Below are 72,089 nucleotides of genomic sequence, written 5' to 3'. Positions count from 1 at the left end.
GCTATAATAATTGATCCTGCCCAGAAAAGGCTTGAGTTCAGTTACACTGGATGGAGAGGGTGCCTCTTTGATTGCTCTTTCATTTCTATTGGATGCAACCCCATGGTATCCACCTGGTGTCCTAGGTAAATAGCTGCCAGTGCTTGGAATGTACATTCCTCCTTCTTTAATCGTACGCAGCTTCCAAGAATCCCCTTAATCTTCCAGGTTGGCCAAATGTTCAGAGTCAGTTGACCCTGTGATCAGAACATCCTCCAGGTATACGACTACTCCGGAAAGTCCTTGCTAAAGACTCTCCATTGTCCTTTGGAAGATTATGCATACAGATGATACTCCAAAGTGTAGGCGAGTATATTAATACAGACCCTTGTGCGTGTTTGATGGTTACCTACCCTCTGGATGTGCTATCCAGCTCTAACTGCTGGTAGGCATGGCTCATGCCCAGTATTGTGTAGGATTTTCCTCCAGCTAGCTTTACATACAAGTCATCTATCCTCGGGGTAGGGTATTTGTCTAGTTTAGCTGCCTTCTTCAAGGTCAATTTATTGTCCCCACAAATGCATATAGTTCGGTGAGGTTTCACCACTGGGACTATGGATGCTGGCCATTCCAGAAATTGGACTGGCTGGGTGATGCCTAGCTTTTCTAACCACCTTCTCCTTTAGGGCATAAGGCACGGGTCTGGCCTTAAAGGGACAGGGTGTTGCCTGAGAATCCACATATATTTTTGCTTGTAAGCCCTTTAACTTTCCTAATTCTTCAAAAAATACACTGTTGTATTTCCTTAGCAGTTCAAGAACTCCTGTTCTCAAGTGAAATATTTCAGACCAGCTGAGCTTAATTTTTTGTAACCAGTCTCAGTCCAGAAGACTAGATCCTTCACCTGTCACTATGATCACTGGAAGCTGAGCTCTCTGTTGTCTATAGGACACAAGTACTGTGGTGATGCCCTTTACTTATATGGATTCTCCAGTGTATGTCTTCAATTGAGCCATTGTTCGCTCCAGATTCAGTGGCTGGGTTCATTTAGTTATTTAAATGTGTGCTCACTCACCACTTTGGTAGAGGCTCCCGTATCTACTTCCATTATTAATGTCTTCCCATTCACTTGGATTGTGACGGTAATGGGTTCAGTTTTTACTGTTGTGACATTGTACAGGGAATAGATATTGGTATCGACAGCTTGGTTATGTTATATTATTCACTTCAGCATTTTGGACTGCTGCCTTATGGGCTGTTTCGATTTCGCCATGCATTGCTTTATTACATGACCTTTCTTATCGCAGTAATGGCATTCTGCCTCCTTGAATCTGCAGGTGTCCGGTATGTGGTTACCCCCACATCTATAAGATTTGCTGCTGAAATGCTTCTACTCAGCCTTTTTGTTTTTCTAGCAGCAGGGACTGTCTCTCACTTTGCTGCTATGTCTCAGGCTTTCACATCACACCCGGCAGTAAACCCTGTGAGTCTCGAGCAGCACTTTCCATGGCTAGTGCTATTTCCATGGTGCGCTTCAAATTGATGTTGACTTTTGCGAGCAAATGGTACTGAATGGCGTCGTTGTTAACGCCACAAACTAATCGGTCATGCAATATATCATTGAGTATGTCTCTGATGTCACAGCGCTCAGTCAACTGCTTTAACTTCATTATATAGGCTGCAATAGATTCTCCCTTACTCTGGAGTTAAACTTAAGCCTCTGCATTATTACTGATGGCTTCAGCTGAAAATGCATTTTCACAAAGTCTACTAAATCGTTAAAGGGATTAGAATTGGGCACGTTCAGGACCTTCAGACTGCGGATGAGATTGTATGTCTTGCCACCACATACAACTAAAAGGATTGCTTTCTACTTCCCCTCCAAGGTAATTTTGTTCGCCACAAAATAAAAACCAAAAGGCGCTTTACATACCGCCTCCAGTCTTCCATAGTCACATCATAAGGATTGATTCTACCGAAGGGTGGCATGACTTGTGAGTAACCTTTTCTTTTTTTAAGATGTACTCACATTCACAAGGCAAGGTGCAGCATTGGAGCTATTTTACCCTCATTGCCAAATATAATGACTTGACGTACCGGACAGGTACAACAGATAACTTTATTATAGAAAGCTTTTCAGAAGCTACATAATTGAACCAGGCCCTCCACTAGAAAGCAAACTCCCGCCCCGGATTACCCGTACTTGGAGTTCATTGGTCGGAGTAGCTAAGAACAATCACATGACACCTGATAGACAGTAGGAAAGACTACATCAATCACTATATGTGGCAACATGCACTTGTGTATGGCCAATGATGGAAGAAGCTTCAATTTTCTTTCCATCACATGGCTGACCAGAAATCTGTCCCACTCTTACTGCCTGCCATTGCAATATGTTGGAAGGATTTACGCATTGATCACTCTGTTGGGCTATGTTACAAATGCACTTTCCTTGGACATCAAGTCCAGGGATGGGACTCAAACCCCTAGCTCCTGGTTCAGAAGCAGGGTCGCTACCCACTGCACCACAAGACCTCTTCACTGTCTACCTGTAGCATGTAGGGAAAAGCACAGCAATAATCAGTTGCTATGTCAACAGCAGTTCTGTGCATCACATGGTACTACACAAATAACTGCAGATGCTGCCCGAAAGCCAATTAGTCTTCAGTGACTGCGGAAAAGGGGATTTCTGGCACAGAAGCAGGCATATTAGGGTTAATAACAGACATAGCTTTGGGAATTGGCTAAGCAACTAGTTATCATGCTGCTCCCTCAACTAGGGAACCAGGTAGGAATGAGGTACATATACAAGGATTATGCAGACGTTCATGGAGAGTAAGCATGAGAGAAACACATTGGAGGCTAAATTAGGCTGTGTGAAACCCATTTTCAGGCTCAACATGGCCAGCTAATGTGCACACTTCCAATGGGCAGGTCCTGAAGTACTTTTCTGTTCATTTAAAAGCTTGTGATTTTACTGCAAATAAACAGATTTCTTCCACACCATGGGTGACCTGATAGGTCTTCCTCTGGGAATTGAAAATAGATTGGAGAATGAAGACGGGTCATGCAGAGTTGCTAGGAGAAGGAGGAGAAAGTAAAAGAGAAAACGGAGGAACATGAAGAGGAAGGGAGGCTACAATATGTACATTTCATTTCTGTCTAGCTCTACGTAATCAAATATATAATGAATGATAGTAACTTACATCAGAACTCCCTATTCACAATCCAGTAGTGGTTACCTTCCCTTTATCACTGACTAACATATTTTCCATTTTCTGATAACAAAAAAACCCACAAAAATCAGTTCTTTCCCTTCCTGCCTGTCTTCCATGTGCCTTTTCCTGTTCTGGTGCTCCTCTGAGGTGCTTCTCCAGCTCTGCAGCATGGCAAGTATAAGGATGTTGATCTTCAATTAATAGTAATGCAGATGGCCTTGAAGGGCAACCTCAAACAGCTCTGGGCTTAAGGTGCCTGGCTTCAGCCTTCAAAATAGTTCAGGCTGCAGCAATCTCTGTGTGTGAGCTATGAGTGTGAGGCTTGCAACAGTGCTAAGTGCATGAGGATGAGGTAAAGCAAATGAATTGTAGGTTTTAGTACTGATTAGAGATTGTTGGCAGGTTGGTGACTCGGGTGCAGTAATTTGAGCAATGGATGAGGCTAGTGGTGTATTTGGCAGAATATGCCACTTGGAGAAGAACTCATTCATCTTGACAATGCATGTCAAATTTTTAAACTTCTTCTGTCACGGCATGCGTGTTCTTGGACCTCCCTGATGCAGCGAAGGAGAGTGATTTGTGAGGTGTTGCTAATGTTGCTTGTTCCTACCACTGGTACCAGCTCCATGGAAGCCCTGAACTCATAAAATGGTGTCCATATCACATCAACCACATATGATGCGGCACTTCTGACAGGCAGGCTGCTTAGGTGCTGTACTTGAACCAGAAACAGATAGAGTCGGTGAATCGTGATGTCAAATAGTCTCTATTGCTGATTTGGTGCACAATCTTCCATTTTAGATTGTGCAGGTCTGGTTAACATCCTCTCTTAATCACTCCTAGTTGCCCTGCATTCATGCATGAGAGATCTCCACTTCATCCCATTATCCCCACTTCATTCTCCAGGAGCCAGTAGAAAGCTATTCTCAGCTGCCAGTGGTCTGCTTCCTTTTTCCTTTTCTAGCTGGGTAACTTCTAATCCCCAAACTGACTTTCACAGTGATGTTACTCTGGGATTCTTCCCTTGAGCCAAAGCTAGGAAAAGCTTCCAGCCTTGTTTAAATCCTCATGAACTCTGTCTCTTCAATCCAAGCAAAAGTCCCCACCCACATTCTACATGATGAGTAATGGAGACTGGCTGATTCTATCCCTCCGTGCTCTCTCTCTCTTTCTCTCTCAGATTCTTGCAAACTGACATGTCTGTGATATCCAGAGATATGAAAAACCTTGTAACTCAGTATTTCAATGGCTTTCTGTGGATCCTTCATCTCTTAAAGGCCATCTCTATGGCAATGCGAATCACATGAGCCTTGTATGCAGGTAGCAATGTTAATTATCTATCCTTTAGACCCCAACTCCATTCTATCTTGAAATTAAACAGACAATTTAAAGTAAAACCATTTACAAATCCTAACATTCCTAACACCTCTCTGTGAGATGTGGAGAATAACAGTCTAGTCAGTGTCATCACCTCACCATTGTCAACAGGTGTGAACATCTTGCAACTTCTTCCAACTCACAGTCCAGCTGAATGACTCTGAGTTGGAGAAATCAAGATGGAATTATCTACCGCAGATGTGTTCAATAGGGACAGTCTACAAACTGCCACAATTCTCCAGTCCTGCTCCTCCTTATTTTTGTCTAGAATAATTACATCTAGGTTTAGTTTGTTATAAGTTTTGTTTTTCTTCTTCTGCACACTAAACTACACTAAGCACTAAAACACCTACAGTCAGAAACTTACATGAATCATTACAAGTACTGTTTAAAAATAAGGGGTCACCCATTTAAGACAGAGATGAGGAGATTTTATTTCTATCAGAGAGTCATGAGTCTTTGGAACTCTCTTCCTCAAAAGATGGTAGAAGTAGAGTCTTTGAATATTCTTAAGGCAGAGTTAAATGGATTCTTGATAAGCAAGGGGGTGAAAGGGTATCAGGAGGTGGGTGGGAATGTGGAGTTGATGTTACAATTAGATCAGCCATGCTCTTATTGAATGGAATAGCCGGCTCAAGGGGTCTAGTGGCCTACCCCTGCTCCTAATTCGTATGTTTGCATGTACTGGGGGCAAAAGGCAGCACCTCATTCCTCCTCTGTGCTGAGTCCCCACTCTCACCAAATTCCTAATTTTTACTCTCTGTGATGCACTCAGTTTACAACCACTTGGTGTGTTTACTTTTATAAACCTTTTACATCACACCCAAGTGATAAGTGCTCACTAAGCTTCCTGCTCACAGGTCAGGACTTTATGGCCCCACCCGTCTTCTCCCAGCGGATGTGGAGAGCCATTTAGATTTCTATTCAGTTCGGCGAGACCTTAATATCCCGCCGGGTGGGAGGGGCCATAAAATCCTGGCCACAGTAATTAACACCTATGCAGAGAATTACTTACAACTAATTGACAGTTAATTACCATTGACAAGCACTTTCTGTTAACTAACTTGTAGTTTCTTTTACAGCTTTTAAAGTTCTAAATTAATTTTAAAACATTAATTGAAATTTTAGGTCATGTACTGCTTTCAAGAAAATTCCCACTTTCACTAAATTCAAAACTTTTACACTCTGTTTATGATGCACTCTGTTAACAACTTTCCTTCAGCCCACACCTATCCATCAGTCACAAGTAGGTTCCATGCTTGTTCAACCCACACTTGTCAGGCTGTTACAGATAGATCCCATACTCACTCAGCCCACGCCTCTCAGACTGTTATAGGTAGGTCTCATACTCTCTCAGCCCACACCCATGAGACTGTTACAGATAGGTTTCATACTCTCTCAGCCCACACCCATGAGGCTGTTACAGATAGGTCCCATACTCGCTCAGCCCACACCAATCAGGCTGTTATAGGTAGGTCTCATACTGTCTGTCTACATCCATCCAGCAGTTACAGAAAGATCCCAAACACTCACAAAAGCAAAATGCTGCTGATGCTGTAAATCTGAAATTAAGAGCAGAAAATGCTGGAATGCTCAGCTGGTCAGGCAACAGATGTGGAGAGAGAAGGAGGGCCCATGGATAATATGCTATGTGTTGGTACATGAAGACGCTAAACGGTATTGAAGGAATGCTACGTTTAGATTTCTATTCAGTTCAGCGAGACCGTAATATCCCGCCGGGTGGGAGGGGCCATAAAATCCTTCTATCTTTTGGATGAGATCTTAAATAGAAAGCTCTGAAGCCTCTTCCACCTGCTGAGGTTGACATAAAAGGTCTAACTGCATAATTCAAAGAAAAATTGCCATTTGTTTGGTGCACTGGAAAACATTCCTCCTCTAGCCAGTAAAAGAAGGTCATTTTGGTCATTCATTCATTTGCTGTTTATGCGATAATGGTGTATGCAAATTGGCTGCTTAATTTCCTTACATGACAATAGTATCTATACATTGGTTATAAAAATGCTGCATAAATGTAAGTTGTTTCTTTTTCTACTGAAGTACAATTAGTGTTTTAAAAAAACAGTTTTAGGCCAACACACAATGGGTCACAGCAGGTTGCAAGGGGCTAGGATCAGGTCACAGAAAATCAGAATGGGCCACAAACTCAATTTCTATGTACCTAAAAGAGAATAACTCTGGAAAGGGATTTACTAGGTTCCTTTGCATTTGACAAAATATCACATAATTGACTTATTAGCAAAATTAAAGCCCATGGTATTAAAGGGATAGTGGTAGCATGGATACAAAATTGGCTATGGGACAGAAAACAGACAATAGATCTGAACACGTATTTTTCAGGCTGGTGGTTAGTACACAGAACTGTAGTAAACAATGAGGAGGACTCCGACAGCCTGTAGGAGGACTAAAGTTAATGCAATACACAGGTACATGGCAAATTGAATTTAGCAAACAGAAGGGCAAATTGATACATCTTCATTGGAATAATGAGGAGAAAAAATAAGAACTAAGTGATATAATACTGAGGAGGTGTGGGGACAGGAAGACCTGGAGGGTTTATGGACAGAAATATTTGAAGGTGATGGGACAAGTTGAAAAAGTTGTTATAAAGCACATGAGATTCTTGGTCTTATTAATAGAGCAACAGAGTACAAAGACAAGGAAGTAATGCTAAGTGTTGGTAAACTACTTGTTAAGCCTCAGCTGGAAAATTGTGTTCAATTCTCAGCACCACTTTAGGAAGGATGCCAAGGTCTTGGTCAGATTGCAGAAGACAGTTACTTGAAGTCATACAAAATTCTGCTACCCATGATTTAACTTGCACCCAGACGTGTTCACCCATCATCCCTGTGCTTGCTGACCTACAGTGGCTCCCTGCCAAGCAATGCCTTGATTTTAAACTTTTCATCATTGTTTTCAAATCCCTCCATGGCTTTGCTTCTTCACACCTCTGTAATATCCTCCAGCTCTACAAACCTCTGAGGTATCTGCAGACCTCCAATTCCAGCCACTTGAGCATCCCTGATTCTAATAATTCCATCATTGGCGGACTTGCTTTCAGCTGCCAAGGCCCCGATATCTGGAATTCTCTCTTCAATTCTCTCCTCTTCTCTTCCTCTCTTGCCTCCTTGAAGGCATTCCTTAAAATCTACCCCTTTGGCCAAGGTTCTGGTTATCTGCCCTAATACCTCCTATGTGGCTCAGTGTCAACTTTATGCTTAAAAACCCTCCTGTGAAACACCTGGGATATTTTACTATATTAAAGGCACTATATAAATGCAAGTTGCTGTTGTGCTAGAATGGTGTCAGGAATGAGACATCAGTTATGTGAGGGGGCTGGAACAATGTTCCCTTTGAAATTTAGTTGCTGTGCACAGCCTCTTTTTTAAGTGCACGATCCCTTCAAATATTTTTGCACAGTCATGTTGATACATTATTTATCCCAGTACAAGGCCTGCATGATGGCGTTCAGGCTGCTGACAGGCCATGCACTCAAGCAGCTTAGCAAGAACATTGGACTGGGACAAAAACAGGAGATGGTGGAAAAACTCAGCTGGGGTTGGCCACCCTAAAGCAGTGAACGTTAACAGGAAATTAAATGAAGGTATTCACAATCATGATTGGTTTATATGGAATACATAAGGAGAAACTATTTTCAGTGGCAGGACGGTCAGTAACTAGGGAACATATGTTTGGTAAAAGTGCCAGTAGTGACATGAGGAACCTTTCTTTTACACAGTGAATTGTTATGATCTGGAATACAATGCTTGAAAGCATGGTGGAAGCAGATTCAAAAGTATCATTGGAATGAGAATTGAATAAATACTTGCAGGGGAACAAAAGGCTATGGAGAAGCTGCAGAGAAGTGGGATTAATTGGTTAACTCTACCAATCGGTTGGTATAGTCACAGTGAGCTGAAAGGCTTCCTTCTGTGCTGTATCCTTCTATGATTCTTTCCCACAGCAGGAGATCAAATTTTATGATTAAGCTCAAATATTTTCTGCAGATGTTTTTCATGTTTATCACTTTATAAATTGTATTTTTCTACCTGTTTGTAGCGAGCTGATTGAGTCAAAAACACAACAACCATTATTATTCAACAAGGGTATTGAAGGGGGTGCAATGGAGTAGATGCTGGCCTTCCACCTTTGGAATCTGGATTCAATGAGGATGAATATCCCTTCTATTGACTGGACTATTTAGGCCAAAGGATGAAAACTGATACCAAATGACTGCTGCCCTAATAAGACATATCTCTTTGAAAGTCTGGATTTAGCACATAATTTTGGTCCTAACTGCTGATTACCATATCATGAACTTGACTGAGGATACTAAACCAGATGCCTGCATGTCTGGCACTCAAGCGTTTATTAGGCGCAATTTTCATGGAACAGTATATGTGGATTCCTCTTCCGCTAATGGTATGAAGTGCTCTGGCTGGCATACTGTGGCACATTTAAGGGTGGCTCAGGGACCCAGGAAGAAGGTGCACAGGTTCATGGATGTAGCATTGGAGACCTTGGTGGAGGAAATCCAGGGAAGGAAGGATATCCTGTGCTTGCAGGAGGGATGGATGTTACCTTGCCCTCACCATCCCTTCCTTTCCCTCTCTTCTGCAACAGCTGGTGTTGCTTTGCTTGGCTTTGTGTCCTCCTTTAATTTCTCTTTCAGACCAAGTGGGGCCTCTAGCAAGATGCTTATGGACAAGAACTCCCCTTTTCCTGGTGACTCCGAAAAGATGTCCATTATGGTGTAACAGATGGAGCTCTCAGAGAATTTCCAGAATAAGTGTTAGTGAGGTCTTGACAAAGTGTCTCATGGAGTCTACTTGTTTCTGAGACCCTCATAACAACTCCAGCAACAAGTGAACTGGAAATGGTGAGTGTGCCTTTAAGTAGCACTTGAAAACAACATCAACTTTGTGTTTACTCCCAAACAGTCGGTGGTTGTTAGAAGAGGACATTATAGAACAAGCACTAGCCATCAAGATGCTGTGCAGCCCCTTTAATGAACATTAGCAGGAATTTTAAATGGCCCTCAGCCCCTTAATTAGCCTCCGAATGCCATTCCTAGCACCATGCTTCAGCACCTTTATCAAGATCAATTCTTGCCCTAAACCTGGCTAAAGCAGTGGTCAGCTCAAGATCCCAAATTTCAACTCATAGGACCTTTAGCACCTGAACACACTGCTGAAAATTTCTCCTAATTGTCTCATGTAATATATGAGCTTGTGACATTTCAATCCAGTTCCAAGTTGGCATTTTATAGCACCAAAGTGCTCCCAATTTGACAATAGCAAAAAGATAGTCCAAAGAATGGTTAAAATGGGAAATGGAATTACAGCAATGGAGCAAGTCAATTGGCCCAACCAGTCTACATATGTTTATTCTCTATATGAACAATAGCCCTAATCTCATATGCACACTCTATTCTCACAATCCTTTATTCCCCTTTCTTTCAACTGCCTATCTAACCTATTCTTAAATGTTGACATGGTCTGTTCCTCAATCACTATCTCTAACAATGCATTTCACAGCCTCACAATCTTTTGTAAAGATTGGTCTCTGAAAGAAAAGGTAAAGAAAGGTCTCTGCTCTCTGTCCTAAATCACTTGCATTAATTAATCAGATCTATATCCTTTGTGCTGGACCATCTCTATCTTTTTCAGTCTATTCTGTCCTATGGCTTCCTAATTTTAAACACCTCTATCGGATCACTCCTCGGTTTTCTCCATAGCTTCATAAACCAACTAGAATGTATCATGTTTTTCTCCATATTTGTATTTCCAAAAATGAGGCAGCATCCAACTTAATCCATGTTCCATCTTCTCTACAACCTCAACATTCTGCTCGTAACATTGAGCCCAACTGCCCACAGTACACTGACATGCTAAGTTTTACATAGATTTACCATTACATCTTGACCTTTATATTTTAAATCTCCTACTAGTGCTCAATTTGCCACTTTTTATGGCCTTGTCCGCTTAAGGTGCTGATTTTATTGCCTTGTTAACTTAAACTTCCAAATGTCTCTGCTCTTCCACATCATCCAGTTAACCCTACTCAAAACAAAATTACTACTTCCTTTTTAACCAAACTACATCACCTCATGATTAAGGACATTAAAATCCATCAGCTACTTTTTTGATCTTATGCTTCCAAGTTTAACATCAACTGCAAGTACCACTCCCTCTAACCCTAAATGCAAGCTATTTATCTACAGAACAGAAAGCAACAAAAGTGGTCCCAGAACAGAAAATATGGGGCAGGACTCTTCCTTTTCCATCGCAAAAAAAACTGTCCTTAACTCTTATTTTGTTTTCTGTCTTCTGCTCGTTTTAAATCTAATTTTCTGCCCTCCCCATTTCTTTATGTCTTCAGTCTTCTTCAATAGTCTCCTATGTGGTACCTTTTCAAAGGCTTTCTGAAAGTCCGCTTCACTGCATTTCATTATTCATCGTATTTATCACCTTCTCAAATAAATATTAGGTTGTTGGCCCCCTACTAATTGTTTCCTCTTTGCCTTCTTATTTAATTATTTAATCTTCAGTTAAAGATTCCAAACACTTCACAACTACACTAACTGAATTGTAATTACGTGCGAATTAGGAATTAGGAGCAGGAACAGGCCACTCGGCCCCTTGAGCCTGCTCTGCCATTCAATAAGATCATGGCTGATTTAATTTAACCACAACTTTAAATTCCTGCCTTCCCCCAATAACCTTTCACTCCCTTGCTTATCAAGAATCTATCTAACTCTGCCTTAAAGAAATTCAAAGACTCTGCTTCAACCACCTTTTTGAGGGAGAGAATTCCAAAGACTCACAACCCTCTGAGAGAAAAAAATGTCCTCATCTCTGGGTGGAATCGTCCCTGATTTGCACTAATTGCGGTAAATGATGCTTTAACCGCCGGCTATGATGCCGTATCATGGCATATCATCCCAAACCCCCTGTATTACTTATGCAACCCTGGGAAATATGCCATTTCCATGGCTCTCATTAGCCCACCGCACCACTTCATCACACCAGGCGCCATATTTAAAGTCCAGCTGCACACACACATCTCAGTGCTTCAAGCCCACAATTGCTGCAAGGAAGATGTCCACGAAAGGCAAAAAGGACTGCAGCCCCCAGGTTCAGCGATGCATCACTGGAATGTCTCTTAGATACCGTGGAGGCCCACCAGGATGTCTTCTACCCTGGCTCTGGCCGCAGGATAGGCAGCGGTGTGACCAACCAAGCTTGGGAGGCTTTGGTAGCTGTGGTCAGCACCAACACCCTTCAAAAGGGGGCAGCGGTCCAATGTCACAAGAGGATGAATGATCTCCTCCATTCCACCAGGGCAAGTCACTCGTCTCACACTCTCAACGCACACACTCACAAACCCATCACACATCCACATGGCTCTCACTCACCGCCAATTCAAGGAACATCACCATTCACTTTCTCGTACACACCTTCCGTGACCTCATCCCATCCATGGGGCCACTCACCACCCTCATGCCAGCATACGTATCATCTGGCCTGGCAGAGTCCTGCTTACACTCTCTCCATCTCTGTTCATGCAGGACAAGCTGTCACACAATAAGAGGGAAAGATCACATATCAGTGGAGGAATGCCTGAAATCAACGTCCTCACGGACTTTGAAAACAGAGCCATCTGGCTGGCCGGCGATGATCTGGACCGTTCCTGTGCTGATGGTGATGTCGCTGCTGCTGTACCAAGTGAGGATCCAGCAGTGCAACATCCATCAGACAACCATGCTGTGAGTGATATGCCTTGTTTTACAGGCCACTGCCGTGCCCTAATTATCTCCCCTTGCTTTCGCAGGCACATCTGGGAAACAACTGACAGAGTCTATAACTCAGGGCCTCCAATCTATCCCAGAAGAAACCTCTGAAGAGGAATCTGAAGGCACCCTTCCTGAAGACCCATCACAGCACTCACCCACACCATCCACCAGCACAGAGACACACACCTAAGGGAACCTAGCTTTAGAGTAAAAAACAAAAAAACTACGGATGCTGGAAATCCAAAACAAAAACAGAATTACCTGGAAAAACTCAGCAGGTCTGGCAGCATCGGCGGAGAAGAAAAGAGTTGACGTTTCGAGTCCTCATGACCCTTCGACAGAACTTGAGTTCGAGTCCAGGAAAGAGCTGAAATATAAGCTGGTTTAAGGTGTGTGTGTCGGGGGCGGAGAGATAGAGAGACAGAGAGGTGGAGGGGGGGTGTGTGGTTGTAGGGACAAACAAGCAGTGATAGAAGCAGATCATCAAAAGATGTCAACGACAATAGTACAAAAGAACACATAGGTGTTAAAGTTAAAGTTGGTGATATTATCTAAACGAATGTGCTAATTAAGAATGGATGGTAGGGCACTTAAGGTATAGCTCTAGTGGGGTTTTTTTATAATGGAAATAGGTGGGAAAAGGAAAATCTTTATAATTTATTGGAAAAAAAAAGGAAGGGGGAAACAGAAAGGGGGTGGGGATGGGGGAGGGAGCTCAGGACCTAAAGTTGTTGAATTCAATATTCAGTCCGGAAGGCTGTAAAGTCCCTAGTCGGAAGATGAGGTGTTGTTCCTCCAGTTTGTGTTGGGCTTCACTGGTACAATGCAGCAAGCCAAGGACAGACATGTGGGCAAGAGAGCAGGGTGGAGTGTTAAAATGGCAAACGACAGGGAGGTTTGGGTCATTCTTGCGGACAGACCGCAGGTGTTCTGCAAAGCGGTCACCCAGTTTACGTTTGGTCTCTCCAATGTAGAGGAGACCACATTGGGAGCAACGAATGCAGTAGACTAAGTTGGGGGAAATGCAAGTGAAATGCTGCTTCACTTGAAAGGAGTGTTTGGGTCCTTGGACGGTGAGGAGAGAGGAAGTGAAGGGGCAGGTGTTGCCTCTTTTGCATGGGCATGGGGTTGTGCCGTAGGAGGGGGTTGAGGAGTAGGGGGTGATGGAGGAGTGGACCAGGGTGTCCCGGAGGGAGCGATCCCTACGGAATGCCGATAAGGGGGGTGAAGGGAAGATGTGTTTGGTGGTGGCATCATGCTGGAGTTGGCGGAAATGGCGGAGGATGATCCTTTGAATGCGGAGGCTGGTGGGGTGATAAGCGAGGAAAAGGGGGACCCTATCATGTTTCTGGGAGGGAGGAGAAGGCGTGAGGGCGGATGCGCGGGAGATGGGCCGGACACGGTTGAGGGCCCTGTCAACGACCGTGGGTGGAAAACCTCGGTTAAGGAAGAAGGAGGACATGTCAGAGGAACTGTTTTTGAATGTAGCATCATCGGAACAGATGCGACGGAGGCGAAGGAACTGAGAGAATGGGATGGAGTCCTTACAGGAAGCGGGGTGTGAGGAGCTGTAGTCGAGATAGCTGTGGGAGTCGGTGGGTTTGTAATGGATATTGGTGGACAGTCTATCACCAGAGATTGAGACAGAGAGGTCAAGGAAGGGAAGGGAAGTGTCAGAGATGGACCACGTGAAAATGATGGAGGGGTGGAGATTGGAAGCAAAATTAATAAATTTTTCCAAGTCCTGACAAGAGCATGAAGCGGCACCGAAGTAATCATCGATGTACCGGAGAAAGAGTTGTGGAAGGGGGCCGGAGTAGGACTGCAACAAGGAATGTTCCACATACCCCATAAAGAGACAGGCATAGCTGGGGCCCATGCGGGTACCCATAGCCACACCTTTTATTTGGAGGAAGTGAGAGGAGTTGAAGGAGAAATTGTTCAGCGTGAGAACAAGTTCAGCCAGACGGAGGAGAGTAGTGGTGGATGGGGATTGTTCGGGCCTCTGTTCGAGGAAGAAGCTAAGGGCCCTCAGACCATCCTGGTGGGGGATGGAGGTGTAGAGGGATTGGACGTCCATGGTGAAGAGGAAGCGGTAGGGGCCAGGGAACTGGAAATTGTTGATGTGACGTAAGGTGTCAGAGGAATCACGGATGTAGGTGGGAAGGGACTGGACAAGGGGAGAGAGAAGGGAGTCAAGATAACGAGAAATGAGTTCTGTGGGGCAGGAGCAAGCTGAGACGATCGGTCTACCGGGGCAGTTCTGTTTGTGGATTTTGGGTAGGAGATAGAAGTGGGCCGTCCGAGGTTGGGCGACTATCAGGTTGGAAGCTATGGGAGGGAGATCCCCAGAGGAGATGAGGTCAGTGACAGTCCTGGAAACAGTGGCTTGATGTTCAGTGGTGGGGTCATGGTCCAGGGAGAGGTAGGAGGAAGTGTCTGCGAGTTGACACTCAGCCTCCGCGAGGTAGAGGTCAGTGCGCCAGACAACAACAGCACCACCCTTGTCAGCGGGTTTGATGACAATATCAGGGTTGGACCTGAGAGAATGGAGTGCAGTAAGTTCAGAGAGAGACAGGTTAGAATGGGTGAGAGGAGCAGAGAAATTGAGACGACTAATGTCGCGCCGACAGTTCTCAATGAAAAGATCGAGAGAAGGTAAGAATCCAGAGGGAGGGGTCCAGGTGGAGGGAGAATATTGGAGATGGGTAAAAGGATCCGTTGAACTGGGAGAGGACTCCTGCCCAAAGAAGTGAGCCCGGAGACGAAGACGGCGGAAGAAGAGTTCAGTATCATGCCGAACCCGAAATTCATTGAGGTGAGAGCGTAAGGGTATGAAACTAAGTCCTTTGCTGAGCACTGAACGTTCAGCATCGGAGAGGGGAAGGTCAGGGGGTATAGTGAATACACGGCTGGGGTTGGGACTGGAAGAAAGGGTGGGGACGGAGGGACAGGCAGGGGTGGATGGTCCTAGATGGGTGTTAGTGTCAATGAGTTGTTGGAGCTTGCGTTCCTTAGCACTTGAGAGAAAGAGAAAAAGTTTCTTGTTGAGGCGTCGGATGAGCCGAAGGATAAAATGAAACTGGGGGCACGCGCAGCTTTGAAAAAGGGTACGGCGGTGCTGCTGGAGGGAGAGGTCGAGTGTGTTCATATGGCGGCGCATGGCACTGAGAGTGGATTTCAGAATGTGACGGGAACAGCAGTCCGAGAAACGTTTTATGTCCCGGAGATACCTGTAATCCTGGGTGGGTTCGAAACATGAGAGGTGGAATTTCAGTTGAAATCCACGTGGGGTAAGTCGGAGACGGAGACAGTCACTGAGAAAGGAGATATGGCTGTGAAAGCGGGTTTTAGTAAACACCTTGTCAAACACTAGGAGGGAAATGGAAAGCAATGAAGGTGAACAAGGCAACAGAGAGATACGGAAATCTTGTCGCAGAGAGGAACAGAACTTCTTCAAGGAGGTAGGCATTTCTTGAAGAGCAGTGGCAGTCAATTAAACACCAAACACATCTTCCATTCACCCCCCTTATCGGCATTCCGTAGGGATTGCTCCCTCCGGGACACCCTGGTCCACTCCTCCATCACCCCCTACTCCTCAACCCCCTCCTATGGCACAACCCCATGCCCACGCAAAAGATGCAACACCTGCCCCTTCACTTCCTCTCTCCTCACCGTCCAAGGACCCAAACACTCCTTTCAAGTGAAGCAGCATTTCACTTGCATTTCCCCCAACTTAGTCTACTGCATTCGTTGCTCCCAATGTGGTCTCCTCTACATTGGAGAGACCAAACGTAAACTGGGCGACCGCTTTGCAGAACACCTGCGGTCTGTCCGCAAGAATGACCCAAACCTCCCTGTCGTTTGCCATTTTAACACTCCACCCTGCTCTCTTGTCCACATGTCTGTCCTTGGCTTGCTGCATTGATCCAGTGAAGCCCAACGCAAACTGGAGGAACAACACCTCATCTTCCGACTAGGGACTTTACAGCCTTCCGGACTGAATATTGAATTCAACAACTTTAGGTCCTGAGCTCCCTCCCCCATCCCCACCCCCTTTCTGTTTCCCCCTTCCTTTTTTTTTCCAATAAATTATAAAGATTTTCCTTTTCCCACCTATTTCCATTATAAAAAAACCCCCACTAGAGCTATACCTTGAGTGCCCTACCATCCATTCTTAATTAGCACATTCGTTTAGATAATATCACCAACTTTAACTTTAACACCTATGTGTTCTATTGTACTATTGTCGTTGACATCTTTTGATGATCTGCTTCCATCACTGCTTGTTTGTCCCTACAACCACAAACCCCCCCTCCACCTCTCTGTCTCTCTATCTCTCCGCCCCCCACACACACACCTTAAACCAGCTTATATTTCAGCTCTTTCCTGGACTCGAACTCAAGTTCTGTCGAAGGGTCATGAGGACTCGAAACGTCAACTCTTTTCTTCTCCGCCGATGCTGCCAGACCTGCTGAGTTTTTCCAGGTAATTCTGTTTTTGTTTTAGCTTTAGAGTAGCCTTGGGATCACAATCTGAGGACTGCTGGAGGCCAGAAATTTGCTGAGTCTGAGTCAGAAGACAAGCCTCTGGACTCGGTCATGTCACAGTTGCTGGAGCTGCAAAGGCAAGCTCGGGAACATCAGGAAGGGATGTCTGTTGCACTCCTCAGACTGCAAGTCATGATGGAGGAGTCCATCCATCTTCAGGCTGAGGTGATAGCGCCAGCATTGCAACCCACCGAGGTCAACACTGATAGGAAGGATGTCGTTCCTGCACTGTTTCGTTGACTTAACTCCATTGCCGAAGCCATAGTTGGCCTCCAGCAATGTGTATGCAAGAGGGGTGCAGGGCAGCTCAATCTCACTCCAACTACCCCTTCTCTTCAAGGAGTCAGCTTGCGCACCCATAGGGAGGTGGATCAGCAGGTGTCCCCCCCCAACCAGGGCCATCCACCCAGGTGACTCATCGAGTGTCCGGCCCATCTGAATTCCCTCTTCCTGTGACCTCAGTAACTCCAGTTCCACAGGCTGAGGAGGGTGCCACTGCCACACAGCAGGATCCAGAAAGCAGGCCGGAGCACTCTAGGTTATCACAGACAGAGTGTAGCAGGCTGCCTTCACCTCCACTGTGGATGTCTAGGGAGCATCAAGACATAGTGGCAGGGTTAGGAAAGTTAAGAAGATGTAGTTGCACAGCTTGGGTGTTAATCACTTGTGCATACTGTTCACTATTGTCAGTAAACTCCCAAGAATGTCTCCCTGCCTATGGCTCCTTGTTCTGATGAGCAACATTTGTGTCACTCAGATGTGAAATTTTTCTGTACAAGTTTAAGGCAGGTGTCTCAGTCCAGGGCCTCTTCCTTGTGCTTTGTGCAGCCTTCAGACCAAAGTGATGGTCCAGCCTCACGCTCCCTGGACACATTACTGATGCCTGCACTTCGATGTTGCTTGTCATTGCTGCCAGAGTGTCATGGGCAAGCGTCACAGAGCTCTGTCATTCTATCTGTGTGATCTCAGCACCTTTAAGGTGGGGCTGGACCCCATCTCTTCAGAGTCTGTGACCAGTGATGCTGTGTCCCTGAAGGGGTCAGGTGCTGAAGGCTGACAAAGGATCAACTGCTTCTAAAGTTTCATAGCCGCGTCTATTATATGACCCTGATCGCAGAGCCCAAACGAGCTGCCCTCGGCCAGACAGGAGTCAGACATTCTCAGGGGCTATCTGAAGATCCTCCTAAATTTCCTAATCTTGCTGCTTCATTTTGGTGCTCCCCGGACATCCAAAGCGGAGGTGGAGCCAGTCTGCTGACTGCAACGCCCTGTCTGTGATGACCTTGGTGGGCATCCTCTGGAGGGCTGAGACCTGGAGGGCCCCGACCTGCTTTCTGGACCCTGCTTTGTGGCAGTGGTACCCTCCACGGCCTATAGAGCAAGAGCTGCTGAGTGTCCTCACTGCATGCCATCATCATCCTCCTGCATTTGAACAACTATTAGGGCTTCCACTGTGTCTCCATTATCACAGAAGGCATGGGCACTGTCATAAGCCAGACTGGACTCAAACATTCATAGATGGAGTCTCCTCACTGCATGTTGTCATCATCCTCCACAAATCTAGCAGCTATGAGGGCCTCCTGAGCCCGCCTCCCTCGTCTGGCCAGTGCGAGCACCTCATCCCCTTCATTGCCGTCTTCATGGACTTCCTCACCCTCATCCCATTGGCATCCTCCTCATCTGAGGAAACCTCCAGCTGCTCCATCTCCTCCTCAGCCAGCTTGTCTCCCCGTTGCAGTGTCAGGTTGTAAAGGGCACAGCAGATGATGATGATGTGTGACATCCTTTGTGGACTGTATTGCAGGGCACCTCCAGACTAGTCCAGGCACCAGAATCTCGTTTTCAGCATTCGATGGTCTGCTCCACCAAGTTGCGAGTTGCAGCATGAACCTCATTATACCTTCACTCTGCTGCAGTCGAAGGCCACTGTAGGGGTATCATCAGTCACATCTTCTGCAGGTAGCCCTTGTCCCCGAGGAGCCACACCTGCAGCCTCTGTGACCCCGGAATATGTCAAGGATCTGTGACCAACTGAGAATGTAGGAGTCATGGACACTCCCTGGAAACCATGCTCAGACCTGCACACCAGCTGTGCATTCAGCAAATGGAACACCTTGCGGTTGATGTAGTTGACAGCATGTTGTGATGGAGACCTGAGAATGAGTGCAGTCGATCTCACCCTGCACCTGTGGGAAACCCGAGATCTGGGTAAATCCAATTGGTCTAGCATCCTGGCTCTCTGGGTCCCAGGCAAAATGCATTAAGTTCTGCGCCCTTGCAAAGATGGCATCCATGAATGCATTTGTGGGCAGAGGCTTGTGATATCCCACAGAGGTTATCTGTGCAGCCCTGAAAGGAGCCAATGGCATAGAAATTGAGCACCACTGTCACTTTCATGGCAACTGGCAGTGGACACCCTCCATATCCCTGTGGTGCCAAATCCTGCAGTAGCTGGCAGATGTGACCGACTAGTTCCCTAGACATGCGCAGTTTTCGGCAACACTGGTTCCTGGTCATCTGCAGGAATGAAAGGCGGCATCTATAGACCCTGGGCGTTGCCAAGCACCGACCAGCGACAGCTTGCTGTGGATCTTCGGTGGAGTATGCCGGAGCCCCAGCTGCCCCTTCTTCCTGATGGTGCTGCTCCTTCCTCTGCATAGCCAGGAGCTCTCTCCTCCAGAGTCTTCAATCTCTGTTAGGCATGAGGCATACAACAATTTACAAGCTCCATGATCCTGATGTACACCTCCTGCAGGGTGAAAGAGAGAGACACACAAGGACTAGCATGAGTGTACTAAGAACCTGTCCTGGTTAAGTGTGAAGGCCCCTTAATGCATCACGGAATGTGCTGGTCATCACTTGGATGGTCAGAGTTTAGTGCGCTGCATGGCTGCCCGAAACCCCACCCACCTCCATCCCACTCCACATGACCAATTGACGGCAGCTTTGCACATTGGACTGCATGCTGTGCTCTCAGCTCAGGCGCAGGCATTCTCCTAACCTGCACTGCATGGCAGCACTGTTAGCATGAACCATGGGGAGACTGGTCCAAACCGGGATGATGACATTGCAAGGGGCTGTGAGCACCTCTACCAGTGACTGCCAGCTTTAGCAAGGAGATTGTACAACCAGTGCAGCCATCCAACTGTTCTGCAGTCTACTAAAACGCTTATTACTTTGCAGTCTGCGCTCGAGGGGTGAAATGGTCTGGTGCACTTGGTGGAATTTTGATGCCACTGCGTTGCTTGAGTGGGCAGATAAGCTAGGGGCCTGACTCCATTCATATCAATGTGACTGTGCCTGAACTGAATCAGTTGCAGAGGAATGGTCACTTTATATCAGGTATTCCTAATGTGTGGCTGCTTCCCTTGCCCACCCTACCCCTCACCCCGAATGTGTGTGTGTTACATTCAACAGCAGGGCTAACCTTGCCAACCCCACCCCTCCCTCCCAACGCACCTCAAACTTGAAGTCCAACAAGCGGCCCAGGTGAGCACTGCGCAACGTTACTGTGTACTCACCTCTGAGTTGCCCTCAAAGTGCAGCCTGCCAAGTGCACGCCTTCTATATGCTGTTGTTAAACATGTCACCAGGCTTCCCTGCCGATGTGGGCGGACGATCCAACGGGCAGGGATGATTACAGCAGGGCTAATAATGATGTGCATGTGTATTACAATGAGGTTCCCAGCGGCCGATGGTGGAAAACACGAACTGTCATCGGTGGGCTGAGCAGTCAATCACAACCTGGTTTCACACTATCGTGAAACCGATCGTGCCATATTGTCGCTCACTCCGCAGAATATGGCTGATGCCGGTGGGCATGGAAAATCTGTCTTAAGTGGGCAACCCATTACTTTTAAATACTGACCCCTAGGTCTAGATTCTGCCACAAGTGGAAACATTCTTTCCATATCCATCCTGTCAAGACATATTTCATATGTTTCAATCAAGTTGCCTCTTGCTCTTCTAAACTCCAGCAGATACAAGCCTAGCCTATTTAGCCTTCCCTAATAAGAAAACCCACCCCTTCCAAGTATTATTCTAGTAAACCTTCTCTGAGCTGCTTCCAATGCACTAACATCTTTCCTTAAATAAGGAAACCAATACTATACACAGTACTCCAAATGTGATCTCACCAATGCCCTGTATAACTCAGGCATAACGTCCCTACTTTTGTAATCAATTCCCCTCACAATAAATGATAACACTCTATTAGCTTTCCTAATTACTTGCTGCACCTGCATACTAACCTTTTGCGATTCATGAACTAGGACACCAAGATCCCTCTGCATCTCAGAGCTCTGCAATCTCTCACCATGCTTCTTTTTTATTCGCCTGCCAAAATGGACAACCTCACATTTTCCCACATTACACTCCATTTTCCAGATCTTTGCCCAATTACCTAACCATCTATGTCCTTTTGTCGCCTCACTATGTCCTCTTCACAACTTACTTTCCTACCTATCTTTGTGTCATCAGCAAATTTAGTAACAATACCATCATCCTTTCATCCAAATTATTTAGATAAATTTTAAACAGTTGAGGCCCCAGTGCTGATCCCTGTGGCATACCACTCGTCCCTGGGTATTTGTACCTGGGTTATCTCTGTCACCAATTTGAAAAGGGTTATTACATGCAACATTCTCCAGTCTTCCAGCACACTTCCACTCTAAATAGTACTGTGAAATATTCTAGGGCCTCCATTATTTCTTCCCCATTTTCCTAAGGGTCCCTTGATGTATCTTGGCACTTTGTCCTTAACTTTACCTTAATTAATATATCTAATACTTTCCTTTTGCTTATTATAATATTTCTCATCTTGCATTTAACCAATTCAAGATTTACTTCCTCCATAATTTTTTATAAACTTTGAAGAAAAACATCTGTTAAGTATCCCACCAGTTTTCATTTTTCCTATACTAACAATAACAAAATTTGAATGTATATAGTGCATTTAAGAAAGCAAAATTCCTCATTTCACTTCTTCAAATTTAAACACTCTCTTATCACTGCTATGTTTATAGAATACTTTGTTTTTGATTCTCTCCTCACATGTCATCCTTGCTTTCCATAATCTTTTCATAAACTGTTTCCCTATCTTCCCGTGTTCTCCTTTTCTATTATATTTATCATATCAATAGGACTGACACCCTTCTCTTCAATTTTACTTCATTCTTAAGGGGTGCTCCTCTGAGGTTGAAGCTGAGCCACATTGCCAAAGCAGGATAAAGAGAGAGCTTAGGGTAGAAACAGGATCATATTACATCTGTTTTCCCAGCATAAACAAGGTCCAATTTCAGGGATTAATGTCCTGTGCTTCAAAGGCACCTGAACAATGCTCAGTCCAAAATTCAATCGGGCTCCCACCCATACCTCCGCCCTCTTTGGCTTGGATTATTTTTCATTATGACCGATGTAATCCCAAGGTAAGAATTATTAATTTATTATTAAACTGTAACAGAAATAACAAGGTATTCTTTTTCATTGCCCAGATTTATACATGGTTCTAAATGATTATTAGCCACTGGAGGGCTCCATAACTATCAGTTAACTAAGGCTCCATACACTGCTCACATACTTGCAGGTCCCACATAATTTCCTCTGAACTTCAAAAAGCTGTTTATGATTTTCTCTGCACAGGGATGTTTCTCCTCACTGATGGTCCTCCTCTACTTGCTACTGGTGGAGGCAGGCATTCAAACTTTAGGGCAATGGCCAGCAAGTAATCCAGACGATTACTATAAATTAACTGAAGAACAGGGAATTGGATATTGTCAAAAAAAAGCCATTAGATTTATGTAAAAAAGATGAATTTATTTAGTGTCTTATCTTCTTTATACAAGAGTTGTTCTTACAAATGCATTTGACATACAGTAACTGTGATTACGTAAGCACATGAGGGAGCCAAACAGCAAAGATGAATTACCAGTTAGCTCGTTTTCTTGTGGTTTTGTTTAAGGAAAAATATTGGCCAGGACACTGGGACAATTTAATATCCTTCTTTGAATGATATCATGGGATCTTTAATATTCACCTGAAAGACTAGAACAGCCAGGCCTGGCATTTCATCTGATGGTCAGCAGCTCCAACACTGCCTCTGTAATGCAGTAGAATATCAACTTAGATCATAAGCTTATGTCTTTAGTAATTCCTAGCATTCTCCATGGTTCACAGAATGTGGGCATTGCCAGGATGCATTTGTTAGAATCACAGAACATTTATGACACAGGAGGCCAACTGGCCCATTGTGTCTGGGGTGGTCGAGAAATGACCCACCCGGCCTAATTCCTCTTTCCAGCATTTGGTCTGTTACCCCGCCGGTTACAGCACTTGACATATATATTCAGATACCTTTTCAATGAGTTGACGGTTTCTGCCTCCACTATCATTTAGTCAGTGAGTTCCAGACCCCCACAACCCTCTGGATGAAAAACATTTTCCCAATCTCCCCTCTATATATCTACCAATCACTTTAAGTCTATGCCCCCTAGTCACTGACCTCTCTGCTAAGGTAAATAGACCCTTCCCATCCACTCTGTTGAAGCCCCTCACAATTTTATACACCTTAATCAAATCTTCCCTCAGCCTCCTACATTCTGAGGAGGACAACCCCAGCCTATCCAATCTTTCTTCATAGATGCAATTTTTCCAGTCCTGGCCACATCCTTGCAAATCTCCTCTGTACCCTCACTAGTTCAATTACATCCTTTCCATAATGTGGTGACCAAAACTACACACAGTACTCCAGTTGTGGCCTAACTAATGATTTATGTAGTTCCAGCAAAACCTCCCTGCTCTTATATCCTATGCCTCAGCTAATAAAATAAAGGATTTTATATACTTTCTTAACTGCCTTATTGACCTGTCCTACTATTTTTAGGGATCTGTGGACATTCATTCATGTTCACTGTTGCCTGTCCTTCATTGCCCTTGAGAAGGTGCTGATGAACTGCTGCTGCCTATGTGGTGTGGGCGGAGCAACAATGCTACTCAAGGCGCTGGGGGTGGGGTGGGGGAAGTTCCAGGATGTTGACACAGCATTGCTGAAGGAACAGCTTATTACATTTCCAAGTCAGGTTGGTGCATGAGTTGGAGGTGGTAGTGTTCTCATGCACCTGCTGCCCTTGTCATTGTATGTGCTAGAGTTTGGCAGCTTGGCTAGCAAAGAATTCTTAGCAACTTGGCTACGCATTCTGTTTCCACTCTGAAGCACTGGAAAATGGTCAGCAGCTATCTGTAGAGAGATTTGGGTGGAGAGAAGATAATGAGGGGAGGTGTTGATGGGGCTTCTCCCAGAGCCTAAAACACCTTACCTGAACCCATTGGATAAAGAGGCTTCCAGGATGATTACTGGTCTGTGCTTTGTTAGTTGAATTTTCTGGCGTGGTAACTACAATTGGCTAACTGTCACTGGGTTAGGGAAGGAATGAGCTAAGGCTCCTGATTACCAGTGACATAGCTGGGAAGAGTACATGGGTGATTTGTTTGATGACAGCAAGATTGGACTAAGCTGGCATGGACGCTACAGGCCGAACGGCCTCCTTCTGTGCTGTAACGACTCGATGATTATATTAACCATGGAGTTGGGAGTGCCTCAAAAATTTATTTCACAACAGTACCTACTGGTCAGAATCGGCAACTGCATGATGACAGTTTACATAGTAAAATTGATTGGGAGATGTTGAGAGAAAAGTGACTAAAAAAGTGAACACTGAAAGTAAGGTGTGCGCCATACTGCTTTAATGTATAGCGTTCAAAAGTAGAAGGACAATTACAATACATCTATCCATGCTTATTTACTAAAGTAGCACATCACTCTACGCATCTAGTTTAGGCCGAAGATGTCAGGGCAAGGGTATAGGATTGGAGAGAGATCACTAAAGATTAAGAGTGAATGTTCAAACACCACATACATGTTCTCACATGGGAACAGAGTGTGCTGAGTGGCGGTGCACCAGTCTGTAGATAATTTGTATGTTTATGGGAGAGGTTCAAGGTTCAACTTTATGTCATCTGGTCCAAACCGAAATCCTCCTATCACAATTTTTTATAAGTACATAAAGACTTTAAAACTTGATTTTAAAAAATGAGAAACTTTGGTACAATAATGATATTGAGTGTTTCATTGTGTTAACTTGTCGGGAGTGAGATTCATTCAGATGGTTAAATTGTTTGCGATTGTCTGTTCCTTCTGTTTGGAGGTATACCGCAGCCTACCAACTCAACCCTACATAAAGCCGGGTTATTACGTTTCATTTGGCACCGTGCATAGCCAATCTAGTTCACAGCTCTCATTCCGAAATAGCCCACGTTTGTTGAAAGTTTTGTTTCGGGCCACACATTAGGATGGTAAGCCTTCAGAATGACAGTGCTACTGGTTAGCAGCAAAGCGGAAAGCTTTCCAAAGCACATCAGGCAATGGCCATTGATGCAAATGCATCTTTGCGATCCAGCTTGCAATAAACAGAGGCTGGAAATAAGGAGCAGCTGAAAGTAAAAGAGCGTTGTTCTACTCTGCGGATTACGGTAAAGAGGTTGGTTCACCTGTAGCTTTACTCTGGTGTTTCTGGTCGGGAGGTGGGAAAGAGAGAGAGGCAGACGCCAAGGTCAGCTCTCACAGCCAGTTGTTTGAAACTCCTATCTCCAGCAGCCGGCTCACTGACTATTTGTTTTATCGCTCTGCTTTCAGAATTAATTTTCTGCTTTCTGCATTAATTCAGAAGCTCCTGGAAAAAGGAATGTCTGAAAGAACAGTTACTGTACTTTTCCTTTGGATGCCAACTGTTCCTTAACCAGCTGAATCTTGTCCTCGATCAAGCGAGACAACTTCGACTTGTCACCTCTGAGGAGCCGCTCACCGCGTACATCGCAACCCGATGATCTTTACACATAGGATGTAATTTATTCTGTTTTGTTGCCAGTCCGAATTGCCTGAAGCCATCAGATAAATGCTGATATGATCAATGCCGTGTGGACTCTGTCTTAAAGTCTCTTCATTTTCACGATTGTTTTTTTTTAAGTTTAATTTTTAAAAGTTGCCACTTATTCAGTTTTGTACAATTATCTGCCTTTTGCGAGGATGGAGGAGTGTGTTCTGCCGGAGTTAAAGGAAATAGAGATCAAGATGGGACGCAAGATTCCCGAAAGCCTGCTGCGATCACTGAGAGAGGATCGGCTGGGCCGGCGCAAAGACGATAATGTAACTCTTTCTACCTCAAGCATATTGAGTGACTCCAGCACGTTGCAGAAGCTGGAGACCAAGATTCAGATATTGAAACTAGAGATGGTAAGTGTTGGAGCACGTGCGAGGTTAACTGGACAATGTGCAGTGCCTGTGAGTTGATGTCAGCGAATGTACTTAGGAAGAAATGCACGGGCGCACTTTGAATAAACTTTTGTTCGAAAGTCCACCACAGTCCAAGCGCAAACTGCAACACAAAAACAGAATTACCTGGAAAAACTCAGCAGGTCTGGCAGCATCGGCGGAGAAGAAAAGAGTTGATGTTTCGAGTCCTCATGACCCTTCGACAGACCTGCTGAGTTTTTCCAGGTAATTCTGTTTTTGTTTTGGATTTCCAGCATCTGCAGTTTTTTTGTTTTTATCAAACTGCAACCTGCTCATTGGTGCTACTATTCAATAACGCATAAGGCGGAATCGAAATGTCAGAAGCGTAAAGTTGTGATGTGGATGCAAAAAAACATTTTCTCAAGATATAATTATGAGGAAAATGATTTACTGACGTGCCTTAAATTAATTTTTGGATTTTTTTGGGAGGAGGGGCCACATACTTTTTTGGTCACAAGTTAGATAATTCCCTACCAGCAACTATCCTTTGTGTTTCTCGAAATTTTCATTTATTTGGATAGTTTAAAGCGAATGGCCTTTTTATTTGATAAAGCAAAGCTTTACTGGCCATCTTAAATATAAAAAAACTGTTCCTTTGAAGAGCATGTTTTTACAGAAACAAGTATTTAAGATAAAGAACAAGACAGAGTAAAATGGAATAATTTTACAGTTTGGGTATTCAGAGTTATGGTTAATAGTTCAATCGTACAAGCCTGATGCAGAGTGAAGCTCCTGGTAGTTTAAAGGATCTGATTCAGCAGAGGTCCAATTATTTTTGTGGTTTCCGCATGACAGATTTGTGCTTTGAATTCATAGTCATAAAATTGTCCAGCTTCAAGCTAACATCAGTCAGGCTAGGGTTGAACTGAAATCTTAAAAAACAAAGTACAAAAACAATTTGCATTTATAATAGCACCTTTAATGTTATAAAATGTCCCAAGCTGCTTCATGGGTGTTTTGCAGCAAAAGTTGACACCTAAGCAAATAAGATGATATCAGAATACATGTCGAAAAACACAGCGTCTTAATGGAGGAAAGAGAGTCGGAATGTCAGAGAGGTTTAGGGAGGGGATCCCTGAGCTTGGGGCCTTGGTAGCTGAAGGCACAGCCACCAATGTTGAAACAGTTAAAATTGGGGATGGCAGCATCGGCGGAGAAGAAAAGAGTTGACGTTTCGAGTCCTCATGACCCTTCGACAGAACTTGAGTTCGAGTCCAGGAAAGAGCTGAAATATAAGCTGGTTTAAGGTGTGTGTGTGGGGGGCGGAGAGATAGAGAGACAGAGAGGTGGAGGGGGTTGGTGTGGTTGTAGCGACAAACAAGCAGTGATAGAAGCAGAATATCAAAAGATGTCAACAACAATAGTACAATAGAACACATAGGTGTTAAAGATAAAGTTGGTGATATTATCTAAACGAATGTGCTAATTAAGAATGGATGGTAGGGCACTCAAGGTATAGCTCTAGTGGGTTTTTTTTTTTATTTTATATAATGGAAATAGGTGGGAAAAGGAAAATCTTTATAATTTATTGGGAAAAAAAAAGAGAAGGGGGAAACAGAAAGGGGGTGGGGATGGGGGAGGGGACTCACGACCTAAAGTTGTTGAATTCAATATTCAGTCCGGAAGGCTGTAAAGTCCCTAGTCGGAAGATGAGGTGTTGTTCCTCCAGTTTGCGTTGGGCTTCACTGGAACAATGCAGCAAGCCAAGGACAGACATGTGGGCAAGAGAGCAGGGTGGAGTGTTAAAATGGCAAGCGACAGGGAGGTTTGGGTCATTCTTGCGGACAGACCGCAGGTGTTCTGCAAAGCGGTCGCCCAGTTTACGTTTGGTCTCTCCAATGTAGAGGAGACCACATTGGGAGCAACGAATGCAGTAGACTAAGTTGGGGGAAATGCAAGTGAAATGCTGCTTCACTTGAAAGGAGTGTTTGGGTCCTTGGACGGTGAGGAGAGAGGAAGTGAAGGGGCAGGTGTTGCATCTTTTGCGTGGGCAAGGGGTTGTGCCATAGGAGGGGGTTGAGGAGTAGGGGGTGATGGAGGAGTGGACCAGGGTGTCCCGGAGGGAGCGATCCCTACGGAATGCCGATAAGGGGGGTGAAGGGAAGATGTGTTTGGTAGTGGCATCATGCTGGAGTTGGCGGAAATGGCGGAGGATGATCCTTTGAATGCGGAGGCTGGTGGGGTGATAAGTGAGGACAAGGGGGACCCTATCATGTTTCTGGGAGGGAGGAGAAGGAGTGAGGGCGGATGCGCGGGAGATGGGCCGGACACGGTTGAGGGCCCTGTCAACGACCGTGGGTGGAAAACCTCGGTTAAGGAAGAAGGAGGACATGTCAGAGGAACTGTTTTTGAATGTAGCATCATCGGAACAGATGCGACGGAGGCGAAGGAACTGAGAGAATGGGATGGAGTCCTTACAGGAAGTGGGGTGTGAGGAGCTGTAGTCGAGATAGCTGTGGGTGTCGGTGGGTTTGTAATGGATATTGGTGGACAGTCTATCACCAGAGATTGAGACAGAGAGGTCAAGGAAGGGAAGGGAAGTGTCAGAGATGGACCACGTGAAAATGATGGAGGGGTGGAGATTGGAAGCAAAATTAATAAATTTTTCCAAGTCCTGACGTTTTTCCAGGTAATTCTGTTTTTGTTTTGGATTTCCAGCATCCGCAGTTTTTTTGTTTTTAAAATTGGGGATGCTCAGCAGGCCAGAATTAGATGAGCAGATATCTTGGAGAGTTGTCAAACTGGAGGAGATTACAGAGGGAGGGAGGGGTGAAGCCATGGAAGTATTTGAAACTAAAGATGCAAATTTTAAAATCAAGGCATTGCTTTACTGAGAGCCAGTCTAAGTCAGAGAGCACAGGAGTAACGAATGAACCAAACTTGGTGCAAGTTAGCACATGGGCAGCAGAGGTTTGTATAACCTCAAATTTACTAAGGGTAGAATGCCAGCCAGATTGTCTTGGAATCGTTATATTTAGAGGTAAGTAAAGCATGAATGATGGTTTCAGCAGCAGGCAAGCTGAGGTAGGGACAGAGTCAGGTGATGTTACAGAGGAGAAAATAGGCACTCTTAGTGCTGGCACAGATAAATCGTCAGAAGTTTGTCTCAGGGTCAAATATGACACCAAAGTTGTGAGCAGTCTGGTTCAACCTCAAACTGTTACCAGGGAGATGGATGGATTTAGTAGCTAGGGAACAGAGTTTGTTATGTGACCAAAAACAATGGATTCAGATTTCCCAATATTTAATTGGAGGAAATTTCTGCTCATCCAGTACTGGATGTCAGAAAAGCAGGCTGATAATTTAGAGACAATAGAGGGGTCAACAGAGGTCGGGGGGAGGTATTGCTGAGTGTCATGAGTGTATATGTGTAAACTAACACTGTGCTTTTGGATGACATCATTGAGGGGTTGCATGTAGGATAGGTCTTTGGGGCACGAAAGGTAATGGTGAGCATGCGGGAAGATAAGCAATTGCTGGTGATTCCCTGGCTATGATTAGGTCAATGAGGATAGAACCAAGTGAGTACAGTTCCATACACCTTCAGGAAGAGCAGTTGGAGAGATGGACCTGTCAACTGTTCGGAACCGGCCCACACTGAGCTTTGAAAGGAGAGTGAGAAACAACATATTGTGACATCACAGGAAAGAAGCAATTTGATTGGTTGGAGAAGAAGCTAGCTATTTGATGAGTGTCTGGTGACTGTCTATCTAGTGAGTACTTAAGGCTTATTCCATTCCTAAGGCTTAGAATAAAGTAGGAACAGTACTTTTTGGTAAGATTTATTAAGTAGGATTTAAAAGTTTAAGGTTAAGGCATGGCAGGACAGCTCAACTAGGCAGAATGCCTGTCCTGTGGCATGTGGGCAGTCGCGGACATTCACGTGACCCAGACGAGCCCATGTGCAGGAAGTGTCACCGGCTGCACAAGCTTGAGCTCCACGTATCAGAGCTTGAACAGCAGCTGGAGTCACTGAGGTGCATCCGTAAGGCAGAGAACCACGTGGATAGCACGTTCAGAGAGGCGGTCACACCATAAGTTAGGGACCAGCAGACAGTTAGGGGATGCATGACCGACAGGCACTCCAAGAGAAACAGGCGGGTAGTGCAGGAGTACCCAGAGGTCCACTCACTAACTGGTTTTCCATTCTGGATATCAGTTAGGGCGATGGATCCTTGGGAGAAAGCAGCAAGAACCAAGCCTGTGGCACCATGGGCGGCCCAGCTGTACAGAAGGGGAGGAAGAAGAGCAGAAGGGCAGTATTGATTGGGGATTCTTTATTTAGGGGAGCAGACAGGCATTTCTGCAGTCGTCAATGTGACCCCAGGATCGTTTGTTGCCTTGCTAGTACTCGGGTCAAGAATGTCACAGAATGGCTGCAGGACATTCTTGCCGGAGAGGGCGAACAGTCGTGTTCCACATTGGTACTAACAACATAGGTAGGAAGGGGGATGTGGAATTTAGGGAGCGAGGTAGAATATGAGCAAGCAGGACCTCTAAAGTAGTACTCTCTGGATTCTTCCCAGTGCCACGTGCAAGTGAGTGCAGAAGTAGGAAGACAAGACAGATGAATGTGTGGCTGGAAAGATGGTGCAGGCTTTAGCTTCCTTGGACACTGGGACAGGCTGTGGAGGAGATGGCACCTGTATAAGCCGGATGGGTTGCACCTGAACTGAGCAGGGACTGAGTTCCTTACGGATCGTTTTGCTAGTGCTCTTGGGGAGGGTTTAAACAAGCTCAGCAGGGGTGTGGCAACCAGAAGAGAATATAAGAAAGTAATGCCAGGGTGCACAGAATGTTGGGAGAGGCAGATAGCTCTAAAATAGAGAATAGTAAGTTAATAGATGGAGTCGTAGTAAGGGAGCAAGTAATGAAGTCTAAATCAGGGTTACACTGCATGTATGTGAATGCAAGGAGTATAGTTAATAAAATTGGGGAGTTACAGGCACAGATTGCCTTGTTGGATTATGGTGTTGTGGCGATAACAAAGGCCTGGCTTAAGGAAGGTCAGGTCTGGGTGCTAAACCTTCCTGGTTACAAAGTGTTCAGAAAGATAGCAAAGGGAAAAAAGGAGAAGGGAAAGAGGATGTGTCAGAGGATTCAAAGACAGAATCAATTTGGCTAGATCTAAGGAATAAGAAGAGGATTACATTGATCAGTGTAATATATAGACCACCAGCTAGCGGGAAGGATATAGAGGAACAAATCTGCAAGCAAATTACAGAGAGGTGTAAACATCATAGAGTAGTTATAATGGGGGACATTAATTACCCGTATATAGTCTGGGATGGTGGAAGTGTAAGGGGCAGTGAGGGACAAGCATTCCTAGATTGTGTTCAGGTAAATTTCCTACAGCAGAATGTGTCCAGTCCAACAAGAAAGGAGGCTCTGTTAGACCTGGTTCTTGGGAATGAGGTGGGCCAAGTAGATCAAGTGACAGTAGGGGAACATTTAGGGGACAGTGATCATCGTATCATAAGGTTTAGGATTATGATGGAAAATGATATCGGTCAATCCAGAGTAAGAATAATCAACCTCAATGGGGCAAGAAAGGAGCTGGGCCGGATAGATTGGAACCAAAGGTTAGTGGGAAAAATAGTTGCTGAACATTGGGCTACCTTAAAAGAGGAGATGGTTTGGGCACAGTCCAGGTGTGTTCCCTCAAAAGGGAAGGGTAGGACAAGCAAATCCAGAGCTTCCTGGATGACAAAGGAGGTAGAAATTAAGTTAAAGAAGAAAAAGTGTGCTTATGACAGGTGTCATGTAGCAAATACAATTGAGAACCAAGCTGAATACAGAAGGTTCAGAGGGGATGTGAAAAAGCAAATACAAGAAGCAAAGAGGGATTGTGTAAAAAGATTGGCAGCTAACATAAAAGGAAATCCAAAAGTATTCTATAATCACATCAATAGTAAAAGGGTAGGGGTAAAAGGAGAAGTAGGGCCAAGTAGGGACCAAAAAGGGGACTTACACATAGAGGCAAGAGGCATGGCTGAGGTGTTAAATCAATTCCCTTTACATCTGTCTTTACATACGAGGTAGATGCTGCCTGGGCCATGGTGACAGAGGAGGAAACTCAGTCATTAGAAGGGTTTAAAATTGATAAGGAAGGGATATTGGATAAGCTGTCAGTACTTAAAGTTGATAAGGCACCGGGACCAGATGAGATGCATCCAAGAATATTTACAGCAGTGAGAGTGGAAATTGCAGAGGCACTGGTAATAATTTTTCAATATTCCCTGGATTTGGGGAGCTGCTGGAGGACAGGAGAATTGTAACCATTACGCCCTTGTTCAAAAAAGGTTGTAAAGATCTGCCTTGCAATTATAGACCAGTCAGTTTAAATTTGGTGGTGGAGAAACTTCTAGAAACAATTATTCAGGATAGAATTAATAGTCACATGGAAAAATTTGGATTGATTCGGAAGAGTCAGCGTGGATTTGTTAAAGGAAAATTGTATCTAATTAATTTGCTGGAGATTTTTGAAAAGATAACAGAGATGGCTGATGAGGGCAAGGCCGTTGTTGTGGTGCATATGGACTACCAAAAGGCATTTGATACAGTGCCATACAACAGACTTGTGAAGAAAGTTATAGGTCATGGAATAAAAGGGACAGTAGCAACATGGATACAAAATTGGCTGAGGGATAAGGAAACAGAGAGGAATGGTTAATAGGTATTTTTCGGACTGGAAGAATGTTTGTAGTGGAGATCCCCAGGGATCGGTATTGGGACCCTTGCTTTTCCTGATATATATAAATGATCTAGATCTTGGTGTGCAAGGGACACAAAACTTGGGAGAATTGTAAACTGTGAGGAGGAGAGTGTAGAACTTCAAAAGGACATTGATACATTGGTGGAGTGGGCAGCTAGGTGGTAGATAAAGTTCAATGCGGAGTAGTGTGAGGTGCTACACTTTGGTACAAAGAACATGGAGAAACAGTATAAAATAAAGGGTACTATTCTAAAGGGTGTGCAGGAGCAGAGAGACCTGGGGCTATATGTACATAAGTCATTAAAGGTGGCGGACAGGTAGAGAGGGCTTTTTCTAAAGCATACATTATTCTAGGCTTCATTAATACGGGCATAGAGTACAAGAGCAAGGATGTTATGATGAACTTATGTAAGACACTGGTTAGACCTCAGCTGGAGTATTGTGTACAGTTCTGTGCACCACACTATAGGAAGGATGTGAAAGCATTGGAGAGAATGCAGAAGAGGTTTACGAGAATGGTTCCAAGGATGAGACACTTCAGTTATGAGGAAAGATTGGAGAAGTTGGGACTGTTTTCCTTGGAGAAGAGATGGCTGAGAGGAGACTTGATAGAAGTTTTCAAAATCATGAGGGGTCTGGACAGAGTAGACAGGAAGAAACTGTTCTCGCTCATAAATGGATCAAAAACCAGAGGACACAGTTTTAAAGCGTTTTGCAAAAGAAGCAAATGCGAGGTGAGAAAATACTTTTTCAAACAGCGAGTAGTTAGGGTTTGGAATGCAGCGCCTGGAAGTGTGTTGGAGGCAGGTTCAATTGAGGCATTCAAGAGGGCATTGAATGATTATCTAAATAGAAACAATGTGCAGGGTTACATGGAAAAGGCAGGAGATTGGCACTAAATTAAAATGCCCAGAGAGCCAGTGCAGACACAATGGGCCAAATGGCCTCCTTCTACACCATAACAATTCTGTGATTCTGTGACAAGCAAGAGCAAATGTATTTATATAGTGTCTTTCATATTCATTTCCTTAGAACTTCTGAAAGTGCATCACAGTCAATAATTTAATATTGAATAGCACTGTTTTTGCAGTCAAATTGTTGTTTTGTAACTGTGTAAATTCACAGTGTTATCCACTTCTTCCATTTTTTGACATATGCTACATAACTGTAGTTATAAGGCTCCTTTGTATCAATCTGAGGCAGCTTCAGATTCGTGCTGATTCAAAAGTAGCAGGATGATTTTGAAGTTGTGTTCTGGCCTAGCTCCTGAATGCCCTAGAGCCTTGAGTAGGTAGTCTCATTCTGGTGTGAGTTCACATGGTGCAGTGTAATCCAGACCACTAGGAAATAGGGATATGCAGAGCTTTTGCGCAGCTCACCTTGGCACAATGTGCAATATAACTGAAGGTTGTGATTCAGCACAAAATTATCCAATCAAATTTTTAATGTGTCGGTTCTGATCTCAGATAAATAGCTCCATCTGTTATTCAATGGAACATTTTTGTTGTTGTGAGAAAAATAATCACATTATCTTTACAATATTAACTTAGTTAACAACAGCAAACATGGATTCAGATAGACCAATTTTCTTGACATTTTGAGGAAGGGTTACCCAAGTGGACTGTAGTAAGACACACAAACTGATGTACCTTGACTTCCTAATGGCATTTAATGAAGTTTCACATAGAAGTCTCACCGTTAAACTTAATGCTGAAGTTATTCAGGGTAAATCTTGGGTATGATCGAATGATAACAAAATAGTGGCACTTGTTCAAGGAATTGTGTCAATGTGGAGAAATACAGAGTGGGGTGACTCAGGGATTAGTATTGAACTATTACTATTTCCAGCTTACATCAATGGCTTCTACATAGAAATGCAATAGCAACTGGTCAAATTTGCTGATGGACAAACCTGGATGGACAGTGGTGTCAGAGAAGGCATATCAGGAAGTAAAGAATAAGATGGAAAAAATATTAACATGGAAAGAACACCATCATATGAAATGTAAATATTACAAATACAGGAAAATGGGAAAACATACTCTGTGAACATTATTGAAATAGCTAAGAATGAACTGAAAGACGCCCAAAAGTATTAGTCTTCTTGACACTCAACATAGAGTCATAGAAGGAGACCATTCAGCCCATGATGTGTGAGCTGGCTTTTTGAAAGAGCTATCCAATTAGTCCCACTCCCCTCCCCTTTCCTCAGGACCCTGAATAGTTTCCATTCCAAATATTTATCCTATTCCCATTTGAAAGTTAGTGTTGAATCTCCTATCATCATGCTTTCAGTCAGTGCTTTTCAGTTCATAATGAACCACAAAGCAGCATAACATATCAATTCAACAATGCAAAATAGCAATCAAAAGCACCTTTGCAACACATTCACCACTGATTTTGGTGCAGATTTCCAGGAAATTCCTTGTTGTTGCATTTTAAAATGAAAATGCATAACTTTATGGTAAAGAAATATCGAGAACCCAGAGGACAACGATTTAAGGTGATTACAAAAGAAGCAATGATGACATGAAGAAAAGCTTTTTGATGCAGTAAGTGGTTGGAATTTGGAATGCATTGCCTGAGAGTATGGTAGAGGCAGATTCAAACTGGATCTTCAAAAGGGAATTGGGTAATTATCTGAGAGAAAAACAAAATGAAGGGCTACAGGGAAAAGATGGAAGATTGGGACTAGGTGAGTTGCTCTTGTAAAGAACCAGCACAGACATGACTGACTGAATGGCCTCCATTTGTGCTGTAACCATTCTACAGTTCTAAGATAATTTTGATCGAAGAGCATAATGACACTGTGTTTTACTGCCGCTCCATAAGGAGTCTGGATTGAGTGGACCCGGAGAAATTGTTCCGATTGGTGGAAGGGTCAAGAACCAGAGGACACTGACTTAAGGCAATTGTCAAATGAGCCAGAGGTGACATTGGGAAGAGCTATATTTCACAGTGAGCGGTAAGGATCTGGAATGTACTGCCCAAGAGGAGGCTGTGACAAATTCAATTGTGACTTTCAAAAAGGAATTGGATAATTATCTGAACAGAACAGATTTGCAGGCCTAAATAAAAACAAAAAACTGCGGATGCTGGAAATCCAAAACAAAAACAAAATTACCTGGAAAAACTCAGCATGTCTGGCAGCATTGGCGGAGAAGAAAAAGTCCTCCTTCTTCCTTAACCGAGGTTTTCCACCCACGGTCGTTGACAGGGCCCTCAACCGTGTCCGGCCCATCTCCCGCGCATCCGCCCTCACGCCTTCTCCTCCCTCCCAGAAACATGATAGGGTCCCCTTTGTCCTCACTTATCACCCCACCAGCCTCCGCATTCAAAGGATCATCCTCCACCATTTCCGCCAACTCCAGCATGATGCCACTACCAAACACATCTTCCCTTCACCCCCACTGTCGGCATTCCGTAGGGATCGTTCCCTCTGGGACACCCTGGTCCACTCCTCCATCACCCCCTACTCCCCAACCCCCACCTATGGCACCACCCCATGCCCATGCAAAAGATGTAACACCTGCCCCTTCACTTCCTCTCTCCTCGCCGTCCAAGGGCCCAAACACTCCTTTCAAGCGATGCAACATTTCACTTGCATTTCACCCAACTTAGTCTACTGCATTCGTTGCTCCCAATGCGGTCTCCTCTACATTGGAGAGACCAAACGTAAACTGGGCGACCGCTTTGCAGAACACCTGCGGTCTGTCCGCAAGAATGACCCAAACCTCCCTGTCGCTTGCCATTTCAACACTCCACCCTGGTCTCTTGCCCACATGTCTGTCCTTGGTTTGCTGCATTGTTCCAGTGAAGCCCAACGCAAACTGGAGGAACAACACCTCATCTTCCGACTAGGCACTTTACAGCCTTCCGGACTGAATATTGAATTCAACAACTTTAGGTCTTGACCTCCCTCCTCCATCCCCACCCCCTCCCCCCTCTGTTCTTCCCCCTTTTGTTTTTTTTCCAATAAATTATATAGGTTTTTCTTTTTCCCTCTTATTTCCATTATTTTTAAATATTTTAAAATCTTTTATGCTCCCCCCACCCCCACTAGAGCTATACCTTGAGTGCCCTACCATCCATTCTTAATTAGCACATTCGTTTAGATAATATCACCAACTTCGACACCTATGTGTTCTTTTGTTCTGCCGTCTGTGACATCTTTTGATGATCTGCTTCTATCACTGCTTTTGCCTACAACCACACCACCCCCCTCCACTTCTCTCCCCCACACCCAACACCACCACCGCCTTAAACCAGCTTAAATGCTTATATTTCAACCCTTCCTGGGATTCACCTAGTTCTGTCGAAGGGTCATGAGGACTCGAAATGTCAACTCTTTTCTTCTCCGCCAATGCTGCCAGACCTGCTGAGTTTTTCCAGATTTGCAGGCCTAGTGGAAAAGGCGGGGGAGTGAGTTTAGCTGTATTCTTACAGAGAGCCGGCATGAACACAACAGGCTGAGTGGCCACCCTCTGTGCTGTAACCATTCTATAATTTTATGAAATGTGTGGTCTAAGGCTAGCCTTGATATTCTCTCCTGATTGATTGAAAATAATTTGGTAACATGTTTCCAAAATTGATAAGCACATCACACCCATGTTGCAGGGAAGATTTTGATTTGTTTTTAACTGTAAACAGTTAACAACTTGAATAGAATATGAGAAAGTAAAGAGCAGTCCAGCTTTTGCACTAGCAGCTGTAGCTTTGGCAAAAAGGCCTAGAGAAAGGCCGACCCAAATTTCAGATGCAGAAAAGGTATTCTGTTACGAATGCAACTCACTGGAGTGGGGTTCCGGTAGCATGTCCAATAGACTTTATATCATCATTCGAAAATAAGTTTTGCCAATTGAACTAAGCAAATATGGTCATAATTGTTTCTCTCCATCTGCACCTTACACTAAAGACACAGATTCCTCTACCATGCAAGTTGATAGAAGGTATTGTGAGTTAACTATCATAAAAGTAAAGTGCTCGGATCATGGATGCCATTAAACTTGAGAGATATGCATGCCTAACTTGAATTTGTAACATCCTCTAATTGGAAAATAATGTTCCCTTTATTCCTCTAATGATAATCCTGAGCCTCTATGCCTCTTTGTTACTGTCTTTGATGGGTATTAAACATACTGATTAAAGTAAGTTTGAACAGATTCAGCTCAGGTCCCATTGACTGTAAATCATAGCACAAAATATTAATTGAGCAATCACACTTGGAGAAATCATAAAGATTGCTTATTTTGGGAAACAAAAAAATAATGTTGATGCTAGAGGAAGAATATAGAGATTTAGAGACATAGTATTCTGACTGTTCCAAGTCAGTGGTTTTGCTTCTGGGACCCCTTCCCATGTTATAAAAACACCAGGGACCCCTGTTATATTGTACGTTTTCAGTATAAAATTTAGTTATGCAATTAAGCACATATTTTTAATGTTTTTGTTTAACTTAATGTAAAATTTTCAGTTGGTGCTAAGCAACAATTCTGTCAAGATATGGTGGTATCTTTAACAAGCACACATGCATGTCATGTTCTATGTTACCTGGATCAGTTATGCTTAAGTTAGTAGGCTGTCACTGGGAGGCGGGCGGGCTGTCACTGTGAGGCGGGCGGGCTGTCCTTGGGTGATGGGTGGACTGCCACTGAAGCTGGTAGTGTTCTGATGAGATTGATGGTATTGACAACCGTACCAGCTTCTCCACTTGCCTGTTACAAGCATGCCATGCAGAACATGCCTGCTGAGACTGGACATCATCTCCTTGGCAACCTAGCACTGGATCAATGACTAGGAAGCATTGAGGCCAAGCAGCAGTTTCCCGTTCCTCACATCCTGTGCAGTACAGGGACCGGGAACTAAAATGACACTGTGCTGGTGTCGTACGGTGACTTGGGGCTGGAGGGTAAAACTCTGACTACTGTAACCATCAGAGAGCACTGTTAAATTTACTTCAAATTGTCTGTGCATTGGAGATGGAGCTATGGGCAGAATCCTTGAAAACTTTGTGTGGACCTTTGAAAAGCTGCAGCACCACTGGTAGTGACACCACTCTGGACTACTACCAGAAATATATACTGTCCATTATTTATCAAATGTGTGTAGGGAATAATTGAAATTGATTGTGTTACATTTCACCTAGCGACATTGGAGTTGTTGATAGATGCAAAATATTAATTTTTTTCTTCTGCAGGACTAGCAATCTTCATCAGGATGAGCAAGAAAAAATATCCTTGACTGGACTCAGAAACTAATAAAATGAAGACAGTCTAAATGTTATACAGTGCTACCCTCTTTTTTTCCCCTAAAGCATACAATAAAACTATCAGGACGTAACTGGCAGGTTCTAACATTGAGGTGGAGAAGAACGTGCAATACCAAATTCCTTGATATGGTGTTCACTTTTAAATAGAGCTAACTCAAACTAAATACTTATTATTGGGACTGTCTCCAGGAGCAAATAGGGCTTTTATTCAAACAGTAAAGATTCAGTAATAACTCAAATTATAGACATTGGATCTAGTCCACTGACATTGGTTAATATCTTGTTTACAAATGCTGGTGTTAAGAAATCAGACAAAGACTTACTTTAAAGATATAAGGCTAGGATGGACTAAGAATCTTTTACAAGAAATCAGGGTAATATGGCTGTCTTAGGCAAACCAGTTTCTAGTTACATCTAGCATTGCACCAAATTGCCAAAATGTCTTCTGAACAGAGTTCAAGAACAGACAAGTAGTGTTTACTGAAAAAAATAAAACATTAGGGTAACCTTCGGTTCTGGCTTGAGGCAGTTTTAATATGCAAAACCACTGATGTCTCCTATTTACATCTGAATCATAACCATTTAACTGTCAGACAAGCAAATAAAATGATATCATAATTTGGGTCAGTTTATTACCCTTATTCCAAGGCCTCATTGATCCTTCATCTGAGTTCTAGCACCAATGAGCATTATGAAAACTATTAATAAAAACTCAAAAGACAATTTGAAAGAAACACTTCCATTTATATTGCACTTAACCACCGATATCTCAAAGAGCTTTACCGCTAATGCAGTCCTTTTTGGTTACTGTTGGAATGCTGGAAATGCAGCAACTAATTTGCACTCAGCAAACTCCCACAAGCAGCAATGTGAAAATGACCTTTTTTTTAATAAGCTGTTTCTTGTAACGAAAACAGAAAGTGCTGCAAAATCTCAGCAGGTCTGGCAGCATCTGTTAAGAAAGAAATAGAGTTAACATTTTGAGTCCAATTTGACTTCTTCGGAACTCAAACACCTCTGACACCTCTGACCGTGCAGTGCTCCCTCAGTATTGCACTGGAGTATCCATCTTGATTTTTATGCTCTAGCCCTGAAGTAGGACTTGAGTGTGAAGCCTTGTCATTCAGAGGCAAGCATGCCATCACTGACACAAAGTGAATGAAAACTTTCCACTGAAAATATGCTAATGATTTATCACACAAGCTGAGATTTTATAGACATTGTCAGGTTATTATTCAAGAATGCTATTGTCTTCGGTGGTGGCTGTCCCTCCTTTGAGGATGAAGTCTACTCAGGGTCGCGAGTTTCTGCCGTGGGTCTTCATGTCACTGAACAGGCCAACTCTTGACCCACAGATCTTTTGACATATGGGACAGAATTTCCCATGAGGGAATGGGATCTGGAGTGCAGGATTTGCTTCCTTTTCTTTCCTTCTCTGCCACTGCTCTGTCTCATCGTTAAAGTGTGTAGGCTCAAAACTTGATACAGCTTAATGAAAAAATTGTTGTCATTTTGAATGATAGGTAGCAAGGTCAAACCAATCATCAATGTAAATGGTTCTGCACTTCAAAGAGAGCTTCAGGGTGTCTTTGTAGCATTTTCTTTGCCTTCCCTGAAATGCTGGCCATTTGAGAGTTGAGCACACAGGGCCTGGCTGGGGAGATGCTTTTTCGAGCATGTCCATTGTTGTTCATTTTGCAAGAGTTTTGCCTGAACGCTTGTGGAGCTGGCTTCAAGAAGGGCACTAGCACACTAGCATTTGTTTAATGGTTTGATGGTTCTTCCATTGAATCTGGAAGACGTGGCGGGGGCATTGCTGGTGGAATTTTTCTCACGCTCTTATGTGTCATTGTTACGTAGTCCAGGTCTTGTTGTACTACAGGAGTTTGGTGACAACAACTGCTCTGTACACTCGGGCCAGGATTTTGCCATCGTCGGACAGGCTCGTCAAGGGCGAGCAGGAGCAGTCGGGAAGCTGACCACTGCCCGCGATCGGGACCCGCCCAAGGTGAAACGCGTGCTGCAGTGCTCAGTGCTGCCTTTTTGAGGTGGGGGGCAGGGATGGGGGGGGGGCTGTGGGGGGTCAGTGGTAGGAGGTCAAGCTGGGAATTTCGTGCCTATGTACACAGGAAAAGCTCCCTGAGGCTCAGAGTTGCCTCAGGGAGATGAAGATTTTGAAAAATAAAAAAGAGAGAATTTAAAAATGTTAAAAACATGTCCCCTCATGTGACTCTGTCACATGAACAGAGCCATTTTAGAAATTAGTTTAATAATATTTTATTTTTTTAATGGTGGATCGAAACCTCATCCCACCTATGGATGAGGTTTCGCAAAAAATCCAAAGGCCGCTTGGCTTTTTCACCTGCCCGTCAACCGTAAGGTTGGACTGGCAGTAAAAAATTTAATTCAATTAGAATTGAATTCGGTCTGCATTTAGTCTCCCAAATATAGACAAAACTGCATTGTATGCAGCCAATAGAGTAGACTCATTTGAAAGAAGTACAAGGAAATCACTGCCTGACCTTGAAGGAGTGTTTGGAGCCTTGGATGGTGAGGAGAAAGCAGGTAAAAGGGCAGTAGTCCTGTGTTTTCATGGGATGGTACCGTGGGAAGGGGGTGGGAGTGTTGGAGGTGATTGAGAAATGGACCAGGGTGTCATGGGGTGAATGAGCCCTATGGAATGCTGAAAGGGCGTGAAGGGGAAGATGTGTTGATGGAGGCATCACATTGAAAGTGACTGAAATGGCGGAAGATGATCTGTTTAATATGGAGGCTGGTGGGTAGGAGATAAGAACAAGGGAAACCCTATCATGATTCTGGGAGAAAGAGGAACGGACGAGAGCAGAAGTGCAGGAAATGGGTTGGACATGGTTGAGGGCCCTGTCAACCATGGTGGGGGGGAATCCTCCGTTGAGGAAAAAGGAAGACATATCAGAAGCATTGGAATGGGAGGTTGCATCATCATAATAGATGTGAAGAAGATAGAGAAACTGGGAGAATGGAATGGAATCCATGCAGGGTGCAGAGTGTGAGGGGGCTAAGTTAGCTGTGGAGGTCTGTGAGCTTATAATGAATATTTGTTGATAGCCATTCTCAGAAATTGAGACAGAGAACCCGAGCACTTAATGGCCAGGACTTTTTGGATGGTGGAGTATCCCTTCCCAACATCTGAGGAGTCATCGGTAAACACATTATTGGCAGTATGCCCCATATACTCCAAACAGCATTAGTTGGCTGGAGGTAGGTCCCCAGAGCCTAGGTCCTGGGAGTCCAGGACTAGAAAAGTGGGAGGGTCTGAGGGTGGGGAGGGGAGCTGAGACCCACGAGCAGGTGTGAGGGGACGGGGGGAAAGTATTGATGGAGAGGCCGGAGAGGGAGGAGGCACATGCAGGGGCCAGGCCTTTTTTGGAAGGTGCCCAAAGTTAAATGGAGGCCGTTGATGGAGGCACCATCCCCTTCCTGCCTCCCTCCCACCCCCCACTTCCTGCCCGAGGCTGAGCAGGGTCACTTGTTGGGCTTCCCCCTGCCCTTGAACTCGTCCTGCCAGCCTGAAAATTGAGGCCGGGTGGGAATCGGCTTTAAGCGGTCATTCATTGGCAACATAAGGGCCTCAATTGGGGCAAGAAAAGCGGGTATGGTGGGTGACAGTCTTGGCCTCACAGTGACCACCTCTGTAGGTGGCACTGCCAAGCTGCTGGCTCTCTCTGATTGGGCCATCAGCTTAGAGGGATGGTCTTGGCGGCGGGTAAAATAGTTTCTGCAGTCCTGCTGCCCAATGGTGTGGGCTTGAGACATGCATTTACTCCTGATGAAGGAACCCACAGTTCTGACAGTATAATTCTGACCATGGGTTTAGATTTTAACTTGTGCTGTGTAAAATGGCTAAACACTCCATGTACACCTAGCCCTCCTTCATATATCTTCATATTGAAATGTTGAACAGATGTGAAATCTGGCAAAATTAATTGTCCTATTGCTCTTCAGTAGCTCAATGTTAGAAGTGCAGAGAAGAACAGTACCAAGCTCAGCAGTGATGCTCCACGTAATTGTGTATTCTAGTGGCTATTATCATGGCTTACCTCTGTTTAACTTGGGAAAGGTACTGGAGAGTGGCTATTGCTTGTGCAATCATATTGGAATTAATCCACGACAGAGTATATGTCTTTACCAGAAAAGTGGCAAAGAGGGCAGGGAAGGAGTTTCAATTTAAAAAAACAATTTTTTTTTATAAGTGCACTTTCCTGTATCCACACAAAGTGCAGCATGCAGAAGTCCAGCAAATTCACACCGTGCTGTGCAATGGCTAACAGCAAGTGCAGCTTGAGTCTCACTAGGCAATCTTGTGATGTTTGTCAAGGTACTATTCATTCTGTCTAATTTATTAATTTAAAAAAACCGTGTTTCTTTCTGACAATAAAAAATAACCATAGGGTTTGGCGGGCAGCACCTATAATTTTGTGATACTAAGTATTAATCTTTGTTTGGATAGAACCAAAGAACCTGAGATCTTGCCAACATGTAATTACATCTTGGCTAGTATTGTAATATGCCATGAGAAGGATAATATTGGGTTGGATTTTATGCCCCCCTCACTGGGCATGTTTTTGGCAGAGAACATATGCATTGGTAGCCCACTGCCTTCCTGCCCACCACCGACCCAGTCTCCATAACACGGTGATGGGTAAGGCACCCACTAACCCGCCCATCTTTAGGCTCATTGGGGCCCTTAAGCGGCCAATTTTTGCTTATTAAGACCCTCATTCCAGTCAACTGCCATAATACACTGGGCAGTGAAAGGCGTGCGAGAGTGAGAAGGCCATTTTCTCAACCAAGTTATTGAAAAGATGGGAAGAAAGGGAGTGTACATCCTTTGGGGGGTGCCCTATCCGCCTTGGGGGTACCCCCCCTTAAGATTGTAATACTCCTTTATGCCTCCCCTACTGGCCTCTAAAACCTGCCTCCCTCACTAAGGTGCCTGATCCCTCACTGCCCAAAATGCCTAACATTTACCAGGGTCTGGTCTCCATGCTTTTCTTGGGACTGCTTGTAGTCCACTATTGAGTTCTGGTGCTGCTGGGACTGCAAGAGCTGCTGACTGGACTTCCTTCCACAGAGAGGTGGAAGTCCCACTCGCAGCTACTCAAGGCCACTCTCAGTGTGTTATTGCTGCGGGGCAGCCTTATTTAAAGTCAGTCAGTTTAGGACCAACTTTTCTAACGGGTGGGGTGAGCAACCCCTGAAGAAAGACAAATGCATAAACAAAAATAATGCTACTTAAAAGACTGCAAATGTTTCCCATAAATTATACTCTAAAACATCTTAACTTGGCTGTATGTGTGTGTGAATATCTTGTTACTTGATTAAACATGTAATCAATTATTCAACTCATTATTTAGTAGATTAAGAATACAACTACATTAGAAACTTTAAAACTCTCAGGAAGCTTGATACAAATCTTTCAGCTTCATATGTGATGCACTTATTAAGAACATAAGAAACATAGATTGAGAAAATAAGAACAGAAAATGCTGGAAAAACTGAACAGGTCTGGCAGCATCAGTGGAGAGGGAAAGAGAGTTAACGTTTCGAGTCCATATGACTCTTCTTCAGAGCTAAAGCTAAATAGATTGAGAAAACACTATCAAGCCCATAAACTACATATAATCCTTACACTCCACTCTACCATGAATTCTACCACATCTCTCTGATAGGAGGTTCTGCACAAAAATTCACTGCCAAAAACAGTCAGGTGAAGCTCCAGAACACTCATCCATCCTCACATCTCCACTGGAACGCTGCCATCAATAGAATATAAACTTCTTTCTCCGGCAGCAGAGCAACCACTCTGTCTTGCGGAGCACTTAACTATCCCAGACTTTACATTGATACAGTGGCATGCCTCAGCTCTGGTGCAGGAGAAACAAAGATATTCCTTTGCATATCTGCTTCAAAATGTTTAACAAAGGGAAACCAATTATTTAAAATAATATTCTCTACAAAGCCATAATGCCCATCCTTGCACCTCTTCTTCAGAGATAACCCTGCATTTTGTAACACATTCTCCGACAGCGGTTGTTGTGTTGTAGAAAGGCGATATCAGTAAATGCACGGTAGAAAATATGAGTTCCAAGTACATTTTACATGAGATATCAGAACAGGAGCATTTATCACAGCTTCTAAATGCTGTATTTCAAGCCTGACTAGGGAGGCTTACTGGGCATGCATTATTTTAAAAATGGCAGTTGTCTCTAAAGAATCAGTGAATCATCTCCACACTCAGAGTGATGAGAAACGTGATGATAATGTTACAATGTCAAACATGGATAGAGTCACAAACTCACTAATTTATTTAAATTTCTCCCCTGAACACACTTGACTAACGAAGGGGTACACTTTCAGTAGCCCTGAAGAAGAGTCATATGGACTTGAAATATTAACACTGACTGGAGTTTTCCGGCCCCATCGGCATTGGGCATCATAGCGGGCAGAGGAGGGAAAATATGGTGGGAAGGCCAAAAATTGGTATTACGCCGTCATAAAACCAGTTTGTGATCATCTGCTCCAGCCACTGCCAGATGCCGGGAATGTCTTATTTGCACCTAATTATAAGCCCTGCTCGCTGGAACAATCCCCCCAGGTCAAATTTACTGCACATGTCGTTGTGACTTCAGAACGTATATTCCGTGACTGCCTTTAAAAGGTGTGCACCTGGTGACCTGAACTTCAAGGGGAACTCGGAGATGAGTGCACACAACCTTGCACAATGCTCATGAGCATCGCCTGTAGGACATCAAGGAAGAGGCGCCGCGCGTTCGCCGACAGCACAGGTAAGTTGCTTTTTCCCAGCTGGCTTTCAGTGCGGTGCCTGGACAAGGGCTTCATTGTGGGTCAAGCCAGGGTGGTGGGGGGTGGGGGTAGAGGTGGGTGGCAACGCAGCGCAGACAGACTGAAGGAAAAACTTAAGCAAATGCCAAGGGGTGGAGGAAGTGGGGGTGGGGTGGTGGTGAGGGAAGCAGCCACACATTTGGAAAAACCTGTCAGAAGTGAGCATTCTTCCACAGCTGAAACCGTTCAGCTGCAGCTGCATTAACACACTTGGAGTCAGGCCTCTGAAGCTTTTCTGCCCATTCAAGCAACACAAAAGCATGAAAGCACCACCAAATGCTCCAGTACTTTTCTCCCCTAGGGCACAGACTGTAAATTAATGTGAATTTAAGGGGGCAGCAGAGCAATTGGCCAACTGGGTAGGTATTAAAGGTGGCCATGACACAGTCACTGGTGGAGTTGCTCAGAGCCTCTTACAACGTCTTTATTAAGGTTTGGACCAGTGTCCCTCATGGTTCAAACTAACAGTGCAGACTTGCAGTGCGGGCTAGGAGAATGCCTACACCTGAGCTGAGGAGTACAGCATGCAGTCCAGTGGGCGAAGCTGCTGCCAATGGGTCAAGTGAAGTGGACTGGGGTGGAGGTGGGTGGGGTTTAGGACTGCCAATGAGCGCACTACACACTGGCCATCCAAGTGGTGGCCAGCACTGCCCTACATGCGTGAAGGGGCCTTCAGGCTTAACCAAGAGAAATGCTTAGGACACATATACTGACCCACATATCTCTCTCTTTGATCCTGCAGGAGGAGAACATCAGGATCATGGAGCCTGGTGATTTAGTGGTATGTCTCATGGCTTACAGAGAGCAGAGAAGAAGAAGAAGAGTGCGGCGGAGGTGCCTGGCTCAGAAAAGGGAGGAGCACCTCCCTCAAGATGAAGGGGCAGTAGGGCTTGCAGCGCATGTAGCTAAAGATGTAGGCGCCTCACTAGAACCAGGGTCTACAGACAGTACCTGTCATTCCTGCAGATGACTGAGAACCAGTGTAGCTGAAGACTGGATATGTCTAGGGAATTGGTCAGTTACATTTGCCACTTGCTGCAGGATTTGGTGCCACAGGGGCATGGAGCGCATCTGGTGCCACTGACCATGAAAGTGTCCGCAGCACTCAATTTTTATGCCAATATCTCCTTTCCGGGCTCCAGAGATGACCTGTGTGGGATCTTGCAAGCCTCCATGTACAAGTATATCCAGGAGGTCACGGACACCTTTGTTGCAAAGGCGCAGAACATTGTGCATTTCTCCTGGGATCAGGAAAGCCAGGAACCAAAAGCGCTTATGCAGATTTCAGGTTTTCCACAGATGCAGGGTGCCATCAACTGTACTCACTTAGATCTCTGTCGCAACAAACAGTCAACTGCATCAACCGCAAGGGCTTCCATTCGCTGAATGTGCGGCTGGTGTGCGACCACCAAAAACTCATCCTGCAGGTCTGCGCAGGAATACCAGGGAGCGTCCATGACTCCTACAAGCAAGTCTCAGATCCCTGACATCTTCCAGGGTCGAGAGAGGCTGTTGGGTTGGCTATTCACAGACAAGGTTTACCCACAGAGAGTGGCTGATGATGCCCGTGCACCTACCTCATACTGCAGCAGAGCGCCCTTACAATGAGGCTCATGCTGTGACCCGGACTATGGTGGGAGTCTGGAACTCACTGCCTGAAAGGGTGGTTGAGTCAGAAACTCTCGTAATATTTAAGAAATATTTAGATATTCACTTGTGTTGCCATAGGCTCCAGGGCTATGGGCCAAGCGCTGCAAAATGAGTTTACTGTTGTCAGATGTTTATTAAATGGCGTGGACACGATGGGCCAAATGGCCTCCTCCTGTGCTATGAGCCAAATTATAGGCATTTTGAAAATGAGGCTCTCGTGCCTCGAAAGGTTTGGTGGAGCACTGCAATACAGTCCCCAGAGGGTGTTGTGCATTATTGTCACTTGCTGCACGCTCCACAACCTAGTGCTGCAAAAGGGGGAGGACCTGGCTGAGGAGGAGATGGAGGAGCTGACGTTCCCTCTGATGAAGATGATGTCGAAGGGTATAACCATGATGAGGTCCTCAAAGGTGAGGATGCTAGTGATGAAGCCATTGCACTGGCCAGAGGAGGCAGGCGTGCTTGGGAAGCCCTCATAGCCACAAGATTCTTGGGGGATAATGATAAGATGCAATGAGGACAGTCTTGACAGCCTCACTTTGCATCTGTGAATGTTTGTCTCCTGTGTGACTGATGGCAGCGCACATACCCTCAATACTCATGCTCATGTCATGGAGATGCAGCAGAGGTCCTAATATTCACTAGATTCCAGGAGGATGATGATGACATGCAGTTATAAAGTTTTGAAAGTTAAAAATGTCATGTCAAATTTATTATATAAAACTTCAACTTTAGCTAGGAGGAACTTCAAGCCTATATACTATATGTACTTTTGAAAGGCATAAAGCTATGGCACAATCTGAATTAATTTATTTGCCATTCTCTGCCTCAGGCTCATCTCAGGGCAATCGATGTCAAGTTGATGCATCAGCTATTATCTATCAATGAAGGTATTGAATCTATCAAGTGGATGATGGAGGAGAAAGGCATCATGGCCAGCAGGGAAAGCAGCTTGGCAAGTAGCCTGTACAGCTTGGTGGAAAGCCAGAGCACTTCGCTCCAAGGCAGTTGGAACAGTTTGCAAGATGGCAGTGATGGACTGGATGCAATATCAGTGGGAAGTTACCTGGACACACTGGCTGAAGACTTGCCAGGTCACTGTACACCCTCAGACTTAGATCCTTTCTCGGACGGGTGTGGGACAACAGATTCACTTAACAGTGAATCTATCAATAAGGAATCCAAAGACGACTCTGATGATGGATATTATTGTTTTGGATAAATTACATGGAACCAAGAAGATATTTGCTTGTATTTACTGACAGCTTTATAAAGTTATTGTTCAGCTTCCCATTATACAGCTGCTGCCTGGGAACATGTAACAGGCAGCTATTCCAATACCACCCATTTTACAATCTCCGTCAAAGTCAAATTTTCTGCATTAAGGTTTTGGTACCTTGGTAAATTCAGTGCTTGCGACGCTGTCATCAAGTGTATTTTAAAACCTTAGGGTAGAACTCATTGCAATCTGGGTGGAACTGGTTAAACCGGTACAAAAGATCAGGGTATTTTAAACATAAACAAGTTACACCCAAAACCACTTATGCCCGTGTTACTATTAATCTTTAATATTAGTTCAAGATTCAATGTGCCCAAATCAGGCTTCACCCTTGCCAGCTTGAAATTGTAAGGTTTTGCCAGTTGTGCTGGTTGGAGGAAACTCTTCAAATTGTTCTTATATTCTTCGGCGTACAGGTATTAGTAGGCACATTTTAAAAGTCTTCACAAAATATTAAACTGACCAGTGTACATCAATGAAGCTACTAAATGGTTCAGTATCTTTTTTAAAAGTCACTTTCAGTGATTTTAAATCAGGTTCCTCACACGGAGTATTAGACTCTTATTTCCAGTAATAAACTCATTTTCAGCTGAATAATAAAACTGCACGAGGTTACCACTGTTAATTATAATCATAGAATCATAGAAATTTACAGCATGGAAGGAGGCCATTCGGCCCATTGTGCCCATGCCGGTCAACAAGTGGCCATCCAGCTTCATTCCACTTTCCAGCTTCTGATCCATTATTTTGTAAGTTACAGCGCCTCAAATGTATATCCAAGTAGTTCTTCAATGTTATGAGGGTTTCTTCCTCTACACCCTTTCAGACTGAGAATACCACATCTCTATCACGCTCTAGGTTAAAACATTTCCCTTTGCATCCCCTTTGAAACTCCTACCTCTTATCATAAATCAATGACCCTCTGGTGATGGACCCTAACCAATTAGAAAAATACCTTCCTGTCCAATCTATCTAGTTCCCCTCATGATTTTATACACTTCAGTTATGTCGCTGCTGATTTTCTCTGTACCAAAGAAAACAATTCCAGCCTGTTCAATCTCTCCACATAACAAAAATAGTCTGGTTGAGGCAGTATCCTTGTAAATCTTTGCATCCTTTCTAGTGCAGTAATATCTTCCCTTCAATGCAGTGACCAGGACTACACACACTCTCCAGCTGTAGCCTTACCAGTGTTTTATGCTGTTCTTTAATAATCTTCCAGCTCTTATGCCCTATGAGCTGAATCTTCTGGTCGGCGTGCGGGGGCTGGTCCAACACACCGACACGTAAAATGACGCGCGATGACGTTGGAAGTGCATCCCGACGTCATCTTGATATTTCGTTTGGCAGGCACACACCGGAGGAGGCTGCTCGCCCACTGAAATGTCAACGGCCTATTTAGGCCATTAAGAAAGTAATTGAACTGATTAAGAACATTGCCCGTCCAACCTTAAGGTTGCTGGGCAGGCAAAGAGCCCAAGCGGCCTTCGTGATTTTCAGGAAACCTCATCCACTGGCTGGATGAGGTTTCCTGAAACTCTTATAAAATAAATAAATAAATTTTCCAAACTTCACAAACATCTCCCAGCTCATGTGACAACGTCACATGAGAGGGCATGTTTAAATATATTTTTATTTCATTTATTTAAATGTTTTATAATCTATTCAATCTCCCCAAGGCAGCTCCGTGCCTCGGGGAGATTGCTGCGCTGTTACGTGTGCATGCACAAAAGAGCACAGGCCTCAACTCTCCCTCCTCCCCCTGCCCGCATAGGTAGCGCTGAGCACTTAGTTGGCGGCGCGCAGCCGATCACAGGCTGCAATTGGCTCCATGCCTGCTCCTGCCCAGCTTGCCCGCCATAGGAAAAATTCTCCCCTATGTCTTGCCTAAATAAGGCAAGTATCCCACATGCCTTCTTAAACATCCCATCTACCTGTTCAGCCATCTTCAGGGATCTATGAACATGCACTTTAAGGTCCCTCTGTCCTCTACACTTCTACTTCTGTTTCTTTGCTTCTGCTTTAGTTGTGTCAGTATCACAGACTAATATCCATAATCCACCAAGATTAATATGGATAGTGCTAGCTAAACCAGGCATGACCTGCTGAGATGGTAGCCCTGATAATGAAAACTTTTAAATAAAAATAATCTAAAGATGGCTCTTGAAGATTTCAGGTAATGGGGCTGTGACTGTTTCCTTTAGCAGCTTGTTCCATTGTGGGATTGTCATTGGGAAGAAGGATTCAAGCATTTGTTTCTGTCAATTCCCACTTCTCAGTATCTTTCCATTTATTGTGTTATTTCTTGCCTTGTTAGACTTTCTCAAAAGCATTGTCTCAGACATCTCTGGATTGAATTCTATTTCCCACTTGTCCATTGATATCTTCCTGCAGTTTACAGCCGTCTTCCTCACTATCAGCCACACGGCCATTTTTGTATCTTCTGAAAACTTCATAATCATACATTCAAGTCTCTACATTCAAGTCCATATCATTGATATATACCACCAAAAGCAAGGCACCTGGTAGTGAGCCCTGTGGAACCCCACTGGAAACAGCATTCCAATCACATATACACCCGTTGACTATTACTCTTTGTTTCCTTCCACTGAGCAGATTTTGGATCCAATTTGCCAGTTTTCCTTGAATCCCTTGGGCTTTTAATTTTACTAACCAGTCTGCAATGTGGGAGCTTATCAAAAGCCTACCTAAAACCCATGTAGACCACATTAAATGCACTACCCTCATCAATCCTCCTTGTTAGATCCTCAAATAACTCTACCATATTAGTTGGATACAACAAAATACATCAAGAAATACTTGGAATTGGGAAGTAAAGAATAAGCAATTCTTTTTTGTTACACAGCATAATTGTCCTGCTTCGTGAAAGGTTTGTTTGTGATTATATAAATGAATTTTAGCAGAAACTTGTAACCTAACTAACACAATTTCAAGTGGATTTTGAGTGCAGTTTCCCAGTTGCACCCAAAGGGGTTTTTTTATTTCTAGGTTTTACAAACTATTAGTTTAAACTGATACTTCAACTTCCCTTTGTGTCTTTGCAAGCGGAAAAATGTTTATACTACCAAACAGGTACACTCATTGGTCTAATTTATTATAAATTTTCAACAAGAAAAGTGGCAATGTCTTTATTATGTCCCAACATACAACCAGATGAAAGAATAGTTCACTTGTGAGCTCAACTAAGATCAAAGCTTGATTGCCAAATCAATAAATCAATTACCTGTATTTACATTAAGTGACATAAGTTTTTTTATTATACTTTTGAAAGTGTTTCAAAAAGTCTTGGTGTCACAATCATGTGCCAGTACAGGGGATATTACCTATCTGTTCAAACTGAGAAGACAAAGGGCACTCCCTAGAAATGTATAAACCATGTGGCTGCACGAGTTCTCAACCTCACCCTGATTTAAAAGTGTTGGTTAAAAATAAGTAACATTATAATTTTTAAAATAAATCATGTTTCATGTTTAATGACTCTGAAAAATGTGCCTTTCATATGTCTATGGACAGGTAAGGTCAGCATTGGCAAATATGAAACAGCCCTGGAACTTTTGAGCTATGTATTAAAAGTTATACACAGCATGCGAACTGCATCATTTAATTACTACAGTTGAATTAGCAGTGGGATGGCAAGCACAGTTACTAAGTGATTAAAATTTCTGCAAAATATGATCTTTCAAAGAGGACAGCCAAAGTTAATATTCACTGGAAACCCTGCCACAGAGAGTCGGGGAATGGAAGAACACAATTTATGTCCATTCTCTTTACTATAAAGGACCTGGTGCAACAGAGAAAGTGACAGCAAGTTGACCAAATTAGCTACTCACTACGGAACTAGATATGACTGACTAAGGTGCAATCCTCCAGTAATGCACAGTCCAAGAAGAGTCACCAGATCTCCAATTGTCTTCCAACAAAACCATGCATTCAGCCAGTTGCTACCCAAGGAGTCATATTAATGGCACAATTGTCTGCCATTTTACGGTTGGCGGATGAGCAAATCAGCTAGGCGGCCTTTGCATTTTTTATCAAACCTCATCCACGGGTGGGATGAGATTTCCTTGATGAAATGTAAATAAATTTCTGAGTCAAAAGTATGTTCATTAGTTAAATTTTCAGGTGACTGATTATGATGCATGGACACTTTTTTATGCTTTTGAAACCTTTATTTTTGCTGTTTCGGGTGTTCAGCCCCCTGAGGCAGCTCTCAGCCTTCAGGCAGCTTTCTCTCAGCGCTCACCCGCGCCTGCATTGATATCATCGCCCACCCTCTTTCTGCCCCCACCCCGGCAACGCTGAGCTTTTCAGCGTGAAACCACGGTTGGAAGCCGATCGCGGTCGGCAGTCCATTTCCTAACCAATCCCGGGCCCACCGATTGCGCCCGTCAACCGAGCTGAAAGTTCAGGCCTTGAAAGTGTTGTGGACAGGATCTGTGTAGTCCTTTTCAGCCCATTATCAGGATGTTTGTTTGTAAGGTGTGTATATTTCCTTACCCTCGGAGTGATTTTTCCAAATTTTAAATAAATTCCAGCAGCAGGCTCTTTGGCGATTTTAAAAATAAAGAAGGCTTGTCTCAATCACTCATCTCACACTATCACATACACAAAGATTAGATAAAGATGAAGTTAAAGCTTTAATTATAAAAATGGAATTTATAACTCAGTCTGTATGTTGATGCAGGCCTGGTGTCTTCTTAGTTGAGTTGATACTTCAGTTGGAGTGAAAGTCCTTTAGAAACGAAGGATTTTCTTGAAGCTGCAAAACCTCTTGTAGATTAATAGTCAAGAGATTTGTCCTCAGGTGGACTTGAAAGCTGGCACAAATGCAGTACTTTGGCTACATTAGAAGACTTTCAGCTTTCATGGTTCAACAGTTTCTGACATTTCTCTGCTGCTGGATTTGCTTTGTTCAGGTTATTTTAAAATGCAGTCCCTGAAAGTAAGTTCCAGTCATATGACTGCAAGGTTAACACTTCTGGGGTCCAGACCACCATGATACAACAACAGTTGACAATGTCTCAACTTCACATAAATTTTTAAGAAAGGGACCCTGACTACTGCTACCCTTACACTTGTTATACATTTATAAAGTGCAGGTACAGGGAGTCATATGTTATCAGCAGCATTATTACAAAGCATACAGTTGGCATCTTGAAACAACATTGCAGATACTGAAAATGATCAGAGGCCACACTGTGGTACAGCCCCTGAGGTCTCTAGATTCTTCAGCATCAGCTGCATAACTTTACTTTTTAAAGAACGAGGAAAAATAATAGAGGCAGTGAAAGTAAGGACTAACAGGGCTGTGAAGAAAGCCATTATTCAGGTCCATGGTTAACTAAATATTGGCCTAACTAAATATTAACTAAATATAAAGAATGGGATACTGTTCACAGTTTAAATGCCCATAGTCACATATAAGTTTCAGCCATCTAAACCGGTTTGTGACCATTTCACAAAGTATGATCTTACAGCCCATAATTTCCAATATCCTCAAAATTGTACTGAGCATGACGAAAGAGGAATAGATTATTTTGAAGATGTCATTTTCAATGAAGGAATTGTGTTGGTGTGATGAAATGTATCATGTATTAGTGCCTCATGCACAATTCGTGTAGGCTGCACTGATGTTTTGCCCTGTTAGTTCTTATTGTCACTGCCTCCATTATTTTCTCCTCATTCTCTTGTGTGACATCTTTAAAAAGTAAAGTTATGCAGCTGATGCTGAAGAATCTAGAGACCTCAGAGACTGTACCACAGTGTGGCCTCCGATCATTTCTGACTTCCGCAGTGTTGTTTCAAGATGCCAATTGTAGGCTTTGTAATAACCCTGCCAATAGCGTAAGACTCCCTGTACCTGCACTTTATAAATGTATAACCAGTGTAAGCGTAGCGGTAGTCAGGGTCCTGTTCTTAAAAAGTTACTTTTTCATGGGGTGTGGGTGTTGCTGGCATTTGTTGCCCACTCTAACTGCCCTGAAACTGAGTGACTTGCTATCCCATTTCAGAGGGCAGTTAAGAATCAGCCACATTGCTGTGGGTCTGGAGTCACGTGTAGTCTAGGCTGGTTAAGGACAACAGATTTCCTTCCCTGAAGGGCATTAAGAAACCAGATGGGTGTTTACAACAATTGATGATAGTTTCATGATCTCCATTACTGAGACCAGCTTTCAATTCTAGACTTTTTTTATGAATTGAATTTAAATTCCACCAGCTGCCATCGGAACCCGTGTCCTCCAGAGGATTTGCCTGAGCATCTGGATTGCTAGTCAAGTGATGTTACCAAAATAAAAACAAAAAAACTGCGGATGCTGGAAATCCAAAACAAAAACAGAATTACCTGGAAAAACTCAGCAGGTCTGGCAGCATCGGCGGAGAAGAAAAGAGTTGACGTTTCAAGTCCTCATGACCCTTCGACAGAACTTGGGTTCGAGTCCAAGAAAGAGTTGAAATATAAGCTGGTTTAAGGTGTGTGTGTGGGGGGCGGAGAGAGAGAGAGAGAGAGAAGTGGAGGGGGGGGTGTGGTTGTAGGGACAAACAAGCAGTGATAGAAGCAGATCATCAAAAGATGTCAACAACAATAGAACAAAAGAACACATAGGTGTTAAAGTTGGTGATATTATCTAAACGAATGTGCTAATTAAGAATGGATGGTACGGGACTCAAGGTATAGCTCTAGTGGGGGTGGGGAGAGCATAAAATATTTTAAAATATTTAAAAATAATGGAAATAGGTGGGAAAAGAAAAATCTATATAATTTATTGGAAAAAAAAGGAAGGGGGAAACAGAAAGGGGGTGGGGATGGGGGAGGGAGCTCACGACCTAAAGTTGTTGAATTCAATATTCAGTCCGGAAGGTTGTAAAGTGCCTAGTCGGAAGATGAGATGTTGTTCCTCCGGTTTGCATTGGGCTTCACTGGAGCAATGCAGCAAGCCAAGGACAGACATGTGGGCAAGAGAGCAGGGTGGAGTGTTAAAATGGCAAGCGACAGGGAGGTTTGGGTCATTCTTGCGGACAGACCGCAGGTGTTCTGCAAAGCGGTCGCCCAGTTTACGTTTGGTCTCTCCAATGTAGAGGAGACCACATTGGGAGCAACGAATGCAGTAGACTAAGTTGGGGGAAATGCAAGTGAAATGCTGCTTCACTTGAAAGGAGTGTTTGGGCCCTTGGACGGTGAGGAGAGAGGAATTGAAGGGGCAGGTGTTGCATCTTTTGCGTGGGCATGGGGTGGTGCCATAGGAGGGGGTTGAGGAGTAGGGGGTGATGCAGGAGTGGACCAGGGTGTCCCGGAGGGAGCGATCCCTACGGAATGCCGATAGGCGGGGTGAAGGGAAGATGTGTTTGGTGGTGGCATCATACTGGAGTTGGTGGAAATGGTGGAGGATGATCCTTTGAATGCGGAGGCTGGTGAGGTGATAAGTGAGGACAAGGGGGACCCTATCATGTTTCTGGCAGGGAGGAGAAGGCATGAGGGCGGATGCGCGGGAGATAGGCCGGACACGGTTGAGGGCCCTGTCAACGACCGTGGGTGGAAAACCTCGGTTAAGGAAGAAGGAGGACATGTCAGAGGAACTGTTTTTGCAGGTAGCATCATCGGAACAGATGCGACGGAGGCGAAGGAACTGAGAGAATGGGATGGAGTCCTTACAGGAAGCGGTCATGAGCTTTAGGTCGTGAGCTCCCTCCCCCATCCCCACCCCCTTTCTGTTTCGCCCTTCCTTTTTTTTCCAATAAATTATATAGATTTATCTTTTCCCACCTATTCCATTATTTTTAAATATTTTAAAATATTTTATGCTCTCCCCACCCCCACTAGAGCTATACCTTGAGTCCCCTACCATTCATTCTTAATTAGCACATTCGTTTAGATAATATCACCAACTTTAACACCTACGTGTTCTTTTGTTCTATTGTTGTTGACATCTTTTGATGATCTGCTTCTATCACTGCTTGTTTGTCCCAACAACCACACCCCCCCTCCACTTCTCTCTCTCTCTCTCTCTCTCTCTCTCCGCCCCCCACACACACACCTTAAACCAGCTTATATTTCAACTCTTTCTTGGACTCGAACTCAAGTTCTGTCGAAGGGTCATGAGGACTCGAAACGTCAACTCTTTTCTTCTCCGCTGATGCTGCCAGACCTGCTGAGTTTTTCCAGGTAATTCTGTTTTTGTTGTTGATGTTACCAAAATGCTGCCATCTCCCCCCATGGACCTGAATAAAGTAGTTCGCAGCCAGATGTGAAGTTTAAACATCTGATTAAGGATGAATCAGTGTTGAGAAATATGGGATCTCTAGGTCTCTGAGTGCCATGTTGAACAAAGGATAACATTTGAGCTCAAGTTTTTCCCCTCTAAATAAAGATGGCAGAGATGATCTGCATAAAATTACAACATCAAGGGATTTGCCAGGCAAACTGGAACTGACTTACACGATGCTACACTGTTGATTGCAAACTATCTGTGATTATCGAGAAGCATACAGGTCAAAATAAAGCTGAAAAAGAAAGCTTATGACAGTCACAAAAGACTTAATACTGTAGAAAGCCTCGAGAAGTATAGAAAGTACAGGGGTGAAGTAGAAATGGAAATTAGGAAAGCAAAGAGAGGATACGAAAAAATATTGGTAGGTAAAATCAAAGAAAATCCTAAGATGTTTTATTAGTACATTAAGAGCAAGAGAATAACTAAGAAAATGGTAGGGCCTATCAGGGATGTACATGGTAACTTGTGGGTTGATGCTGAAGATGTGGGCAAAGTTCTCAATGAGTACTTTGTCTCTGTCTTCACTAAGGAGAGGGTTGATGCAGGCATTGTAGTTAAAAAGGAGTGTGAAATGTTAGATACAATAAGCATAGTGGAGGGACTGGCATCCTTGAAGGTGGATAAAAAACCAGGGCCAGATGGATTGTATCCCAGGCTGTTGAAGGAAGCCAGGGAGGAAATAATGGATGCTCTGAGGATCATTTTCCAATCCTCACTAGATACAGGCAAGGTCCCAGAGGATTGAAGGTCTGCGAACGTTGTACCATTATTTAAAAAGGGTGCGAGGAATAGGCCAGAAAATTCTAGGCCAGTCAGTCTGACTTCAGTGGTGGGCAAATTATTGAAAACAATTCTGAGACACAGGATGAACTGTCACTTAGGAAGGCACAGATTGATCAGGGATAGTCAACATGGTTTTGTTAGGGGAAGATTGTGTCTTACTAACTTAGTGGAATTTTTTGAGGAAGTAACAAATAGGATTGATGAGGGTAGTGCACTGGGTGTTGTCTACATGGATTTCAGTATGTCTTTTGACAAGGTCCCGCATGGCAAACTGGTCAGAAAAGTGAGACCCCATGGGATACAGGGGAAGGTGACGATTTGGAACCATAATTGGCTCAGTGACAGGGAACAAAGGGTAAGATGCTTTTGCAAGTGGAAAATGGTTTCCACAAGGCTCAGTGTTGGGGCCCTTGCTGATTGTTGTATATATTAATGAGTTAGACTTAAATGTGGGAGGCATGATTGGGCAATTTGCAGATGACACAAAAATTGGCCACGTAGTTTATAGTGAAGAGGACAGCTGTCGACTCCAGAACGATATCAATGGTTTAGCTGAGTGGACAGAAAAATGGCAAATGGAATTCAATCTGGAAAAGTGTGAGGCAATGCATTTGAGGAGGGCAAACAAAACATGGAATACTCAATAAACGGGGAGTTTTTGAGAGAGGCGGAGAAAATAAGAGAGTTTGGAGTGCATGTCCACAGGTCCTTAAAGGTGGCACGACAGGTGGACAAGGTGGTCAAGAAAACATATGGAATGCTTTTCTTTATTGGGTGAAGTATTGAATACAAAGCAGGGATGTAATGATGGAACTGTATAAAACACTGGTTAGGCCACAACTGGAATTTTGTGTATAGTTCTGGTCACCACAAGACAGGAAAGACAGTGCAGAAGAGATTTACAAGAATGTTGCCAGGGCTTGAAAATCGCAGCTATGAGGAAGGTTTGGATAGGCTAGGGTTGTTTTCCTTAGAACAGAGAAGGCTAAGGGGTAACCTAATTGAGGTGTACAAAATTATGAGGAGCCGAGATAGGGTAGACAGGAAAGACTTGTTTCTCATAGCTGAGGGGTCTGTTACCAGGGGGCATAGATTTATGGTGATTGGTTGAAGGATTAGAGGGGGACACGAGGAAAACCTTTTCAACCAGAGGGTGGTGGGCATCTGGAATTCACTGCTTAAGTTGATGGTTGAGGCTGAAAGGCTCAACTTATTGAAAAGATACCTGGATCTGCATCTGCATCTGAACCTGCAAGACTATGGGCCAGGTGCTGGAAAGTGGAATTCAAATGAGCAGCTAGTTTCTTTTTTCTCTTTTTGGCCAGCACAGACACGATAGGCTGAATGGCCTCTTTCTGCACCACAACTTTTCACTATGGTTCTATAGTGTAATGTATATTAGGGTGAAATGCCTTTTAGTTTACGTGGACCACATTAACATGAGTGGTCATGTTAACAGAGCATTGACAGCTGCATTTTCGGAAAGCCGGCAATCTGCTGGGTGTGGGTAGACTGCACATGCTATTGTTGCCTAGTGCCATAGTGATGAAGTTGTGAGTGGTGCATTGTTGGAGGCACTATCTTTCAGGTGAGACACTAAACCAAAGCCTAACACTGATTCAATGTACATAAAAGATACAATGCCACTACTGGAAGAGGAGCAGGGGAATTCTATTTGTTTTTTTGGTTAATATTTATCCTCTATTAAAACAGATTTAACTGCTATGTGTGGGATCTTGTGTGCAAATTGGCTGTTGTGTTTGCCTGTAACTGACTATAATTCAAAAGTTATTCATTTGCTTCAAAGTGCTTGAGACATCCTGAGGATGTGAAGACATAATATGAATGTGAATCATTTTTCCATCTGCTAGCAACAACAAATTGATTTAATTTTATGGACACCAAGAGCACTATAGTGCTTACAAGAAAACTGCAGTCATAGTAATTTCAGACATTGTGTGAGAAACAGATGGTAACTGGCACTCATAAAATCACAGGTCCGTAACATTGCACCACTGCAGTTGTTAGGCTTGGAAGACTAAGTCCCAGGCTGTGAGATTTTTTTAATGACTGAAAAGCTTTCCTGAAGGTAAAGCTGGTACCTTTTTCTGCCTAAAATAGAGTATTTCCCAATGATGTGATCTAACAAAAGATTTATGTTTAGGTTTAATGGGCAGCTGTGTAAAAAAAAAAGAGGAACTACAGAATGAAAATTGCTGATGAGATTATATTCAGGATACTGTGACCAGAGTTCTAGTTAGTGATTTAGGGCATGATGTGTCTGCATGGGCGCAATGTAAGAAAACAATTCAACAGATATTCTTTTAAAAAGGAATGTCTGTACATAAACTCAGTCAACAAAACACGTAATGCGATAATCTGAGGATTCAAATCAAAGTGATCAAGAAATTTTGAGGGATAAATTGGGCTGGTTTTTAAGGGCTACATGACCACATAAGACTCGAAAATGGGGTCTGAGATGCAGGCATACAACTCTGATGGGAAGTATGCACAAGCCATGTTGGTAAAGAGGTTTGCGCACACTCATAACAATCAGTGGCAATGTGCAGAGCAGGTCAATTATGTTGCAATCAGATTTGCCATCAGTGCTATCACTTCTCAATGTGCATTCCAGCCAACTCCTGTCTTAACCACGCACAGCTGAATACAATGTTAAATGGAATGAAGGACAAAGTTCCCTATCCCACAAAACCTAAACAGCGCTTTTTAAAAATATCATGAAATACTTACATGTTAGTTGCTGGATTGTTTCTTTCAACTAGTTGTACAATTATATGTTTTTTGCAGCTTTTCTATATTTGGCTGAAGTTTGAATGGTCACCAGGTGTGATCTTGTATTGAAGTACTTATCTGTTAATTTAACAGCATGTGTTGAAAACTGTTGCTCTCTGACATAGTTAGTTCTGGGAATTGAGCATGACTGGGGGAATGAAGAGGGGCCATGCGGAGCAGGCAAGCTAAAAGAGGAAGGAGGGGGAGAAGGGCTTTCAGAAGGAGACCATATCTGCCAAAGGCCTTTAATGAACAATTCTCTTACCTGAACTATAGCATAGGCCAATGCATGAGACATCTTCACTTCACAAAAGTGTTTGTGACCTAAATAGGCCAATCATGGTAGCCACGACTATAACTTCAAAGTAGGGCAAGGACAATGTTGCCTGTGCCTATCAAGGTGCCCATGGATCTTAACCTTTATGAGTCTAGCTCCTTCCAGGCTGTTGTTGGGGATAGAAGCAACATCTCAAAGCTTGCTGTGCAAGGGATGTAACTGAAGCTGTCTATGCAGAGAGAAATAGTTTAATCTCATTCCCTCTTTCCAGAGACATCAGGTATAATGAGCACAAGAATGTGCATGGATTGCCTTGTGTCCAACTCATGTGAACTCAGCCATTTTCATGAGCTGAATTGAGTAGAGTTTAAGTTATTGAGTTAAAAGTTAGCAGTTCATATTTTTATCTTTTGCTAGTTAAAGACAATTTGTTCAATAAACAGTTATTTACTTATTAAGTTTACAAACCTGGTGTTCATATTCTGTTAACCTAAATTAAACAGTTCAGTAGAATTGGGGCAATCTGGTGGTTTCGTTAAATTTTCACATTTGTCACGGCTCAGGGAACGGTGGAGTTTGATATTACAGCGCACTATCCCCAGTGAGTTATGACAATGTGCACAACCGGCCTACAATGGCAGCCATACGACTAAAAGAAACATTGGACCAAATTTTCACAGAGTCATAAAGACCTTTAGATGTGGCAGGTGGACCTAGATCTGGAAGTCCTTTCCCTATGTTGGACGTCTTATTTTCACTGGAGGTTGGGGGATGGAGGTGGGAAACTACTCCCTCATGTGGAAAACCCAAAATAAGCATGGCCACTGCAACTCGGTGTTGAGTTTAAACAGAGCTTATTTTTGCTGGAGCAAGAGCCTTATCCCAGGGTGTGGGAGTTACAAATTTTTAGAGAGGTTGTAAATGCTCTTGAACTGTGGGTAAGATCTTTAGAACTGTCAATCTATTAAGTTATTTAAATTACCTGCCTGTGTCTGTGAGAGCTGAAAAAAAATCTGTTCTAGCAGTTTCAATAGTTACTTGATGACATAACCTTAAGTGCTATCATTATAGCGTTATTAGGGCTTGCCTGCTTACCATGTTTGCAGGAGTAGGGATGTTAAATTCACAGTTTGACAGTCAAAGAGGTTATTGAAGGATTAGCTGTCTTTGATGTGGAGTTATGAATGCAAGTGTTTGTGTTTTTAAGGGAGTAAGTATTTGAGAGAGATTTAAATGCATTGACTGGGCTTCCTTGAAAGGGGCTAAACTCTATGGCAGAAATTTAAAATGTTATTTTACTTCATCTCATCAAGGTTCTTGAGCTTTGTCTATGGTGGATACTGGGTGAGTTGGCATGGAGAGTTTAAGAACAAAGACTGGTGGGTGAGAAGCATGGCTTGTTATGAGTTTGCACTAAGTTGGCATAAGAGCTACAATGGACCACGAGGTTGGGTGGGGGCATGGATTGGCATGGTGGGGGGGAGGGGTGGGTGGTTGATAGGCCATTGGGAAGCTACTCCCACATGTGGAAAGCAGCCAAGCATTAATAGGGGGTGGTGGGGACATGAGTTGGCATGTATGGTCATGGGGTGTGGGTGGCAGGGGGGAGAAAAGGTGTGAGGACTTAATGTTTAAGAAAGCAACTGGGACAAAGTTGCAGAGAACCATCTCCATACTGCACCCGCCTCCTCCCCACCATCCCCACAACCCAGAACAAAAATCGCATCATTCGGGGCACATTTTCCCAAGGCAGGTACACCAAGCTGGGAAATTTCTTGACTTGAGCTTCCTGCCTTGGAAGCAAAAATGTGGCTCATCATAGTGCATAACATTGGCAACCTCAAACATTGCTTCTGCTGCCTGGATTGCTCTGGAGAAGGCCTGCAGTGCTCACCCATGGAGGTATCAAGATTTGTCACAATATGCTGCTTGCTGCATAGCCTTGCCACATGAGGGGCCAGCCCTTGCCAGCATCTACCAGGCTTGAAGTTGAGAAGCAGAAGCAAGAGGAAGAGGAGGAGGAGGAGAAAGTAGTGAAGGAGAAAGTGAAACATGAAATAGAGGGTTTGCAATAGGAAGAGAGTTCCTTTCTGTCTGGTCTCTAATTAATGAGTGATTCCGGGAACCTTGGCCGGAATTTTCCAGCTCCTCGCACCGGGGGATCTTCTGGTCCCTCTGATGTTGTGAATGGAGATTTCAATGTCTCACCGACCCTGCCACAGGGAAACCCGCCATGGTGGGGTGTGGGGGGAGAGAGAGGGGGGGCTGGAAAATTCCTGCCCTGAACTACACTTCCTTCCCTTTTCTCTATCACTTACCATGATATCGTCATTTTTCCAACTACACAAAAGTAAAAGCCATCAAATAAAGCACATTTCAATAACATTTTATAAACTCAATCATAATGCATACAAAAATAAACTAATCACGGGTATTCTCTTAGTGCGATCTTCCACATGATGTTTCCTCTCCTACTGCTCCTGCATGGTTTTTCCCAGTGGCTGCAGCATGGGTTGTAAAACGCTACTGACCTCCAGGTGGCGTGACTTCAAGTAGCTTTGGAGCATGGCCTTGAGCAGCTCTGTGCCTCGAGGGCCCTGCTTCAGACTTCACTAACACAGCCTGCACTGCAGCAGTCTGGCCTGGCGGGCTGACAGGCAATGGCCAGACCACAGGTAGAGTGGCAATGGTGGAGTAGGAATGCTTTCAGACTGAGAGTTGACAGAATGTTCCAGTTCCATGAAACCACTACAAACTTTCCTGGGATGATGCATCAGCAATCCCAGGTGAACAGATCAATATACTGCTGTAACGCTCTGGAACCCCTTTGAACATTGACACTCAGAGCCACATGGCAGCAATCTGAACTTCCACTACAACACTCAGATCTTTGATGCAAGCAGTTTGTGCTGCAAGGGCAAGTTATTTCATCAACCATGGGGGACAGTACCTAGCAGACCTCAGCCAGCTCATATCCAAATAAACATACGGTACAAGGAACTGTGATTTTGCACTTTATTAGTTTGCAACCTGAAGTAATGGTCTGAATGCACCAAATACTCTTGAGTACATTGTTTGCCAGCTCAATTCATCATTATGCTTCCATGTAGTAATGTTACATGCTTAGAAAGATGTGCTTCTGCTTGTTCTTGCATGAGGATGAGTAAGGATAAACAGATGATCATGGCAAGACCAGTCATGTGTAGAGTTTGTGCTTGAGGCCAGGAAGCTGCTATCTAACATTTTACTTAATGTGTAAATCTGTGAAAGCAGTAAACCATGGCCGATTGTAAAAGGAAGTGCCAATATCATTTAGTCTCTGAATTAGAATTAAAATCATTTGAACTAATTGCAAAAGCTTCTCTTTTGCATGCATTATTAAACCTGATGTCAGATAGTTTATGGTGATCAAAACAAAAAAACTGCGGATGCTGGAAATCCAAAACAAAAACAGAATTACCTGGAAAAACTCAGCAGGTCTGGCAGCATCGGACTCGAACTCAAGTTCTGTCGAAGGGTCATGAGGACTCGAAACGTCAACTCTTCTCCGCCGATGCTGCCAGACCTGCTGAGTTTTTCCAGGTAATTCTGTTTTAGTTTATGGTGATCTGCTGACTAATATTGAAATGCCACCTTTTTTCCTGAATAACACAAATCTAGTGATTAGCTGAGATCAGAAATGCTAGGACTTAATTCAGCCGCAAAATGGGTGAGACCACCAATGACACTGACTGATGTTCCACACTCCACCCATTCATCTTGATGCATGTCTAACTCGAGGTCCTGAAAGGGGCCTGTAAATATCTGATATATAATAGACCTTTAAGACAAGTATTGTAATGTAAGACCGCATGATCTTAATACCCAAAAGCAAAGTAGAATGGGCCACCTCTGTGAGGAAGTCTTGAGTTAGACACAGAGTGAAGACTGAGTTTTAAGTTGTAAGCACGCAAGTGTAGCTGCTGAGTTTAGTTTGTAAATAAGCAGCCTGTGTTTATTCTAACAATGATCTCCAGGTGATTTCTGTCTCTGTACTGACTCGGTCACCCTAAAATAAGCGTGCAGCCCAGATCCTTTAGCCCCAACAAACCATCCAACAAACTGGTGAGGGTAAAGGCGTGAAAAAGTGAGATTAAAAAATTGAGGAAGAACGAATGAAATTGGAAGAACCAAAATCAAAATTGTAATTGAAATTGGAAGAACCAAAATTGTACCTCGCACAATAGTCGTAAGTAAAAGAAAATTTCCTCTGAGCATCGTAGTATTCCCCTCAGAGCATTCTGCAATTTGGATGAGTAGAACCTTTCGATCTAACCTCTCAATATGTGTTCTTCTTCCAGACAAATGACATTGCAGGGGCAGAGAAGGGGCACACAATACTTCTGTCCTCACGTGGGAATAAGGCATACGGACTAATTCAAAATCTGTTGCCGCCCAGTGCCCCAGACTCAAAAAAGTTTGATGATTTAGTGAACCTCGTAAAGAATCATTACCAGCTCGAGCTGTCGGTGACGATGCAATGGTTTGAATTTAACTCAAGAAATCGAGCTGTGGGGGAGACAGTTGCTTGCTATGTGGCAAGTCTGAAGCAGTTAACTGAATATTGCGAGTTTGGTACATCAATCAATGATATGCTTAGAGATCATTTTAGCCCCAACAAACCAAAGGGCACTGGAGGCCACTCCCAAATATGCAGATAAAACCCTGTGTGTTTTCAATTGAAACTTTGTCCCTCCACCTTTAAAATTTTAAACTTAAAACCAGAGAGATTTTTAACACAGGAAGAAAGCCATCCATTCAATTGTGTCTGCCTCAGTTCTTTGCTGAAACACATTTATGGCACTCCATGGCTACCTGTCATTGTTAGATGAGGAGCAGCAGCAAATTGTGACCAAAGACAATCATAAAGTTCCTGCTAATTTCAAACTTGCTATTTTCTGTGCAGTAACTGATTTCCCTGGGATTGATCGCCATTAGGAAACAATATTCTGGGCCCCACTTCTACCAGACTGCTTCATGTATCCCTGCAGCATAGAGGATTGCTTTCCTAGGTGTAGAAGGGAAGGAGGAATTGGTTGGCTTTTAGGGAGTGATATCATCCTGTCAGTTTCACTATTGCCTCTTTCATCAACTCATTGTGCTTTTTCTGTCACGTCAGCAATAAAAGAGGTCCCAGACATCTGGCTTAAAGTGTCATCATTTATACAGTACAAATATTGAGGAAAAGAGACAGTAAGGGCACACCCCAATGGCCTACTTACTGATCTGTGCAACATGGTGGCCTCTTCCTGCCACCCTCTGGGAAGAGGACCTCCCTCATGGCTCTAGCATTAGATCCAGATCAGCACTGATGAAGTGAGGGCAGCCCTGTCTCAGGTGCCAGGTCTTCAGTTCTCCTGTGATAACTCACTTCCCTCTGGTGCAGTAGGGTTTAGCACACTTAGCAACCTCAGTGATGGCTGCCATGGGGAATCTAAATCAATCTCCATCTTCATCTGACCTGCCCCCATTCCTAGCCCCATTTGGTTCTAATTGTGCAGGAAATATCAGATAAGGGCTCACCCCATGAAAATTGGAGCTTTAATCGGTTTGCGACTAGAGTAAGGCTTGTGATCTGAAAACAACCCCAACTCTGTTTTCTGCCTCCGTAGTGAAAATTTAGTCCCATAAATTCTCAGAAACTCAAATCAGTTCTCCTACTATGGAATGACCAAGTTGTATGAACCAGTTTCCTTTTATTATGTATGGGTTTGAACTGTATTTGGTTAAATAGAAGAATTTGCAGCAGCTATTATTTTGGATGTAATGTAAATGTTTATCATCCAAGTTAAAGACAAGGCAATGACAATCCACCGAAGCAAAACTCTGCATAAACATATGTTTACAATAATATTTTCAGCTGAAATGAACTAAATGAACTAATCCACACAACTGCAACTTCTTTCTTTCTTTCAGTCAGACAGTTTAAAATTCTTGTAGACTGAATAGCTGGTAGTACTGAAAGTTATTGTGAATGTTTGTGACTATTCTCAGGGAAAGGGTGTTTTTAAAGCTATCTTTCACCTTTCAAGTAAGATATGGCCTCCGGGTGGACAAAAAAGATCCTACGGAACTGTTTGAAGATGCATCTGGAAGTTCTCCCAGTTTCTAGACCAACATCTGTTCCTCAATCGATATTACCAGAGCAGATTAACTGCTCATTTAATTTATTACTGTTTGGGAACATGCTGTGCACAATTTGTGCACACTGTGCAACATTTCCCTACATTACACCAGTGACTACTCTTTCACTGACTGCAAGGGGCTTTAGAATGTCCTGAGCTGGTAAAAATCCACACAACTGCAACTTCTTTCTTTCTTTCAGTCAGACAGTGAAATCCGTATTCCATCACCCAATGAAGCCTCGCTCTCTCTGTTCTAGGTTTCTCTTTTGGTGAGATACTTCAACACTTCTAACTAATATATCTGACAGAAAATAGAGACAATCAATCAGTGCAAGTGTGGACGTACAATTGAATAGAAACACCATCTGTCTAGGCCCAAACCCACAGTTACAGATCTCATTTCAAATCGCAGAGGTAGGGTCATGGCAAGAACAGGTATGCCAGTGATGACACACCAAACCACTGGTTGGAATGGAGTCCAGTGCCATGCACTTCTGATGGCAGAAAAAGTCCTATAACAGGGCCTAATACATATTCTTCCTTACCTCTACTTCCAGCAGAGCAGACAGGCTACTTGAGGAAAGTAGTTGATCTCCTCTGGGATTGATTACCTTACACTGGTAAAGTTTTGTGGTTTTCATTTAGGCTGCGCATGCACCTCTCATTGCTTCCAGGACTGCTGCATAGAACACATGGCCCCAAAAGGCAAGAGGACTGCAGCCCCCTGATTCAGTGACGCATCCCTGGAACACATTTTGAATGCTGTGGACACCCGCTGTGATATCCCCTTCCCCCGCTCTGGCCACAGGAGGTGTAGCAATCTCACTCTGGCTTGGTAGGCGATGGCAGTTGTGTTCAGTGCCAATGCTGCACAGAAGAGGTTGGCCATCCAGTGCAGATAGAGGATGAATGATCTCATCTGTGCTGCTAGGGTAAGACAACTATCTCATCACTCTAAACTCACACTCTCAAGCCCATCACACTTTCCCTGCCAGCTCAAGGGACATCACCATTCATTCTCACGCACACCCTCACATCTCCATCTGGCCTCCTCTCCTCTGGAGACTGCCTCCTCAACCCTCACCATTTTGAGACCACTTGCACAGATCAATTTGTGCCTCCACACACCCCCTGGGATACCCTCCTTCCGCAATACAGGTCTCACCCTGCAGCCTCTTCCCTTGCCGGAGGCCACTTCTCCCCCTTGCCCAAGTAAGCCCTAGCCCAGCAGCTGTTGAAAAGCCACCCCTGCCTTACCATTGGTCTCGTAAGTAGAGACCTGCTCATGAGCCCTCCTAAAAGTGATGTGGTGCTGCTTGTGAAGCCTGGTGCTGATGTCTGTCAGTGCTGCCTGGAGCAAGGACGGCAAACAAACCTTGGAATCCCGAGTGAAGTGCAGCTCACCAGGTGCACGTCACTTATGTTCAGTTGAGAAACATGCCGGCATGCCCGGACAATCCAGCATGGGGAGGGATTGGGTGGATGATTTCGGCGAGCAGGGCTTATAGCGATATGCAGATGTATTACAACGAAGTTCCTGACATCCGACGGTGGGAAACGTGGCCTGCTGTTGCTGGACAGAGTGGATGATTGCAAACTGGTTTCACAATGTCATGAAACCAATTTTTGGCCTTCTTGCCATATTGTCCACTCACACCGCCAAACACAGCCGCTGCCAATGGGCACTTAAAATTCCGCCTATGGATAGGTTTACAATACAGAAGGTGGCCATTCAGCCCAACATGTCTGTGCTGGCCAGAAAAACAGCTATGCTATGTCTAATCTCATCTTCCAGTTCTTGATCTGTAACCTTGTAGGTTAGAGCATCTCAAGTGCATGTTCAAGTTTTTTTTCCAAATGAGACGAGATGTTCTGCCTCCACCGTCCTTTGATGCAGTGAGTCTCATACCCCCACCATCCTCTGAGGAAAAAATTACTCCTCAACTGTAATCCTTCCAGTAATTATTTTAAATCCACAGCCTCTGCATTGACCTCTCTGCTAACAGAAACAGATCCATTCTATCCGCTCCAGCTAGACCCCTCATAATTTTGTACACCTCCATTAAATCTACCCTCAGCCTTTTCTGTGCCAAAGAAAACAACCCCAGCCTACCCAATCTTTGCTCATTGCTTACATTCTCCATTGCTGGCAAAACCCTCATGAGTTTCTTTTGCACCTTCTCTACATTCTTCCTGTAATGCAGTGACTAGAACTATATGGAATACTTCAGCTGCAGTCTAATGAGTGTGTCATATAGTTCCAGTGAGACCTCCACACTCTCACATCTAAGGCCTTGTCCAATAAAGGAAATTACCCAATATAGCTTCTTGACCTAACTACTTAGCTTGCTATAACAATAAAAACAAAAAACTGCAGATGCAGTTCCTCCTACCTCTCCCTGGACCATGACCCCATCACTGAACATCAAGCCATTGTTTCCAGGACTGTCACTGACCCCATCTCCTCTGGAGATCTTCCTTCCACAGCTTCCAACCTGACAGTCGCCCAACCTCGGACGGCCCGCTTCTACCCCCTACCCAAAATCCACAAACAAGACTGTCCCGGCAGACCAATCGTGTCGGCCTGTTCCTGCCCCACAGGACTCATTTCTCGCTATCTTGACTCCCTTCTCTCTCCCCTTGTCCAGTCTCTTCCCACCTACATCCGTGGTTCCTCTGACACCTTACGTCACATCAACAATTTCCAGTTCCCTGGCCCCAACCGCCTCCTCTTCACCATTGTCGTCCAATCCCTCTACACCTCCATCCCCCACCAGGATAGTCTGAGGGCTCTCTGCTTCTTCCTCAAACAGAGGCCAGAACAATCCCCATCCACCACTAATCTCCTCCGTCTGGCTGAACTTGTTCTCACAGTGAACAATTTCTCCTTTAACTCCTCTCACTTCCTCCAAATAAAAGGTGTGGCTATGGGTACCCGCATGAGCCCCAGCTATGCCTGTCTCTTTATGGGGTATGTGGAACATTCCTTGTTCCAGTCCTACTCCGGCCCCCTCCCACAACTCTTTCTCCGGTACATCGATGGTTTCTTCGGTGCTGCTTCATGCTCTTGTTGGGGCCTGGAAAAATTTATTAATTTTGCTTCCAATCTCCATCCCTCCATCATTTTCACATGGTCCATCTCTGACACTTCCCTTCCCTTGCTTGACCTCTCTGTCACAATTTCTGGTGATAAACTGTCCAGCAAAATCCATTACAAGCCCACCGACTCCCACAGCTATCTCGACTACAGCTCCTCACACCCTACTTCCTGTAAGGACTCCATCCCATTCTCTCAGTTCCTTCACCTCCGTCGCATCTGTACTGATGATGCTACCTTCAAAAACAGTTCCTCTGACATGTGCTCCTTCTTCCTTAACCGAGGTTTTCCGCCCACGGTCGTTGACAGGGCCCTCAACCGTGTCTGGCCCATCTCCCACGCATCTGCCCTCACGCCTTCTCCTCCCTCCCAGAAACATGATAGGGTCCCCCTTGTCCTCACTTATCACCCCACCAGCCTCCACATTCAAAGGATCATCCTCCGCCATTTCCGCCAACTCCAGCATGATGCCACCACCAAACACATCTTCCCTTCACCCCCCCGGCAGCATTCCATAGGGACTGTTCCCTCCGTGACACCCTGTTCCACTCCTCCATCACCCCTATTCCTCAACCCCCTCCCACAGCACCTCCCCATGCAAACGCAGAAGATGCAACACCTGCCCCTTCACTTCCTCTCTCCTCACTGTCCAAGGGCCCAAACACTCCTTTCAAGTGAAGCAGCATTTCACTTGCACTTCCCTCAACTTAGTCTACTGCATTCGTTGCTCCCAATGCGATTTCCTCTACATTGGAGAGACCAAACGCAGACTGGGTGACCGCTTTGCAGACCACCTTCGGTCTGTCCGTAAGCATGACCCAGACTTCCCTGTCGCTTGCCATTTCAACATTCCACCCTGCTCTCTTGCCCACATGTCTGTCCTTGGCTTGCTGCATTGTTCGAGTGAAGCTCAACACAAACTGGAGGAACAGTACCTCATCTTCCGACTAGGCACTTTACAGCCTTCCAGACTGAATATTGAGTTCAACAATTTTAGATCTTGAACTCCCTCCTCCATCCCCACCCCCTTCCCGTTTCCTCCCTCTCCTTTTTGTTTTTTCCAATAATTTACATAGATTATTTTCCCATCCATTTCCATTATTTTTAAATGTATTTGCACCCATTGTTTGTTTCTATCCTTTAGTATTCCCCCACCCCCACTAGAGCTATCTGTACCTTATCTGTCCTGTCTTCTACTCTTAATTAGCACATTCCTTTAGATAATAGCAGCACCTTCGACACCTCTTTGTTCTTTTGTCTGTGACAGCTTTTGGTTATCTCCACCTATCACTGGCTGCTTGTCCCAACAAACCAGCCCCCCTCCTTAAACCAGCTTATATTTCACCCCTTTCCTATTTTGACTTAGTTCTGTTGAATGGTCATGAGGACTCGAAACGTCAACTGTGCTCTTCTTCGCCGATGCTGCCAGACCTGCTGAGTTTTTCCAGGTATTTCTGTTTCTGTTTTTGTTTTGTTACTTATCTTGTTACCTTCAAGGTATTGTAGACACATATTCCACTTCACATGGTCTTACCACTTATCATGTATTCCTTTGCTTTGTTTGTCTTCCCAAAATGCCTTACCTCATACGTCTCTGAATTGAATTT

The 72,089-nt window shown here is 44.1% G+C and overlaps 1 protein-coding gene across 1 annotated transcript; it reads left to right on the top strand.

The window, feature by feature from the left end:
- Positions 1 to 25,793: 25,793 nt before the first annotated feature.
- On the top strand, positions 25,794 to 49,571 carry LOC121277371 (leucine rich adaptor protein 1-like). The gene is made up of 2 exons (XM_041186757.1): positions 25,794 to 26,223; positions 48,634 to 49,571. Exons 1-2 carry the CDS (start codon positions 26,017 to 26,019, stop codon positions 49,021 to 49,023), a joined length of 597 nt encoding a protein of 198 aa, XP_041042691.1. The 5' UTR covers positions 25,794 to 26,016; the 3' UTR covers positions 49,024 to 49,571.
- The last annotated feature ends 22,518 nt before the right edge of the window (positions 49,572 to 72,089 follow it).

Source organism: Carcharodon carcharias, chromosome 4 (genome assembly GCF_017639515.1).
Source record: "Carcharodon carcharias isolate sCarCar2 chromosome 4, sCarCar2.pri, whole genome shotgun sequence".
NCBI classification, from domain to species: domain Eukaryota; kingdom Metazoa; phylum Chordata; class Chondrichthyes; order Lamniformes; family Lamnidae; genus Carcharodon; species Carcharodon carcharias.
Note: the sequence above shows the minus strand (reverse complement) of the source record. Positions and strands in the feature narration are given on the sequence as shown.

What these genes read in the sequence shown, in the direction of transcription:
- LOC121277371 (XM_041186757.1), top strand. Translation starts at nt 26,017, where the DNA reads ATGGAGGAGTGTGTTCTGCCGGAGTTAAAGGAAATAGAGATCAAGATG. An exon ending in AGATATTGAAACTAGAGATG is followed by an intron (nt 26,224 to 48,633) that starts GTAAGTGTTGGA and finishes TCTCTGCCTCAG; the next exon opens with GCTCATCTCAGGGCAATCGA.